At 35.7% G+C, this 72,089-nt stretch overlaps 2 protein-coding genes across 2 annotated transcripts; one reads left to right on the top strand and one right to left on the bottom strand.

Annotated features, from left to right (window-relative positions):
* Window positions 1-14,183: 14,183 nt before the first annotated feature.
* LOC307118696 (ras-related protein Rab-3C-like) lies at window positions 14,184-61,734 on the bottom strand. Its single transcript, XM_079804417.1, has 5 exons — window positions 61,574-61,734; window positions 57,158-57,367; window positions 31,423-31,541; window positions 21,636-21,760; window positions 14,184-17,553 (listed from the first exon to the last, which is right to left on the bottom strand). Exons 1-5 carry the CDS (start codon window positions 61,595-61,597, stop codon window positions 17,360-17,362), a joined length of 672 nt encoding a protein of 223 aa, XP_079660543.1. The 5' UTR covers window positions 61,598-61,734; the 3' UTR covers window positions 14,184-17,359.
* A 4,570-nt stretch (window positions 61,735-66,304) lies between these two features.
* LOC307118431 (ATP synthase subunit C lysine N-methyltransferase-like) lies at window positions 66,305-71,796 on the top strand (the record flags this gene model as incomplete). The annotated part of the gene is made up of 5 exons (XM_079804039.1): window positions 66,305-66,472; window positions 66,557-66,661; window positions 66,740-66,880; window positions 69,208-69,258; window positions 71,465-71,796. The coding sequence occupies 5 exons, from the start codon at window positions 66,305-66,307 to the stop codon at window positions 71,672-71,674; spliced, it is 675 nt and encodes a 224-aa protein (XP_079660165.1). The 3' UTR covers window positions 71,675-71,796.
* Window positions 71,797-72,089: the final 293 nt, after the last annotated feature.

Here is a 72,089-nt window from a genome sequence, read left to right as displayed (position 1 = left end):
CAACAGTGTGTGTTAGTGAATGATTCAGCGTTTGAGTGAATCGGTTGAATCAAAGATTCAATGACCTATTCGTAAACGACCGCCAAATTCTTAAATGAATCAGCCGTTTCACTGAATCGACTCAATGACTCGCTCATTAAGACGATCACCTGCTGCCACCTACTGGTGGTTTAGTTTCATCTTTCCAACATTTCTTATTAGTATATTCAAAAATATTTAAAGCTAGCTCATAACATTTTTTAATGCAGTTGTCATTTTCAGTGTAAATAATTTAATTTGATTGGTAACAGCCTATAGTGCTTTATTCTAATTTAATTTCATAAAATTTAAAAATATAAAATGAAAGCTGAAGCATACCCTATATTTAATAAGATTATGGAAAAATGCCCTTTATAAAAAGGTTAAAATATCACAAATATGCATATTTAAATATGTCAAAGCTGATTAAACACTGGTGAGAATATTGCTTCAGAATACATTATATTTCCACAAAAAAAAAACCCGGACAAGCAAATTGTTTTACTCGGACAGTGAATGACATGAATGACAAGCATGTGAACAGGCTTAATGTCGAGCCCTGTTATTTTATATAATATTTAAACACTGTCATTTCTGCAATTTAACTCCCATCTTACATACAAAACAAAACACGCTTCTACATCAATAAATAAAGTCTGAAAGAGTGCTTTTTTTATATAAATACAGTGCTAGTAAAGTCTTTTAACATTAATGATGGTGCATCTTTACATTATATTAACAACAGGCAAAATACATTTACAGAGTCTAATGTTTTCAAATGGAGCATAAATAAATGACAGGCGAGTCTATCAACTCCCCATAAATATAAGCATTTGTTTTAAACTACAGTTTGAAAAGGTTTAATAGACTAAAGAGAATGAAAAAGGTGGAATATTCTCTGGAATACGCAAACATTATCAGAAAAATAAACAAAACAGCGAATACTTAAATCGCCATTACAGAGTCCATCTCATCCGGCACATTATCAGAATCATTAATAATGTCTAGAAATTAATTTAGTCAGTCTAGATTAAGAGTCTCTCGCAGAGATATGCCTAATAATTCATTTCCACAGAGCTGTAATTATTTAGATGTTTATTATATAAATGTTATATAGCAGACTTTAAGGAGTTTTAAACCAGTGGGTCTTGTTAAAGGTTAAATATGGTGATGCTGGAGCAACAGTGAGGTGAGTAAAGGCTGAAGGAGAAGAGCAGAGACAACAGAGAGAGAAATAAATCCAGCACTTTTATTTCCAACATGGCTGTTTTATTTAATTCATGTAAAGTTACGTCTTTATTGGGACATGACGGATTACCTGACTCCATGAGTCAGTTCGTCTCTATTTTTAGTGCAATTTAAACTACATAACATCTTATTTGTGCATTACTGGCTGTTATGTTCAATAAAGTTTATTAATTAAGGGATGCAAGTTATTTTAAACTAGGGCTGCACGATTTGGGGAAAATATCTAATTGCAATTATTCTGGTTAAAATTGCGATTGTGATTTAAAATGCGATTATTATAATTTGTTTATTTTTTACAAATGAAAAGTGTGTATATAACGCGTTAATATATATTAATATGACTAATAATAAAAATTATGATTATTATTGCTAAAAATAAGAAATATTACTATTACAATAACATTTTCATTATTAAAAATGTAAAATAGCATTTAAGAATAAATATAACCGTATAATAAAATTCTCTAATTTTAAACCGTTGTTGACTTCTCTCCTCAGGCTTATGCACAAAGGGCTTGTACGCAATTCTCAAAATTCTCCCATTTATCGGTGAATCCGATATTACAAAACTTAAATATCGGGAAACCGATATATCGGTCGATCTCTAAATGTAACACCCTTGCTTCATTTAGAATATGCAGATTCATGAATATGCAAATTAGCCCCACCTCCACTCACTCAAGCTCAGAAATACAGTCGGCCAACTTACTGTAGTAAACGTTGCACTAAGGCACTCTTTACAACGTCACACACATTAACGGTAATTAATATGATTATCTTTTGCTTGACTACGTTATTAAACAGCTAATAATGTGTTGCTAATGTCACAAACCATGTTCCCCTTCAGCATGTTCCTAACAATCAGTATCCTTAGAAATACTTTGAAAAAAAGAAAGGCATATAGTTCATCATAACATCGTAATATAGATCATATACATGTCTTTCACAAAATTTGTATATGTACAAATTGTATAATATCCAAGGTACACATTTCTAGTACTTTTCAGAAAGTTTTGTAATACTTTTCTTCTCCCCAAATTTGCCACTACCGAAACACTAATAATCTATAATTTAATAAGGCGGCTTATATTGACCTATTAAGATTGTGTTTACATCTACCTTTTTGCTATTTTATTAAAACATTTTCACAGGTAAATCAATAATTACAATATTTCAAGTGTAATTTATGAGATTTGTTGTATTTTTTTTTTTATCCAATCTTTCTTTGTAAAAGGCATAAAGGTAATAAGGATTCATTATTCTGAATACACACTGAACCAAACACTATAATAACATCTTATTTGATATTTCAATATGCTTTATTTTTGACAGAACATCCCATGTTTCGGCAGTGAAAGTAATGTTTTGGTATTTTATCCCAATTAAGAATTTTAATTCACATACTAAAACATTAATGATGTGCCCTTCCCCATGTAGAAAACAGTAAATGTGTGACCGTGAGGGATTCCAGCCGCAGCTTCAGCTTCTGTTTATAATGTAGGGGGCGGGGCTTCAGATTCTAGAGAGCATTTGATTGGACAGAACATCTGATGAGAAGCCGAAGTGCAGAGTAATGTCATCAAAATCACTGATCCATCAAGTTTTGAATGCTTATATCTTCTAAATGTCATTGTTTTGGAGCACACTAGGGATGAAACGATTACCGGTTTCACGATAAACCACGATAAAATTTAGTGACGGTTAGTAATATCGTATAAAATTGTATTATCATTAAAACCGCGTGTGATTATCACGGTTGTGAAAACTCGCGGTAAATCTTGTCCAGTCAGCGTCAGTCTGGCGCACCGCTGTTTTCTGAATGAGGAGAAATGGCAGAAAGCAGTGACAGCACTCAGGGGATTGTTCTGCCTTCTAAAAGGACCAAATCTGAGGCGTGGTCATATTTTGGCTTTTACAAAAGTCCTGAGGGAAACTTAATCTAAGATGGTCACCCTGTCTGCAAACATGCCAGAAGAAAGTCGCTGTAATAGGGGAAACACTTCAAAACTACGAATGCAAGGCAAGTGGACTTTGACCTCAATACCAAAACTACGTCTGGCAAATAATAACGTGAAGCGAACGAACAAATTCAGACAAGACTAGGGTGACATTTAAGGGATAATAATCAGGGTTTGACATTAACAACCGCCATTTGCGAGTGTAACGTTATTTCGGCTGCACACTAGCCACTTACACGTGCTTCTATTGAGTTTATGAATGCAATATCTCATAATCAGAGGCGTTCAGATTAGCGGAGTTTTGTTCAGAGCGCGCGCCGCTCTCACTCGCTGAAATCTGCACTCAAAGCAGTGATAAACGTGTGCTGTACGCAGGAGATTCATTCGTCATACAGTGGATGACTTTTTTTGTTCTATTTCAGCAGCGAAAATGGTTTAAAAAACACACAGCAGAACCACAGCGCATCTGATATGACTGGCATAACGCTGGCGAATTTAGGGACCGTCTGTAAAGTTACACACAACATTGGTAACGTTATACACGTTTCAAACTTCAATAGCATTTGAAGAGAATGACAGTCTGAGAGAATGACACTTTACAGAAAGACTGTAAAGTGTTCATTTAGGTGTCAGGTATGATGCACACATTTTGATATTTAATAAAATAAACTGTCAAATCATATGGAAATATGGATATGCATTATTTCACCAGGATACTGTTTGGGCTCTAACACAAAATATGCTAGATTTAAATGCATCATTGATGAACACTGATGAGAATATTGCTTGGGAATATATTTACAGTGATAATATTAGAGAATATATTTACGACAAATTATTATTATTTATGTGTTATGCGTTGCTATTGATGACGGCCATTAAGGAAGGAAATCCCACAGAATCTAGCTTAAAAAAAGTGCATAGAGCTGCTTTAGTTATTTGTTGTTTGTTGAATTTCAAATTTAAAACTTGTTGAAATGTTTTAAGTGTGTGCATCTGTTCTTTTTGAACACTTTCATTTCGTTTGAACAAAACCGTGATAATATTGATAACCGTGATAATTTGGGTCACTATAATCGTGATGTTAAATTTCCATACCGTTTCATCCCTAGAGCACACAAGCTTAAAGATAACAGGAAGACCAACATTCATTCATACTAAAAGCCATATACATATACATATATATATATATATATATATATAAAATAACATGAACTTTTAAAATAATAAATATTCTGATGGTAGGGCCAGTGCAGCGAATGCAAACGGTAACACGATATGCATAATATTAGCATATTAAATATCAATATATAAAAAAACTGACATCATAAGGTTTTTTAGAATATTTAATATTAGTGCTGGGGAAAAATGAATTGTGATTAATCACATCCAAAATAAAAGTTTGTATATGTATGTATATATATATATATATATATATATATATATATATATATATATATATATATATATATATATATATATATATATATATATATATATATATATATATATATATATATATATATATATATATATATATATATATATATATATATATATATATATATATATATATATATATATATATATATATATATAAATACACACACACACACGCGCATGTATACATTTAAGAAAAAAATTTATATTTTTTATATAATTGACGGATAATTTATATTAAATAACTTACGCAGTCATTTGAAAACTTTCTGTGGGATGTAAGTTCACAAACAGCGCGAGTGAATCACCGCGTGCGCGCGCTCTCTCCCTTTCAAAATGCTCAAATGGCTTCACATCAGCGCATCTGCACTAAAATTGAGCTGCTCAGTTGACACAGGATTTGCCACTTCAGGATTTGCACAATCGAGGCAGTGTCGCATCGTCACTAAAGTTTATCTTTTGCATTTATTTTTAAGTCTTGCCAGTGTTCAAACCACTCAGCACTCGCACGCACGGTCTGGAGACACACACACACACACACAGGCCATCTCACAAAAAGCTTGCGAGACAAATTGCGCTGAAACGGTCAGATACACACAAATGTATGTACTAAATGACCGTCTTGACGAGTATGCACGTAAACCCCGTCGTGACTCGCGAGTGAACGTTTGTGTAACTGTAACTGTAACCGCGTTCGCTCTTAAAGTGACAGCTGTCGAATAAACTGCTGCTGTCTCTGAGTTTCTCTTTGTCTTGTGTTGTTTGATGAACCTTTATGACACTCACTGCTCTTGAATGACTAACTTTTGCAACCTTAAGTGTAAGGATTAATCTAATTTAATTTATTCAGGGAAGACCCATATTAATTTACATTTGATTTCTTATTAAATGTCTTTAGTATTTCTTACCTCAATACTAATGTTAGACCTACCTGAAAAATTGTTTTTAAAAACAAAAATGCACTGCATGATCAAATATTTAAGTGAGATGATGATAATATACATTTATTATATAAATTTATTTGGGAAAGATGGCCTACAATAGTCTTAAGTTATCTCATTTTCTAAAATAAACACTTGGTGGTTCTTCAAGATCTTGACTCAGTTAATTTAGAGTTAGTTTTATTTCTGAAAATGGTGCAAACTCTGCAAGATTATAGATAAAAGATTGCCATTCTGTGATCGGCGGTAATCGGTGATCGGCCCCAAAAATGCTGATCGGAGCATCTCTAATATTATGTAAACAAAAACTTTTATTTTGGATGCGTTTAATCAATTAATTTAATATACATTCTTTCATTACCATTTTTTTTCAAACATGCTGACAGTAGAAATTGAGCTAACTGCTGCTTTATAGGCTAAAGCATTTTATTATTGGATCTGAAGTATTAAATAAATAATCTAAAATCCTTTAGAAGGCATAATAATGTGAAAGAACAACAGCGCCCTGTCGAATATGAATGGAAACTATGATTCTGCTTCCATCTAGTGGCCACAGAGCAACAGCAGCTTATTAACAACTCTTCATATTACATTATTTACTAAGCGACTGATAAAAAGCAATGGAGAAATATAATAATTTGGAGATTTAGCTTCTTATGTGCCAATTTATACCAACTTATCAAAGAATCAACCCCCATAGGCTTTCAAATATAGAATAACACGTCTATAAACTTGTCAAACATACAAATGGACATGTCAAGGTGGATATAAACGTGTAAATGGACGGGTAAAGGCACTATGTCTGAAATTGTTCATGTTCATATCTTTGTTAAAACGGCAATAACATAAAGGGAAAAAACCTTATTTAGATATTTACTAGGGCTGCTCGATTATGGAAAAAATCATAATCACGATTATTTTGGTCAATATTGAAATCACGATTATGTAACACGATTATTTCACATGACTTTGGGAATGTGTTGTATTTATTAAAAATACACCTTTCAACAATTCAATTGAAATTGTAACATTTGTTGTACTTTTTGAACTATTAAAATAAATAATATAACATATATTCAAATCAAAGTATAAAAGTATTCACGTAAAAATGATAACCACAAATAAATAAGATCAACAATATGGTTCGGCTATGCTTTTCATGTACGTCTAACATTAGTTTTCAGGTACAGAAATGTATCATATGTAAAATAACATTGCATATTTGAGTGCATAAATTAAAGATTAATCCTATTAAACTTACAAAAGCTATTCAATCAAGAGCGGTGAGTGATGTCCTTGTCTTTTGTTGTTTGACATTAAACAGACAGCAGTAAAGGCTCCTGCCCCTTTAAGACCTCGCGTCTCTTTATCGACTGTATAAAGTTCACTTAAGGCATATACAGACTATGTCTGCTAAGATACTCATCAAGATGGACATGTTGACATACGTTTTGTGTGAGTGTGTCCGTTTAAGAGCAAGACTTGAAAGAGAAGTCAATATTTGCGCGCTGAGAGACGTGTGCGCGCTCTCGGATGAACGCACAGAGACACATTTTCTCACAGCGCGCGCGGCTTCTCATTCTAAACCTAAACCCTAAAGCACTAAACCCGGGTGATGACGGTGAAAACGACTGGACATATTCGAAAATATGGCAGCACTCGCAATCTCGCATGCATTGAACAAAGTTTACAAAGAGAGAATTATTTGAAAAATATGAAGGAAAAAAAGGACGTTTACACGGCACCCCTGCTCTCGTCAGTTTTTGTTTCTTTATTAGATTGTCATAGGTCACTCTGTTTAATTTTCAAGTGGTTAAACAAATTCGCGGTGTTCCCTTGCGTTGCAGCCACTACCATGTAGCAAATCTTAGCATGTTTCTGCTCGTCGTCTGATTCCTCGAAGCCAAACTGTTCCCAGACAACGGAGTTGGTTTTGCCTTTTTTGCTCACCAAACGCTGCTGTAACTGCCCTCCTTCTGCCATCTTTACTCGCGCCGAGTTTTTAAATTCCAGCGGATGATATGCACACGAGACTCACGAACTGAGAGAGATTTGTGGGTTCGGGAGGGGCGGATGTGCGCGTGCGCGTTTCATTCAGAACGCAAGGCAAAATAATCGTTTTTTCTCGATTGTACTATTTTGGTGATCGTTGGGAGGCAAAATCGAAATCGAAATTCGATTAATTGCACAGCCCTAATATTTACCATGGTAACCAAGGTTCTGCCAAAACACAGCAGACACGATGAGCGCAATCAGAAATGTTTATACGATTCATTAAATGATAAGCCGCTTCCCACAAAAGCAGTTTATTCTGCGTAGTGAAGCCTCGTTAAAAAACGGCCTCCTTCCCTGTGGTACCGTTTTTTTTCTTGCTAACCTTGGCTTGCCTTCAAGTGGCTTTGGGTAAGATATTAAGAGATCAACATGAATAAAATGAATGTGCTTTGTCATGTTTGTCATAACCTAGTACTGCCGACAGCCGACAGGGGGCAGTGACACCAAGTCAACAACACTAATAAACACTCCTGACCTCTAGACCAGTCAAATATTCCTTCATCTTCTGAGATGTGATGATTGTAAAGTACAATCTGTACTCTTTAAAGGGGTTATGTTTCATGATGCTATATTCAAAGATTGGGTGTAATAGAATATGTTACCATGCTTAAATGTTCAAAAAAATACATTATTTTTCGCATACTGTACATTATTGTAGCTCCTCTATGCCCAGTCTTTCTAAAACGTCGATTTCTACAAAGCCCCTCCTTCTGAAAACCATAGTGTGCTCTGATTGGCCAGTTGACCCAGTGCGTTTTGATTGGCCGAACACCTCAAGCGTATAAATTGGCGGGAACACAAATCAATGTTCTCTAAATGTAAATATCTAAGCACAAAATGAGTTGTACTAGTGAGACTTCAAAGTTTGAAAATACAATATCCAACAGATCTCCATAACTTTTTTATTAATTTAACAAAAAATTGCTTAAAGTTTAAGATAAGAAATCTTGGGAAATCTTGTGCAAGTGAATTTATGATTAAAACAAAAATCTGCCAATGTGTTCATAAAAATCAACTTAATTCAAATGCAAGTCATTTTCATGCCCAAATTTGTTCTTGTTTTAAGCACAAACTCACTTAATTTCGTTCAATTTCTCAGAAAGCAAGACTTATTTTTTCTTAATTTTGCATATCGTTAAATGTATCTTGATTTAAGGATGATTTGTATTGGAAAATAAAAATCCTGAGGAACAATTTTTTTTTGCATTGCATGCCATTTAATTAAATTAAATTTAGAGCCCCGTTTTGTTTATTTATATTTTATAGTTTATTCTATTTACCCTGCTTTAATGGTTAAATTAAATTTGGCTGACTTTAGTTCATCTTCGGAACAAAAATGAAGATATTTTTAATGAAATCGGAAAGATTTGTCTCTCCATTGACAGACTAAGCAACTTCCACTGACGCTTCATAAAGTTCATAAAGCGATCGTAACACTAATCCAAACGGATCAAGCGCTTTTTTCCACATTCTCTGAAGAGACTCAATGGCTTTATGTGATGAAGGAAAGTCTTAAGGGTTTGTAACGACATTAGGGCGAGTAAATGACAATTTTAAATTTTTGGGTGAACTGTCCCTTTAAGTGACTGACCTACTTTTGATTTATTCATTGAAAATTTGACAAATTCTGTGACATTATACAGTAAATTCCACTCTTATGAATGGATTCTACAATTCCGTCCACATTTTCTGCATCACCGAAATTATTGAAAATTAAGACTTTCTGATCCAATTTAAAAGACATTTTGAGGCCTTAAACTGTGGAAAGTCAAATTAAGACGCCGCCATGTTGTCGTTTTGAGCGGCAATTATGAATCTGAACACAGCATCCGTATGTCATATTTTCACCATAAGTTAAACGCGGAGAACACTTGTAAACATAAACCCACCTCTGCATTTTGATCGGAAGAACGACAAACTCTACACTACACAAAACTCTGTAATTGAACAGTCAATAGCAAACACTTTAACAAATAATAAAACATACTCACAGGCTCTGACTCTTGTAACGTTACTCTCCCATGTTCAGTAAGCCGTCCTCCGTAAAATACGCGGCACACACACGAACATTTGGGTTGTACTGTTCTGGAACAGTGTTGTAAACACATCTTAACCGCTGATTCCTAATTGTGTCCACTTTCGAAGGCCAAATAAAGTGGTTTTGCTCTCGCATACAAACACAGCGTCTCACAACATGGCGGCGACACCTGAAGCCACGCCTTCTTTCTTTTGCGTACGCATTTGGGCGGTATTATGCAAATTATGTCGGAGAGTATCTGCCTTCTCGTTTCTATATTAAATTATAATTAATCTTTTTGTGGGAGACTTTGAGCCTTGTATATTTGCAGATCTTATACAAGCACACACAGCTACATAAAACACTAAAGAAACCATGAAAACGCATGACCATGACCTTTATAAACGTATGTCTTAGTTAAACTTGTCTAATTTGACAGTCATCACGACTGTGCTAGAAACCTTATTTGAATTCGAGGGAAAATAAAAAGCTAAAATATTTACTTTGTTGTAATTTAAATCATTATCCAGATCACTGCTCAAGATCAGTTATCGAATGGTACTTTACTTACTTTTCAAAGCGATGATCCAGATGAGCCAATCACAGGCACGATACACATTACTTTTCTCAGCGATGACCCAGGTGAGCCAATCGTAAGCGTTTGGCCAATACCTAAACATCGCGCCCTTCTGAGGAACAAATTCACGCCTTTTAGGAAACAATTTACAGTACAATAATGTTGTTGCCTAAAGATACAATCAAAAGTTGTACAAATACTACAAAAGACCACCGTAGTATCAACACAATAGGAATATTTATTGATATTTTCAACAGTAATGACACACGTTTGTCATACACACTCCACACATACAGAATAACTAGCTCTAAAGTGATTCATTCATCTAAAATATTAGAAATCACTGCAGATATATCACAAGTTAGGTCCAACAGGGTTTTTTTTCCACACAAACCAGCTTTTAAAAAAATATTTAAAATAAAACCACACAATTTTAAATAAAACCACTGTATTTTGAGGACAGTAGGCTACAGTACTAATATAAAATCTTTATATTAGTATTTACACATGTAGCTTACCGCCTCATATGATTAAAGAAAATTAAAATAAACATTATTGATGAATGCAAAACTGTAGTGTTAATGATATACAATTCTGACAATACATGAGGATTAAAATGCAGACAAAGAGGTTTAAAGTACCCATGTGTTTTTGGACATGGTAGAATCATAGAAGAACAGGTATTGTTACCACCTGATACTATAGTACAAGTACTTTTTTGTATAGCCTATGTTTAGATGTTTTGAGCTTGTTTTAAAAAGCAGTTTTTATGCATGCTGTACACCTGAAATGCAGCTATTGTAAAACTACTGAATACTCGTTTGCAGTTGAGTGATTCCAGATATATAGCCCTATGCATGCTCTAAATGAATGAGATTTACACACAAACACAAAGAAAAACCACTGAGATGACTTGCAACAAGATACACGTTTACTTTTCTCCATACTAGTATATACACCGACACACACACTCACACACCTATATGTAACTCCACAGTATTTTGTGTTAATGTCAGCACAAAGATAGTTTACCACAGAAGGTGAGGCAGAGCGATCATCCACACATGGGATAGGATAGTGTGCAAAATCAGCATGGCACATTGAGACGCTCTACACACACACACACACACACACACTCATTCAACTATATACAAGAGATAGGGATTCGAAATATTGCACTTGCTGGCCCACTGCGCCCCACATACCGAGGGACGCATAAATGAACAAATAAATAAGATTATACAGATACAGGTATCTAAATAGAGATGTCGTACAGTTTCATGCAGGGACGACGCCAAATGTGGCTTGTGGTGGGGAAACGAAGTACTGATTTTGTCTATTCTGAGGACACATCAATGAACTATTAGTAATATACGTACCGGCGTATTCAGTCTACAGTACATCTGTGACCGTGATATGTTTTTAATAATGCCGGATATGGTCGGCCTAACGTTATAGAGACTTCTTTTTATGTACTACACTCACAAGACCACACATATAAACAGACCACACCATGTAGTTTGATCATTTAAGGGCTACTGGATGTGTTTTCATTTTTTACCTTAACTCTACTTAGATTATTATACATCACAATTGGATTATCTCTAGGGATGAGAAACAAATAAAACCAGCTAGAAGATGAATCGCATGAAACCCATCAGGAACGTGTCATATTTCAGCCCAAAATGAAATATAAAAAAAAAAGAGAGAGAGTTAGAGAATGAAGTCCATTTTTTAGGACCAATAGGTTTTAGGTTTTTTTGCATTTTATATTTATAATTTAGCCTTTTTTGTCCCAAATTACAAAAATGCAAATTAAATCTTCATATTTGTACTTACTTTCTAAGTATTTAAACAACATGAAAACATTAAGTTGCGTTGATTTAGAAAATACTATATATATTTTCAATTATGTAGGATCGCTTATACATAGTATATACAGATAGAGGATGGATGGATGGATAGATAGATAGATAGATAGATAGATAGATAGATAGATAGATAGATAGATAGATAGATAGATAGATAGATAGATAGATAGATAGATAGATAGATAGATAGATAGATAGATAGATAGATAGATAGATGGATAGAGGATAGATAGATAGATAGATAGATAGATAGATAGATAGATAGATAGATAGATAGATAGATAGATAGATAGATAGATAGATAGATAGATAGATAGATAGATAGATAGAGGATAGATAGATAGATAGATAGATAGATAGATAGATAGATAGATAGATAGATAGATAGATAGATAGATAGATAGATAGATAGATAGATAGATAGATAGATAGATAGATAGATAGATGATGGATGATGGATGATGGATGATGGATGATGGATGGATGGATGGATGGATGGATGGATGGATAGTACTATTAAAAAAAATCTAGGTTTCTTTATGCAAAATATGTTTCATTTTGAGGTGAAATATTATCTGAATATTGTCAGATTTCGAGACGTTCACCCTAGATCTGCTCTTCTTAGCAATACAGTAGGCTTGTTATATTTCTGACATTTAAACATTTCCATCCACGGCCAAAGTCATGTAAGGTTTGTGGGATGAAATATTGATGCACTTCTCCTGAAAATAGCTGCGCGACACATTTCCTTGGCTATCACTGCATCATTTTACAAGACAAGCTCCAGCGAGCTTCGACCGTCTCAGATTCCTCATAACATCTAAAATCACCGAATCCTCTCCGGCCATGAGCATAAAACAACAGAAGAGCAGGGACAGCAAATCACGTCCTCCACAAAGTAGCTTTTCAGCCAGCAGAGAAAAAAACAACAGATGAAATAGAGAAAAAAGGACCTGGGGAAAGAAAAAAAAACACAAACTCCACTTCATCTAGAAGAACGTTTCGTTTTCAGACACACGCAGCTCGTGAAGCACATTTACTTCTCTTTGTCTCACTGTAAAGTCTGTTTGCTTTGAATAAATAGATAAATAAATATCTCATTTCATCAAGTCAGCGTGAATTCATTTACAATGATCAAATTAAATTCCCCCTGTATTGAATCCACAACATTATATTCATCTGACTGAGGTATATACAAACCTATGTACACTAGATATATCATGTATTCATATAGGTGACTTTAATATTCTTTAATAATCTACAGCGTACACACACACACACACACATGATAATTATGCAGCTGATGTCACTGCCGCTGCTAGACGGGAAATTTCGACTCGATTAATATGGCATGAATTCCTGAACTACAAAAACAAGGAGTCTTGTGTGTGTGTGTGTGTGTGTGTGTGTGCGCTAATGCAGTCGCTTTTCGGTCCCTTCCTTTGAGCGCCTGACCCTCTGCTAAGCCCCGCCTTTAAAAACAATTCTGACCAATCCCACTTTAGCAAGGAAGTCCTCTGTGATGATGTAATCACATTAAAAATTTAGAAAATTTAGAATCAACTCATCATTTATTTGTATAGCGCTTTTCACAATACACATTGTTTCAAAGCAGCTTTACAAATAATCATGATGTTAATAATTACAATTAGGGATGCACGATATGTTCATTATCGGCCCAATAAAAAAATGTGTCCGATATATTAAAGCTGATAAATAATGTATTATTTCCTTCAGCTGAGACACTTCAGATGCTCACTGTTCATCATGATGGGTTTGAAATGCTTGTAATATGATTGGAATCACTTCAAAAAAGGAAATTACATTTCAAAGCAACATGAGCAGCTCAAGTCTGTCATATAGACGACATAAAACTATAATGAGAACTTCATAATTGTGTGTTTGGGACGTGGCTCTAATGCTGAGACTTTTTGTGATCAGGCTCTCAAATATGATATAACAATTGGATTTAGATTAGGGCTGTGCGATATGGACAAAAAAAAATCGATCACAATTTTTTTGATAAAAAAAATCACGATTTTGAAACAATTTTTTTTTGGAAGCTGGCTTTATTGCCAATATTTGCGGGCACAATATCTTTACATAAATTATATTATGACATTGGTTTGCCTTTTTTAACTGTTTTCATATGTTGTGCAGTACACAAATGCCTGTATTATCGATTTTTTGTATGGTTTGGAAGAATATTTTTCGTGTCTTTTGCACCATCTCGCACGTGACACAATGTTCTAGCCTGATCCTACCAGACTCTCATATATTTCATTTGTTCAGAGAGTCTGGCCGCTCTCCATTGACAAGCGTTTACTTCCTTGAAGGCGGGAACTCTGTTGAAGTTTAAAACTATTTGATCTGCCCAGAGCCGCTCTGGATCTGCCATTAACCAATCGCTAACGTTTGGTCGTGACATTCGTCATCTCAAACTGGCGCACGACATCAACGTCATCGCCACTCCCTCTGTTCGCTGATTGGACCGGTTAAAATTTGACCGGAGAAAACCAGAGAATATGCCGCAATCCCAGATGGAGTACTGAAGGAAAATGAAAATTGAGCGGACTGGGCGGAGCAAAGCTAACAACGTTTAAAAAAACGCAACTCTAGACCAGCGTCTTTTTAACCGTAAAAACGCGTTCTGTGTGAATGGCCTTTAATACTCTGGTTTTCTGCAGTGAAAGTTTGACAGGTCTCGCAAATTACCTGGGGCCGGATTCACAAAATATTCTTAAGAATGAAATTATTCTTAACTGCCAATTTCTTCTTATTTTCTAACTTAAGAAAAAATATAAGAATATTTTGTATTCCCAAAAACTTTTCTTAAGAATGTTCTTATCTTTTTTCTTATGATTGTTCTTAAGATAAAATTTAAGAAGTATTCATATTCACGAAAATAATAAAAATCATCGTGAATAACTTCTTAAAGTTAGGATAACCTCCAACCTATCTTAAATACCAATTCTACTGTTAATGTGTCACAAATTGTAGTTTTAAGACATTTTTCAGCCGAGAATGTTATTTAAAGATTAAATCGGTGGTTTATTTATAAGAGAGCTCCTATTTTACAATTTTATCTGCCGTTTTCGGAGTTGTGAGATCCAGGCGATCAGCGGGTGCTCAGCGCTCGTTAACCCCGGCGAGAGAAGCCTTACCTCGGCTATGATATGATTCGTCTTGTGTCGATCTAACGGCCGATCTTTGGTACCCGAGCAGCGTTCTTCATAAACGGCTAGGCTCTTATAAAATACCGATTTTACAGACACGGCACATTAAAAACACGACATTGAGTGATTTACTCCCGTCAAGCCAGTCACGACGAAAATAGTCTGCACACTTATGATGATATCTACGGTTATCTGCAGGAAGCGCAAAACGATTTTCATTCAGCGAGTGTTCAGTAATACCTTTCAATAAAATAACACCATATAACACCTTTTATTTTCTTCTTAAGTAAAAAATTAAGATGTTCTTAAGAAAATATTTGAGAACTTTTTTTTCAAGAATTGCACTTAGGAACATTCTTACGAACTTCTTAGAATTTATCTCAAGGAATTTCTTAACTTCTTTCTTAAGAAGATTTTCGTGAATCCGGCCCCTGGATCTGATGCATCATCTCTCCTTTTTTGGTCCTTCTCCTGCCCTGAATTCGTCCCTGTTTCTGTGCTTTCTTCCATGTCGTAATGGTAAACAGACTCTGTTCTGCTCTTGCACTAGATTAAGGCGAGCTGCATTCAGATTGCACACTACAGTTCACATGTCGCATCTTTTGCACGCTCAAGTTCGTTATTTTAAATGTAGACGCGCGTTGAAAGCGAGGCTCATGCGGTGACCATAGACTGTAAAAAAATATGGACGTAGTGTCCATGATGTCACCCATAGGTTTCTGAAGAGAGTTTTTGAAGCCTCAAAGTCGGCCATTGCCATCTTGGCAGAGCGTCACTCCCGGATAAAAGAGGGCAAAGAGGCGGGACGTGGGCGGAGCTTAGGTGATGTGATGACTAACAGACAAACGGCAATCGAGGTGATGACTAACAGACAAACGGCAATCCACCTGTCACTCAAAGTGGCCACACCCTTAATTATGCAGAACTTTAAGGCTTTATATAATTTAAACGAATGAGTTATACAAAAATTCACCCCCCTCACAGTCGTCATGAAGGGCAAAATTAGCCGTAGAGACCAAAACCACAATTTGTCCCGGACTGTAAACATGTGTTCTTCTGCTGTAAAGTTGGGCATTTTAACATGAGCTCAATGAGATTCTGCTCCTTCTGGAGTCTGCCTCTAGTGGCCAGTCCATGAACTGCAGTTTAAGTCACTTCCGTATCGGCTTCAAGAGAAACTTCCTCGTCTTCAAGGCTCATGATTGCTTAGTAACGGCAGACACGCTCTCTGACGCTTTTTGAAAGGAGAAGAAAGCGGCACCGCACAGCGTTTTCCACACATTTTCAGATGCGACATGTGACCGGCCCTTGAGTGGGTGGTCTGGAAAAATTTAGCTTTCTGCGGTTTCTTTCGATTTTGATTAATCGCACAGCCCTAATTTAGATTTATCTGCCAATATATCGGTTATCAGCTTTCAAAAATAAAGAATTATCGGTATCGGCCCAAATTTTCATATCAGTGCATCAATATCTTCATAATTATCTTAATATCAGACTAATACCTTTAGAAAGGGCAGGGCTTAGCGAAAAGTCATCAACAGCCGATCCATGCTTGTAACCGCGCCGTAAAGACTTTGATTGACAGTAAAGAAAGCAGTGTGTCGGAATGAACTAGGCACCGTATAGACAGACGTGACTCTAGTGCAAAGGTGCTGGAACAAAACAAGCTAAAGGAGCGTTCATACACAACGTTGTGTGTTCACATGTATCAGACAGACTGCATCGTATCGTTTTAAAAAGAACGCCCTCTAGTGGCGCAATAGACCGTGACATGAACTTACACTGTTGCCACAAGCCACCTATACTGAACACCGATGACCAAAGAAATCATATTCATATTTTTTCAAGCTATCCTGCTTTCTAAAACACTGAAAAGTTGCTTGCCATTGCCATTGGGTGCAGTTGTAAAGGGTCACATGACTCCTGACATGCACCAATCAGATTCAGGTTGTTCCAGCACCTGCATTCTATGACATTAAAGGATATATGCATCTATCTAAAGGTGTTCACACACACACACACACACACACACACTTCTGCTACCATGTAAACTGAGCACTAACAGGCACAGTTAGGCTGCTGTAGTGGAGGAGGGTTATCCGTTAACCGGGCCGTTCCCTGGGCTCCTGTGGTAATGGCGGGGTCAGTCTCTATACTCTCTGACATCTTGTCACAGATTATGTCCACCAGGCGCTCAAAGGTCTGCTTCACGTTGATGTTGTCCTTGGCGCTCGTCTCGAAAAACTCAAAACCTGGTAGACAGAAATAACAACACACCACAGTTTAGATCCATTACAAAACAACACTAGACAGCATTTTTCGGTGTGTAGCAAAATTATATTCAATATATGAATAAATATTTCATTTCTAAGGCAGTTTTGCCTGTATTCTTGGTATTGAGGATGCATTTCAACAAACTTAAAATTAATCCAACATGGAAGAAAATATGACAAATTTTGATTATTTAAATGTAATTATTATATCTATTCAGTATATTTATTATATATACACTAATATAAAATGGCTAGTATAAATATTGATATAAATAGTACAAATAAAAAATCCCAGAATGCATTTCGACAAGCTTAAAGGGTTAGATCACCCAAAAATGAAAATTCTGTCATTAATTACTTCCCCTCATGTCGTTGGACACCCGTCAGACCTCCGTTCATCTTCAGAACAGAAATGAAGATATTTTAGTGTAAATCTGATGCTCTGAAAGGCCTCCATTGGCTCAATGGCACGGTTCACTCTCAGGACCCTTAAAAGGCACTAAAGACGTCGTTACAAAGTCCATCTCACTACAGTGGTTCTAAAATAACTTTATGAATCGGCGACAATAGTTTTTGTGCGCAAAAAAACCCCTAAATAACGACTTACATAGTGATGACGATTTCAAAACAAGGCATCATGAAGCTTCGAAGCGTTATGAATCAGTGAGTCGATTCAGCGGTTTGAATCGCCAAATTTCAGCAGTTTGGCGGTTTGACACGCGATCCGAATCATGATTTGACTCACTGATTCATAACGCTTCGAAGCTTCATGAGGCCGTGTTTTGAAATCGTCATCACTATGTAAGTCGTTATTTAGGGTTTTTTTGCGCACAAAAACTATTGTCGCCGATTCATAAAGTTATTGTAGAACCACTGTAGTGAGATGGACTTTGTAACGACGTCTTTAGTGCCTTTTAAGGGTCTTGAGAGTGAACCGTGCCATTGAGCCAATGGAGGCCTTTCAGAGCATCAGATTTACACTAAAATATCTTCATTTGTGTTCTGAAGATGAACGGAGGTCTGACGGGTGTCGAACGACATGAGGGGAAGTAATTAATGACAGAATTTTCATTTTTGGGTGAACTAACCCTTTAACTATTTCTTATTAATAATTAAAAATTATTAATAATTTAATATATTAATAAATATACTTAGTAAATATAAATGTATACTATAAATAAATTAATAATTGTATTAGTAATTAAATTTATTTATTCTTATTAATTCATAATAATAGTTAATTATATTTAATAGTTAATAGTACAATATTGTGTATTAATAATATATTACATTATTTTTAAATAATTGAATATAATAATACATAGATTTAATATACAGAAATGAATTGTAAAAATATATTAATAATTTAATTAGTAATTAAATATAGGTATTCATCATAATTCATAATAATAGTGCCTATTATTAATATATTAAATTATATTTAATATATTTAATAAATATAAATGTATTTTATAAATATATTAATAATTTAATTAGTAATTCAATATATGCATGAATAATAATTCATAATAATAGTGCCTATTATTAAAATATTAAATTATATTTAATATATATATTTAATATATAGAAATGTATTTGATAAATATATTAATAATTTAATTAGTAATTAAATATAGGTATTCATCATAATTTATAATAATAGTGCCTATTATTAATATATTCAATTATATTTCATATATAGACATTTATTTTATAAATATATTAATAATTTAATTAGTAATTAAATATAGGTATTCATCATAATTCATAATAATAGTGCCTATTATTAATATATTCAATTATATTTAATATATTTATAAATAGAAATGTATTTTATAAATATATAAATAATTTAATTAGTAATTAAATATATGCATTAATAATAATAAATAATAATAATTTATATTAATTACATTTAAAATGATTATTAAAAGTGTATTTTAGTATTGCATTGTTAGTAGCATGTACCCATCAAACTCTATTCAATTGTGTGTCAAGTCTCGTGTGCTCTTCACACGACGAGCTCTATTTTTGCACAAAGTTGCTGACTATGTAGAACGTCTTAATTCCGTGACTTTTGAGGTTCTGTATGGATGTTGCCTATGTAAGCAGAATGTGTGCTCTTTACAAATGGTGACAATCCTCAATGAGATGTAATTGATTTGACAGTCTGGAAGCGACGAGGGTATGTCCTCTCTCACACCACACATGCAGTAAGTGTGTCTTTTATCACCGTTCAGCGTTAGTCTGAGCCGATTGCACATTCAGGTGTCATCCAATTATATGCGTTTAATTATCGCCTGAGTTCAAAAGCTGAAAGTCCCTCAATATGCTCTAATTTATGCACAGTGAACATATGCTAATACGAGCGGGCTAAGGAATGTGTTTTATTACAGTGCTTATATAGGATGCATGGCGAGATTTATTTCCATTCTGGTGCAATTTGGAGGATTTTGTAGTGGTTCTCAACCAATGGATTGATAGCAAAGATACAAATAGCAAAGGAAAATACAAGTCTAAATGTCAAAAGTTGAAATGCAACCAACCACATAATAGGGCAAAGTTAGGAAAGCACAATAAACAGACTTTCAACTTTCAAAAAAGCACTTCCTACAGAGAGATATGAAATTGCAAAAGAATTGCGTTCTCTCGCAAAACCTGCTGTGAGTACACTTCCTGTCATGTCCCGCTGGCCGTGTTTCAAACAGCTCAGTACGTTAACAATGGAGCGCTTCATAGAGTTTGATTTTGAACTTGGACTTGAGTATAAAGAAATACGGTCAGTGCTTATTCAAGGAGTTCAGTAAAGTTGGCATATTCACATATTCGAACTTCCTGGATCAATAAATTATGGGATGATTTTAGACTCAAAATGATTAATAAATGCACACACAATTATCCACGAACTTGATAAATGTTGCAGACATGTTTTACTATCCACTATCCTTTTCACTTGTTTGTGCAAAATACAGAATTACATGAATGTGCAGCGATTTGTACAAATAGAGACATAGTTGTGGATACAAAACTTCGATTTTGTATTAATGTAAGGCAGAATTTGTGCGTGCAACGAGTAAGATGTGCATTTGTGGATCCGGTGACGCGCATGCATTCATTGACTCGTTTGTGAGTCGATCCTATTTGATTCATTTGGATTTTGAGACTTTCATTTTGCCGGTTTGGCCTTGTACGATCCACACACACAGCTGTCTAAGAAAACCTTCTGCCACTAGATGGCAGTATTCTGCCAAAACAGACACTATAAGACGCTTTATGTGTCCTCGTTATAAAGACGAGGAAAACGCTTAACAGTAGGCTAGCATTAAAAAGGTATTAATAACGCATAGGCTACTTTGTATAGCCTATAGTAGCCTATGCGTTATTAATACATTCAATGCAATGCTTTGTTTCGATGTTTGTGTTTGTGTGTGTGTGAGTGTTTGCCACATTGAGAATGTTGTATAGGCTCACTCCTTCATTTGTCTGTATGTATGATCTGCATTGTGTTGGATTTAATGATTTTTATTGGACAAATAAAAAAAATATGCTCGGAATTCCTATAGGTGCCTATGGGTTCCCATTTTTGTCCACGAAGGCAGGATTAAGAACTTTTTTTTTTCAAGCACTTAACATTGTAGAATCGAGTAAATTTTTTTGTGTGTGTGTTCAGGTGGCAAACTTAGGAAAAGTAGCCAAGTCTTGTACCGCTCAAATTAAGGAAAGTATTAAAACATTTAAATGTTGCCCTCATTTGTCCAAAAGATGGCTTTAGGGTTAATATAACTTCCCATTCATTGTAGCTGACATCAAAGGCTGCAGCCAATCAAAATCATTTTGGTGCAAATGTATTTGCTAACTTGTTAAGCTGCATGAATAAAACTATTTAAACTAAAGGGAAATATCACAGACTGCTGGGTCAGTGTTCAATGGCCAATGTCTTGAAGCAAAACTAGTTATGTTGACCCACCTGACTGGCTCCAGGTCCAGAAGTTTCTAATGAGTCCCTTGGGGAATTAAAACTCAGTTTGGGGATGAGATGAGGTTAGGACGAGTGAACTTACCCAACTGCTCCGCCAGCATTCTGCCGTTTTCCACAGACACCACTCGCTCCTCATCCATGTCACACTTATTTCCCGCCAGGATGACCTGCGCGTTGTCCCAGGAGTACGTCTTTATCTGGGTTGACCTAGATAAAAACAACCAAGGATGTCACGATTCACAATGCAATTATTCCCCATACACAGTATAAACATCCCACATGCATTATTTCCACACTGCGTGATGATGCATCGCTGTACTGTATATGCAGGGCTCCGACTTCCCATCTGCAAACATACACGGTTAAAAAATACAGTATATTCCAGGTTAATAATTGCATTACTTTCACGGTAATTTCAAGTAGGACTTAAAATATAAAATATAAAATCTACAGTACTTTACTGGAAATTATAGTCCAGTTGTACTGTAAATAAAACTTGCTTTTACTGTGAGTTTACAGTATTGGAAAAATTACTGTAAACAAAAATGTCATACTGTATTTATTAGGGAGATACGCCCTTTGTTGAGAAACCACACCATTTTGAACAAAAACTTTTATTTTTCATTCTGGTTTCAGATTTCTGAGGTCTCCGTACTAAAAGGATACTTGTTAAAGATAAATAAATGTTAATAAAGTTTTTTATTTTTTATTATAGGAGTATATTAAAAGCTCTGAAAATAAAAGTAATAAAGTCAGTGATTTTTCACCTCAGACAGATGCAGTTGTAACCTAAATATTTTATTTTTGGATTTAACGTTTGAGCACATGAAGTGGGGGTGGCATGGCATCAGTTGATGCTGTCTTTAGCTTACAATTATTTTAGAGCTCCTTGGATTATTTTTTGCTAATTCAAGCTGTTATTTCAAGTAGACTTGACTACTGCAATACACTTTTTATTGGTCGCCCACAAAAAGCAATAAACAGACTTCAGCTCATCCAAAACTCTGCCGCTTGGTTATTAACTAGAACTAATAAAAGAAAACATATAACTCCAGGTTTAGCTGCATTGCACTGGCTCCCTATACAATTTAGAATAGATTTCAAGGTCCTCTTCCTGACATACAAAACCTGTGATGGACAAGGACTATATCACCAACTTTGTTCATTATATTCCATCTAGAAGTTAGAGATCATCTACTGCTGGTTTATTGGAGGTTCCCAGCAACAGGCGAACGAAAATAAATGTATTCCATAAGAATGGAATACACTACCAAAAAATATCTGGGAAGTCAGTTCACTCAATAATTTTAAAGGAAAACCTGTTTTTGTCATTGAATCATTCATTCAAGAGATTTGTTCAAAAACGCTGATTCATCCAGTAATGAAACAAGTGAAGTCTTTATGAGAGAGTCATTGAATCATTCACTCAAGGGATTTGTTCAAAAACGATTCATCCAGTAATGAAACAAGTGAAGTCTTTATGAGTGAGTCATTGAATCATTCACTCAAGAGATTTGTTCAAAAATACTGATTCATCCAGTAATGAAACAAGTGAAATCTTTATGAGTGAGTCATTGAATCATTCACTCAAGAGATTCGTTCAAAAACACTGATTCATCCAGTAATGAAACAAGTGAAATCTTTATGAGTGAGTCATTGAATCATTCATTCAAGAGTGTTCAAAAACGCTGATTCATCCAGTAATGAAACAAGTGAAGTCTTTATGAGAGAGTCATTGAATCATTCACTCAAGGGATTTGTTCAAAAACGATTCATCCAGTAATGAAACAAGTGAAGTCTTTATGAGTGAGTCATTGAATCATTCACTCAAGAGATTTGTTCAAAAATACTGATTCATCCAGTAATGAAACAAGTGAAATCTTTATGAGTGAGTCATTGAATCATTCACTCAAGAGATTCGTTCAAAAACACTGATTCATCCAGTAATGAAACAAGTGAAATCTTTATGAGTGAGTCATTGAATCATTCATTCAAGAGATTTGTTCAAAAACGCTGATTCATCCAGTAATGAAACAAGTGAAGTCTTTATGAGAGAGTCATTGAATCATTCACTCAAGGGATTTGTTCAAAAACGATTCATCCAGTAATGAAACAAGTGAAGTCTTTATGAGTGAGTCATTGAATCATTCATTCAAGAGATTTGTTCAAAAACACTGATTCATCCAGTAATGAAACAAGTGAAGTCTTTATGAGTGAGTCATTGAATCATTCACTCAAGAGATTTGGGAGAATCATAATCTCTGTTTGAAAAAAAAAAATTTTTTAAGTAGATATGATATTGTTTATGTAAAGCACTTTGAGCTGCATTTTATGTATGAAAAGTGCTATATAAATAAAGTTGAATTATTATTCCTACTACAGTCATTTACTTTAAAACAATACTCTTTAATCCTGTAAATTCCTGGTCATTTTGTACAGTGTGCCGCCCAATTAAAGCAAATGTTTTATACCCGTCTCAGTTTTTAAAAGGCTTGTTGTGGTGCCATAGCAACAGCTGGTGCAGATCCACTGAAGCCCACCACACATTACAGCGTTTGCTCATGTATGTCGCAGGGATACCGCGGAGACTGTAGTGTGTGTTGCTTCTGTGTTTCCCCAGCGTTTTCACATACTGTACGTCTGGTTTAATTAGGAGTCAGTTCACTGACCGCAGCTGGAGTCTCTCGAGTTTCACCAGACTCTGTTTCTTCTCTGAGCCACAAGATCAACTGCAACTATCATTGCAAGGAGTTAAACTATTGTCACGCTACCCTTCTGAAAAACTACATGACAAATTACAAACAAAAAGTAGCTTTTTAAGGAGGTAAAATGCAGTTTTTCTAACTACAGTACACTGTATAAAGTGGTAACCTGCAATTGTTACCTTAAAGGGTCATGAAACCCCCTGTTCGAGCAGCCGTCAGTTCTCAACACAGTTTTGAAAAATGATATAAAAGTGGGCGTGGTTAAGCTGCGGAGTGGAGACTGACTGACAACACAGTTTTATGAGCCGTTTGATCGGTTAATGGACCGTAAAGAAGAGCGGTTACACTCACAGTGTGGATGAATCGCGTTTGTTTCGAAGACTCAGGATCTACTGAAGAGAACTTATGCGGCAGAAACTCTTACAAAGCAAAAACAAACACTCGTTTTTGATCCATTAATGCATCTCTCACTTACTGAATGCGATCTCACTCTTTGAAGCGCCCGTCAATCAACACATGCTGCTGTGTTAAGCGAGGCCTCTTCTCATAGGATAAGGACGGCCTCTTCTCATTGGATAAGGACACGCAGTCTCGTGAATAATTAAGTCAGGCCTCTTCTCATAGGATAAGGACACGCAGACTCGTGAATAATTAAGTGAGGCCTCTTCTCATAGGATAAGGACACGCACTCTCATGAATAATGACGCGAGTTGTCTTCTCATTGGATAAGGACACGCAGTCTTGTGAATAATTAAGTCAGGCCTCTTATCATAGGATAAGGACACGCAGACTCGTGAATAATTAAGAGAGGCCTCTTCTCATTGGATAAGGACACGCAGTCTCATGAATAATGACGCGAGTCGTCTTCTCATTGGATAAGGACATGCAGTCTCATGAATAATTAAGTGAGGCCTCTTCTCATTGGATAAGGACACGCAGTCTCATGAATAATTAAGTGAGGCCTCTTCTCATTGGATAAGGACACGCAGTCTCGTGAATAATTAAGTGAGGCCTCTTCTCATAGGATAAGGACACGCACTCTCATGAATAATGACGCGAGTCGTCTTCTCATTGGATAAGGACATGCAGTCTCATGAATAATTAAGTGAGGCCTCTTCTCATTGGATAAGGACACGCAGTCTCATGAATAATTAAGTGAGGCCTCTTCTCATTGGATAAGGACACGCAGTCTCGTGAATAATTAAGTCAGGCCTCTTCTCATAGGATAAGGACACACAGACTCATGAATAATTAAGTGAGGCCTCTTCTCATTGGATAAGGACACGCAGACTCATGAATAATTAAGTGAGGCCTCTTCTCATTGGATAAGGACACGCAGTCTCATGAATAATTAAGTGAGGCTTCTTCTCATAGGATAAGGACACGCAGACTCATGAATAATTAAGTGAGGCCTCTTCTCATTGGATAAGGACACGCAGTCTCATGAATAATTAAGTGAGGCTTCTTCTAATAGGATAAGGATACGCAGACTCATGAATAATTAAGTGAGGCTTCTTCTCATAGGATAAGGACACGCAGTCTCATGAATAATTAAGTGAGGCCTCTTCTCATAGGATACGGACACGCAGTCTCATGAATAATGAAGCGAGTCGTCTTCTCATAGGATAAGGACACGCAGTCTCATGAATAATGAAGCGATTCGTCTTCTCATTGGATAAGGAAACGCAGTCTCATGAATAATTAAGTGAGGCCTCTTCTCATTGGATAAGGACACGCAGTCTCATGAATAATTAAGTGAGGCCTCTTCTCATAGGATAAGGACACAGTCTCATGAATAATGAAGCGAGTCGTCTTCTCATAGGATAAGGACACAGTCTCATGAATAATGAAGCGAATCGTCTTCTCATTGGATAAGGACACACTGTCTCATGAATAATTAAGTGAGGCCTCTTCTCATAGGATAAGGACACGCAGTCTCATGAATAATGAAGCGAGGCCTCTTCTCATTGGATAAGGACACGCAGTCTTGTGAATAATTAAGTGTGGCCTCTTCTCATAGGATAAGGACACGCAGACTCATGAATAATTATGAGACATCGATGAGTCATCGGCGTACTATAGTGCGAGAAAACGTCACATTCTGCGATGTTGATACAAAGATGAATTTAAACCCGGAAGTTGAATATAGCGCAAACATTTTTAAAATGTACTTGTTTTCTTCCGACAATCAAAACGAATGGATGGTAACATTGACTTCTATGATGCTCAACACTCATAACTCATAAACACTCATAAACCAAAACATTTGGTTTAGGGTTGCACGACCCTTTAAAGAGCCATTTCTACCTGATTTAACCTATAAAAATGTATTTTGTTGATATTATTAAAAATGTATGTACTTATTAGTAAGGGACATTTTGAACATAGCAAACTATATCGAAACATATAAGGTGTTTTTAATTATATTGAACTTATATAAGATGTTTTTGTTAAATATAAGGGGAATTCTAGTTTTCTGTAGTAAACACATTATTTTTTGATAAACTTTGATACTTTTCTTAATAGAACTAGTGTTCGTTGTCTGTAGCCTTAAACAAGTTCCTGGAGAGTTGCGTTTTTGCTGAAGGTGGGACAGCTGCAGATAACACCAACTTTAATAACACAAAAACACAATAACAAACTCCTTAGTTGAAGTCCTCACCCACTGAAATGAGAGTATAAAAGAACGAGTGCAAGGCTTCCACTTTGTTTTTCCCGACTGCAGACAATCTGTATGTCCGAATTGACCTTCTTGGCAAGAATAAAAGCTTTTAAAGACATTTTAAATCATTGGTGTTAAGTAACATTTTTGACTTGAACAAAACTAGTTGATTTAGATGCAACTATTTTTTTCCATGCATAAATTTAAATACATTTATGCATTTAGCAGATGCTGTTATCCAAAGTGATTTACCAAAGCAATTCGTCAAAGTAGGGCTGGCCAAAAATCCTATCTTTGTATTTTTTGGTTGAATGGCGATACATGGTATATATCCCAGTATTTTCTACATTTTTCTATTTGGATAAAATGAAATCTGTATTTATTTTAATAATATTTTGATTTCACATCCTGCCCAATAATGATGTTGATATTGAAGGCTATAAACAAATACAGTGAATGTAATGTAGGCTATTGCAAAATATATTATGTGCAAAAAGGGGGTTTACAATCTAAAAACTAAATTAATTTTAAATTAACTAAAAATATTAGCCTGTATTTGATTACCCCATTATAATGGTCACTTTCATAAAAATATACTTTCCACATAAAGATTCCACATATGGCACATTTATTGTCCAACAACAAATATTTCAGAAATATGTATACTTTAGTCAGAATTATTGCTTTCTATTGCGCTCCGTCTGTTTGCTGCTCATTCACGGAAGCCTGAATTTTAGCGGAGATTCAATTGCAGAAGACCAGTCCTCTCCGGAGAGAAAAATTGACATATTTGCATGACTTTCTTACATTTACAGATGGAGAATATACCTGTGAAATGTAAGTTATGCACTGAGGAAAGCACCACATCTCAAACGCATTAAACACTGTGAGTGCGTTAAGCTATCTGTCTGTCAGCACAAGTATCTCTCAGAGCATCTGACAGGGAAATCTGCTTTAAACTATACGTGTTAACTATATCTTACCAGTTATTTTGAAGCCCTTAATATAAAGCATGTGTAATGTTTAGGACAAGTTGTATCATGCACTTTCCCTGCATCAGCTCATTCTGCGTACTCTGCTGTTTTTCAGATGCGCTCGTATCAATCTACTGTATATCAATATAAACGGTATTGTGATTTAAAAAATATATCGATATATTGTACAAACTCGATATACCGCCCAGCCCTATGTCAAAGAGCCAACAATGTTCATTATATACAATGCCAGCAAGATTCGGAAACAAGCAAGCTAAATACAAATAAAACACTAATACAAACAAATATATAAATATATGTGTGTATATATATATATATATATATATATATATATATATATATATATATATATATATATATATATATATATATATATATATATATATATATATATATAGATAGTGATATTTCACTAAATATTTATTTATAAAATATTTTAATAATTAAAAAAATGGCTGGAAAACAAATTACTGATTAATAAGCATTTTATTTATATTATTAAATTATTATTATTGTATTAAATTATTAGTATTTTTTTTTTACCAGTTCACTGATTTAAATCTACTTGACAGGACATTTATTACATAATTTATTCATGTCTGACTTTGATGGTGCTTATTTGGATTTATCACTTTTTGTCATTTTTAGGGATGCACCGATATTAAAATTTTGGATTATACCGATAACCGATAATTCTTTATATTTGAAAGCTGATAACCGATATATTGGCTGATAAATCTAAATCCAAATTTTTATATAATATTTGAGAGCCTGATTACAAAAACAAAAGTCTCAGCATTAAAGCCATGTCCCAAACACACAATTATGATGTTCACATTATAGTTTTATGTCGTCTATATTACAGACTTGCGCTGCTCATGTTGATCTGAAATGTATTTTCCTTTTCTGAAGTGATTCCAATCATATTTTAAGCAATTCAAACCCATCATGATGAACAGTGAGCATCTGAAGTGCCTCATCTGAAGGAAATAATACATTAAAATAGGAATGACGGAAATAACGATAACATTAAAATGATCATATATCGGCCGATATATATCGTGTCTCCCTAGTCATTTTTATTTTACAGAAAAGTTGGTGACAGAATTTAATTTCTGAGTGAACTATTACTTTGTGAAGATAACATCTGCTGATGAAGCAGTATAAGTGCTAATCCACCTCCGCAGCTCAGTAAATCCAGGTCTCATTTCTGCTTAATAAAGTAATAAAGCTCAGACATCAAGCCATTTCGCAGTTGTAATGACTCAGCATCTGACCCGGGTCGCCTTTTCTCCGCTACAGTTCCTCAGCCTCTTTTCAGGATGTTCATTAGTCTCTCGTCTCACGCTAATTAAATCAACCACTGACCACAGCCGGACGCCCAGCTGAGCGGATCAATAAGGCGGCATCCGTAAAGCCCTGAACCGAGCCCTGCTGCCCTTTAATACTGAGAGAAATTTAAATGACTCTTATTAAATATTAACCAAACGGATTCCTGAAGACTCATTGATGACGCTTTTCCTCTAAGGCCTCTTTAACTGCTCACAGAGGACTGTTCAGTCAATGTGAAATCAAAACAGACCCTATTTACTCTCTTAATAAACGTCTCATCATGAACCAATCAGTGTAAGCTTGCACTCATAATATCCCATCAAAATATAATAACCTTCTCCACCACAAAATACATATCCATACAGGCGCATGTACAGGCGCTATAATTTAATAATACAATTAATCTAAATAAATAAAATATATATGAATAAAAAAATAACATGACCTCGTTTTCATGATCAAAAATCAATCATATTCTCAATTCATTTTCTTTTGTTGAATTTAGTCGATGTGAAACGCTGTTCGCAATCAATTTTACTTTAGTAATGTGACATGTTTCGGAGTTTAAAAAGAGTTTCCAAAAGAATATTCCATCATAAATCATCCATCATGAATTGATTAGATGGTGAAAATATATGACAAAAATATTGATGACATCAGCTGAAAAGGAAAGTCATTTCAGAGGCAAAGCAAATTATCACATTACAGGACTTTATTCATTCTGATACAATGATGAATAATTCACAATGAGACAAGGGAATTAAATAATGATATGCACTACAGGTCAAAGGTCTGTAAGAATTTTTTATGTTTTTTAATGAAGTCTCTTTTGCTCAGCAAGACTGCATTTATTTGATATATACAGTGTATATGTGACCCTGGACCACAAAATTGAGATTTATACATCATCTGAATAAATAAATAAGCTTTCCATTAATGTATGGTTTATTATAGGACAATATTTGGCTGAGATACAACTGTTTGAAAATCTGGAATCTGAGGGTGCAAAAAAATCTAAATATTGAGAAAATCTCCTTTAAAGTTGTCCAAATGAAGTCCTTAGCATTGCATATTACTCATAATAATACACTTTGTATATATACGGTATGAAATGTACAAAATATCTTCATGGAACATGATCTTAATATCCTAATGATTTTTGGCATAAAAGAAATATCGCTAATTTTGACCCATACAATGTATTGCATACACATATACCCGAGCGACTTATGGCTGGTTTTGTGGTCTAGGGTCATATGTCATTATATATATATATACTAGGGCTGTCAAAAGATTGATCGCGATTAATTCCATCCAAAATAAAAGTTTGTGTTTACATAACATATGTGTGTACACTGTTAATTATTATTTATATATAAATACACACACAAGCATGAATATATTTAAGAAAAAAATGTTATTTTTATATATAAAAAAAATATATTTATATATATATTATAGATTATATACATGTATATACAGTATATACATGCAAATATTTCTTAAATATATACATGAATGTGTGTGTATTTATATATAAATAATAATTAACAGAGTACACACACATATATTATGTAAACACAAACTTTTATTTTGGATACGATTAATCGCGATTAATCTTTTGACAGCCCTAATATATACACATATTTGAAGGATAAAATCAAGTCCTGTCCTACATCATTTCCCTCTGAATATTTGGTTCCTTTTGATAAGACATAACATTGACGGAAGTGATCGAAATGGACAAGCTCAAACCGTTTTAGGCCGTTTACACCTGTATTTAGCATCGTCCCCTTTTGATTCGAACAAAACGCATCTTAATACCAGGTGTAAACAGGGCCTTAGAGCCTCGCCACTGATATTTTGATTTTTATACCAAACAATGAATCACTAAATCACTGTGATGATGAAGTGTAAATTAGAGATATTTATGCTTCCTTCAAGGCGTCTCACTCACAGCATTAGTGTTTGTGAAACAATAACTTGCTTACAGTTCTCTTAAACATTGCAGTTTTGTTCTGCTAACACACACACACACACACACAATCTGTTATGCAGAAATATTGCCTGCTGCTTCAAATACAGCAAAAGCAGCTCTGCATGACTGGCCGTGAGATAGCAAACGTTGGCATCATGTCCAGTGATTTTGCTCGGGGATCAGCAGAGGTCACTCACCAGTCCTGGACCGCTCCAAACGACTCCTCATTGGTGATATCATACATGAGGATGAAGCCCATGGCTCCACGATAGTACGCCGTGGTGATGGTGCGGTATCTCTCCTGTCCGGCAGTATCCTTAAAAATACACACAAAACAGCTTTGTTAGTTGAGACACTTAAACACTGTTTTATCACAGTTTCAACCCAAAATACCATAGTAACTTAGCCTGGATGCCAGCCGAACTTAGCCCCGCCCACAACATTTTTACTCGGGCAGTTCGGTCTGGACTTGCTCAATAGAGAAGTAATTATGCCTGAACAGAAGCTGTTCGGACCAATGAAATTGTCAGGGCAGGCTTTACACGATGATGGACAGATGATCAACAGTAACGTCATCATCCACGTCATCAAAGGCGCTTGGGTTGAATTTGTTCTAATCTTAAACGGAGAACTTGTTCGTATATGCGTTCACCTTTACTATTTCTCTCAGAAATGATGATCGTGTTGGTAAGTACTCTGTTTATCCTTAAATTCTTTTTTTACAACACCGGCAAAGATCGTTTACACTCATCTTTTTCTCATTATTTGTAGTGTCCCATCAATAATCACAAATTCGGTCCATTTTATCACGAAATTCAAACAATAAATGCTGCTTTGACGCTCTTAAATGTGACGTGACAGATCGCTATAGTGCTTCAGTTCAAGCAGCAGCACTGTCTTTTCTTCCACTTTAATAGAAGTTATAACATGAAAAAACATGCATGAACATCAGAAGGTATGTTGAAAGCAACAGTACGACATACTGAAATCCATTTCATGCAACATGTAATCGTTCAATGAGTGTTTCAACCGCGGATATATGTCAATAAAACATCTTGTGAACATTAACGTTGCACGTCCTCAGGAAAGTTATCCGATGTTCACAGCATGTTTGTTAGCAATAAAAAACACTAGAGAGGAGATGATTAACTGTTAATTATATATGTATGTTTGAATAAATTAAGACAAGTGTTTATGAAAACTACCTTATGTGCAATTGAGTTGTATACAAGCACTTTTTATTTAAGTGTAATAACTATATCTGTATATAAATAACAGTTGAATATAATATATCTCTTTTTAATTTAAACCTCTTGTTAATATTATAGGAATGTTCCAAATTAGAGGGTTATAGTTTGCAACATTAGTTGGAAAACTTTTTCCTTAAGAAAACTCAAACTATCTGTATTCTGCATGGGCAGATATCACTATGAATAATCAGTATCAGCAGATATCACTCTGAATAATCGGTATTGGCAGATGTCACTCTGAATAATCAGTATCAGCAGATATCACTCTGAATAATCAGTATCAGCAGATGTCACTCTGAATAATCGGTATCAGCAGATGTCACTCTGAATAATCAGTATCAGCAGATATCACTCTGAATAATCAGTATCAGCAGATGTCACTCTGAATAATCGGTATCAGCAGATGTCACTCTGAATAATCAGTATCAGCAGATATCACTCTGAATAATCGGTATCAGCAGATGTCACTCTGAATAATCGGTATTGGCAGATACCACTCTGAATAATCGGTATCAGCAGATATCACTCTGAATAATCGGTATCAGCAGATGTCACTCTGAATAATCGGTATCAGCAGATGTCACTCTGAATAATCAGTATCAGCAGATATCACTGTGAATAATCGGTATCAGCAGATGTCACTCTGAATAATCGGCATCAGCAGATATCACTCTGAATAATCGGTATCAGCAGATGTCACTCTGAATAATCGGTATCAGCAGATGTCACTCTGAATAATCGGTATTGGCAGATATCACTCTGAATAATCGGTATCAGCAGATATCACTCTGAATAATCGGTATCAGCAGATGTCACTCTGAATAATCGGTATCAGCAGATGTCACTCTGAATAATCAGTATCAGCAGATATCACTGTGAATAATCGGTATCAGCAGATGTCACTCTGAATAATCAGTATCAGCAGATATCACTCTGAATAATCGGTATCAGCAGATATCACTCTGAATAATCAGTATTGGCAGATATCACTCTGAATAATCAGTATCAGCAGATATCACTCTGAATAATCAGTATCAGCAGATATCACTCTGAATAATCAGTATTGGCAGATATCACTCTGAATAATCAGTATCAGCAGATATCACTCTGAATAATCAGTATCAGCAGATATCACTCTGAATAATCAGTATTGGCAGATATCACTCTGAATAATCAGTATCAGCAGATATCACTCTGAATAATCAGTATCAGCAGATATCACTCTGAATAATCAGTATCAGCAGATATCACTCTGAATAATCAGTATTGGCAGATATCACTCTGAATAATCAGTATTGGCAGATATCACTCTGAATAATCAGTATTGGCAGATATCACTCTGAATAATCAGTATCAGCAGATGTCACTCTGAATAATCAGTAACAGCAGATGTCACTCTGAATAATCGGTATCAGCAGATATCACTCTGAATAATCGATATCAGCAGATATCACTCTGAATAATCGGCATCAGCAGATATCACTCTGAATAATCGGTATCAGCAGATGTCACTCTGAATAATCGGTATCAGCAGATGTCACTCTGAATAATCGGTAACAGCAGATGTCACTCTGAATAATCGGTATCAGCAGATACCACTCTGAATAATCGATATCAGCAGATATCACTCTGAATAATCAGTAACAGCAGATGTCACTCTGAATAATCGGTATCAGCAGATACCACTCTGAATAATCGATATCAGCAGATATCACTCTGAATAATCGGCATCAGCAGATATCACTCTGAATAATCGGTATCAGCAGATGTCACTCTGAATAATCGGTATCAGCAGATGTCACTCTGAATAATCGGTATTGGCAGATACCACTCTGAATAATCGGTATCAGCAGATATCACTCTGAATAATCGGTATCAGCAGATGTCACTCTGAATAATCGGTATCAGCAGATGTCACTCTGAATAATCAGTATCAGCAGATATCACTGTGAATAATCGGTATCAGCAGATGTCACTCTGAATAATCAGTATCAGCAGATATCACTCTGAATAATCGGTATCAGCAGATATCACTCTGAATAATCAGTATTGGCAGATATCACTCTGAATAATCAGTATCAGCAGATATCACTCTGAATAATCAGTATCAGCAGATATCACTCTGAATAATCAGTATTGGCAGATATCACTCTGAATAATCAGTATCAGCAGATATCACTCTGAATAATCAGTATCAGCAGATATCACTCTGAATAATCAGTATTGGCAGATATCACTCTGAATAATCAGTATCAGCAGATATCACTCTGAATAATCAGTATCAGCAGATATCACTCTGAATAATCAGTATCAGCAGATATCACTCTGAATAATCAGTATTGGCAGATATCACTCTGAATAATCAGTATTGGCAGATATCACTCTGAATAATCAGTATTGGCAGATATCACTCTGAATAATCAGTATCAGCAGATGTCACTCTGAATAATCAGTAACAGCAGATGTCACTCTGAATAATCGGTATCAGCAGATATCACTCTGAATAATCAGTATCAGCAGATATCACTCTGAATAATCAGTATTGGCAGATATCACTCTGAATAATCAGTATCAGCAGATATCACTCTGAATAATCAGTATTGGCAGATATCACTCTGAATAATCAGTATTGGCAGATATCACTCTGAATAATCAGTATTGGCAGATATCACTCTGAATAATCAGTATCAGCAGATATCACTCTGAATAATCAGTATCAGCAGATATCACTCTGAATAATCAGTATCAGCAGATATCACTCTGAATAATCAGTATCAGCAGATATCACTCTGAATAATCAGTATCAGCAGATATCACTCTGAATAATCAGTATTGGCAGATATCACTCTGAATAATCAGTATCAGCAGATATCACTCTGAATAATCAGTATTGGCAGATATCACTCTGAATAATCAGTATTGGCAGATATCACTCTGAATAATCAGTATTGGCAGATATCACTCTGAATAATCAGTATCAGCAGATATCACTCTGAATAATCAGTATCAGCAGATATCACTCTGAATAATCAGTATCAGCAGATATCACTCTGAATAATCAGTATCAGCAGATATCACTCTGAATAATCAGTATCAGCAGATATCACTCTGAATAATCAGTATCAGCAGATATCACTCTGAATAATCAGTATTGGCAGATATCACTCTGAATAATCGGTATCAGCAGATATCACTCTGAATAATCAGTATCAGCAGATATCACTCTGAATAATCAGTATTGGCAGATATCACTCTGAATAATCAGTATCAGCAGATATCACTCTGAATAATCAGTATCAGCAGATATCACTCTGAATAATCAGTATTGGCAGATATCACTCTGAATAATCAGTATCAGCAGATATCACTCTGAATAATCAGTATCAGCAGATATCACTCTGAATAATCAGTATCAGCAGATATCACTCTGAATAATCAGTATTGGCAGATATCACTCTGAATAATCAGTATTGGCAGATATCACTCTGAATAATCAGTATTGGCAGATATCACTCTGAATAATCAGTATCAGCAGATGTCACTCTGAATAATCAGTAACAGCAGATGTCACTGTGAATAATCGGTATCAGCAGATATCACTCTGAATAATCAGTATTGGCAGATATCTCTCTGAATAATCGGTATTGGCAGATATCACTCTGAATAATCGGCATTGGCAGATATCACTCTGAATAATCGGTACTGGCAGATATCAGCCTGAATAATCGGCATCAGCAGATATCACTCTGAATAATCAGTATCGGCAGATATCACTCTGAATAATCGGTATCAGCAGATGTCACTCTGAATAATCGGTATTAGCAGATGTCACTCTGAATAATCAGTATCGGCAGATATCACTCTGAATAATCGGTATCAGCAGATGTCACTCTGAATAATCGGTATTAGCAGATGTCACTCTGAATAATCGGTATCAGCAGATATCACTCTGAATAATCGGTATCAGCAGATGTCACTCTGAATAATCGGTATTAGCAGATATCACTCTGAATAATCGGTCTCAGCAGATGTCACTCTGAATAATCAGTATTAGCAGATATCACTCTGAATAATCAGTATCAGCAGATGTCACTCTGAATAATCGGTATTAGCAGATATCACTCTGAATAATCGGTATCAGCAGATGTCACTCTGAATAATCGGTATCAGCAGATGTCACTCTGAATAATCGGTATTAGCAGATGTCACTCTGAATAATCGGTATCAGCAGATGTCACTCTGAATAATCAGTATCAGCAGATATCACTCTGAATAATCGGTATTAGCAGATATCACTCTGAATAATCGGTATCAGCAGATGTCACTCTGAATAATCGGTATCAGCAGATGTCACTCTGAATAATCGGTATTAGCAGATATCACTCTGAATAATCGGTATTAGCAGATATCACTCTGAGTAATCGTTATCGGCAGAGAAATTTAGTAGCGGTGCATCTCTAATAGTAACTACAGTTAATGTTACAACTTACTATTGGTCAGCACTTGCATCAGAATATAAATCAATTAAAAAGCCAGAAAGTAGATTCTTTATTAATTTACTATGATTTTACAGCAGCAGATATGCTATTTTGTTAGAATCTATGCTTACTTGTATACTGTAAAAATTCAAAGTTGTAAAAAAAAAACTAAGATTATTACAGTACATTTTACAAGAAAATACTATTCCAGTCTTTCAAGTCATGTCAAAAGCTTTATACAAAGCAGATTCACAGTAATAAACAGGAAAATAACAAAATCAATGATGCAAACTTTATAAGATAAGAGACTTCAAAATGTCACGCCTAATTCAATGAGTTACTTGCCATTTCATTGTAATTATTTGTGAGATTTACTAGCAATTTCTGAGTGAAAGATGTTTCTATCCTACACTATTTTATTTTCAGTGTAATTAATTGTTGTATAGGGAAGCACAACAGCAAACTCAACATTTGATTCAAGATATAATAGGTGTATCATATAATTTAAATAATATTCATATAATATTTCAGAAGGCTTGATAGATGAGAGCAGGAAGTCACTTAACTTCTTATACCAGATTGTTCCCAAATTTAGCAGGGAAAAGCGGAGACCTGCCAGGGGTTACCATGGCGATGGAGCAGTACGGCAGGAAGCATCAGTGGCGCTGATTGGGTGGGTGGATGCATTAGAGAAAATTATGGACCTTAAAGGGCCATATTTTAAACTTTTGTAGCATGTAATTTCTCCCAGCTGACCAGTTATAATGTTAGTCAATGATTCTTGCACCAAAAACATCAAAATGTAGGTTACACGTCCATTTCCAGTTTCTCTCTGGCCTTAGTTATTATGATTGTTATGGTGGTTGTTCATCAAGTTGCTGAATTCTGAATGGCTGTTGATATGTAAATGTGGGTGGTCATATGTTAATGAGTGCATAATGAGCTCAATTTCAAACCCTCTAAATAAAAAGAGTACAACAAGGAAAGGAAAATTAATGCGGTGATATAATGATATGCACAAAAGAGACAGAAAGAGCTTTGATTTTTTTTACACAGAAATAAACCACATGTTTTACTGGAAGTGTTGTTCAAATATGCAAGAATATCCTGCGAAAACTTCACATGCAGTTGATCACGAACAGGGTTATTTTAATATCGGTGCGATACCATTATAGTTTTTATATATTGATAGTTTAAATCAGTTTTTTATATTTTCCATTTTCTTTTTAATTAGATTTTTATTTGATTTTTGTTTTCTTGGCAACTAGCGGAAATAAAGTTTTTTTTTTAATATCAATTAACAATTTTTTTTATGGTTTTAGTTTTAGTTCACTATAATAATCCTGATCATGAACAGCAAAGGTGCTTTAAAGTCAACTTAGGGTATGTTTACAAGACAAAGACGTACTAAAAACAGAACTGTTTTTTCTTTGCGCTTGTAACGTACAGACGACAACATTGTCAAAACGATCTCTCACGGATTTCACACGGATTCGACTAAAAAAGCTGTATTCTGCTGCCAGGCCAGTAGATGGCGATCACTTTGTAAAGAAAAGCTATACGCGCCTATAGACCTAACACGTAATACACATGCACATGATGTCACCATTGTGGTCACCATTTGAGACGATAATGGTATTGTTTTCAAAAACTTGCACTTTGAAACACGTTTTCAAAAGGTCGTGTTTTCGGGCCCCCAAAACGCTGTTGTCGTGTAAATGAATGAAAGTTTTTAGTTTTTAGTTGAAAACGGTGACGTGTAAACGGCCCCTTAAAAGGCAACACATTTTACTTTTACAATGTGACGAATGTGCTGAAGAGGTTGAAAAAGCATCAACCAGGAAAGCCAGTTATTTCGTTCTGGTCAAAGATTACAAAGACCAACATTTTTATCTTTAGATTAATGTGCATTAGAGCTGCACGATTAATCCTTAAAAGAACACGATCTTATCCCATTCAAATCTGTTTTTGCTGCCGTTTGTCATGTTTAGGTATGAAACAGCTTCACAAACAGTCTTTTAATGACAGTTTCATTATTTCTGTCTTCCAATAATTCAAATGATCACAGAAGTAATGAGAAAAAAGTTTATATTTCAGATTTAAACACTGATGTCTATGGTACCGTCAAAATAGAGCAAATCCCCTTTTGAAAGTAACTTGTCCCTTCAAATAATGATTCTCTCGATTACGTTACACCAGTAGGTGGCGACAAGTGACTGTTAAAACATTTATTTGTCATTGAATCATTCACTCAAGAGATTTGTTCAAAAACACTGATTCATCCAGTAATGAAACAAGTGAAGTCTTTATGAGTGAGTCATTGAATCATTCATTCAAGAGATTTGTTCAAAAACACTGATTCATCCAGTAATGAAACAAGTGAAGTCTTTATGAGTGAGTCATGGAATCATTCATTCAAGAGATTTGTTCAAAAACACTGATTCATCCAGTAATGAAACAAGTGAAGTCTTTATGAGTGAGTCATTGAATCATTCATTCAAGAGATTTGTTCAAAAACACTGATTCATCCAGTAATGAAACAAGTGAAGTCTTTATGAGTGAGTCATTGAATCATTCATTCAAGAGATTTGTTCAAAAACACTGATTCATCCAGTAATGAAACAAGTGAAGTCTTTATGAGTGAGTCATTGAATCATTCACTCAAGAGATTTGTTCAAAAACACTGATTCATCCAGTAATGAAACAAGTGAAGTCTTTATGAGTGAGTCATTGAATCATTCACTCAAGAGATTCATTCAAAAACGCTGATTCATCCAGTAATGAAACAAGTGAAGTCTTTATGAGTGAGTCATTGAATCATTCACTCAAGAGATTCATTCAAAAACGCTGATTCATCCAGTAATGAAACAAGTGAAGACTTTATGAGTGAGTCATTGAATCAAATGTCTTTTAAATATTAATTCCAATTAATCAAACATTTAATTAAATTAAAAAAACACTACTAGAGATTATGACAAAATGTTAATTGCTGCAATGTACATGTTATTTTGTTTAGTCGTCTGTTCAGAAATCGAGGAAGAATCGTGATCTCTATTTGAAACAAAACAAAACAATGTGCATTGATCAATCATTCAAAAAAAGATCAAGATGATGTGTTATGTCAGTACGCCAGGTCAATTCACTGGCTTCCTTCGTGCCACTGACACTGCCCTCTAGTGTGAAGTGGACCATGACAAACGGGCAAATCCAGAATCCTGCTCCGCCTGTGCTCTTATCTGCCACAGACAGATCCAATGAGCGACCACACACACACACACACACACACAACACAAAAGAGGAGCATACACACACACGCGCACACACAGAGTGGCCAAAAAATAAAGCATCAGGCTCCATTAGGAGGCTTTATGATGATCTAGAACCGCAAGCAATTATAAAATGGGCTCTGAGCGTCTCTTTATGGCTCTGTGAAAGGCTTCTGTTTGGACACACACAGACTGAAGTGGAGGCTCTAATTACCGCAAACAGAGCCACTGATAAGAGCAAACAACATGCGGTCGCTCCCTAAGCAGGTGCTGGTCAATCTCATCCACGACCCCGAGAGAGAGAGAGAGAGAGAGAGAGAGAGAGAGAGAGAGAGAGAGAGAGAGAGAGGGGGTTCATAACTCTTTCAGTCAGCTTGAGGTTACATTAGGCCTGTCGATCAATGAAAAACGTAATCAAATTCATCACAAATAATAACATTACTTCATTGTGGCAGACCAGCAAATCACCAAATATATATTAGGAAAAAAGTAGCTTTTAAAGTCAATAAATAAATAATGTTCAAATAATAAAAATGCATTAAAAATAAATAAATTATTAAAATAATCAACATGTTAAATTGACAGCCTTGCTTTTATTCAATTTTATTCTCTAAAAAAATTAAAACGTAACATATCGTTGGATGACGTCAATTAATAAGTAATGATCAAATAATAAAAATATATTAAAAATTTATAAAATACATGAAAAATAAGTTTATAAAAAAATATAAAATTAATAAATAAGCCAACATGTTATTCTTTATATTACTTTCTTCTCTTTAAAAATAAATAAATAATGAAATAAATCAATAATTTAAATAATTAAATCCACAGTTCTACTTTTACTATACTTTATTCTCTAAATAAAATCAGGGATGAAAACATTTTGCTTTAGAAGTCCATGTAAAAAATAATGATTGAATAAAAAAAAATTATATATAAATATATATATATATATATATATATATATATATATATATATATATATATATATATATATATATATATATATATATATATATATATATATATATATATATATATATATATATATATATATATATAAACATTATTCTCTAAAAAAATAAACATATCAGTAAACATCAATTAATAAGTAATGATCAAATAATACAAATATCAAAAAAGAATAATAAAATAAATGAAAAAACAAGTTTATAAATAAATTATAAATATCATAAAAAGGTATTAAATTAATAAATCAGCCAAGTTAACAAGTTACATTGACAGCCCTATTTTAATATTACATTCTTCTCTTTTACTATACTTTATTCTCAAAAAAAAATCAGGGATGAAAAGTTTTTGGCAATTAAAAAATGTATTATTGAATAAAAATAAAAAAGTATATGTATGTATGTATGTATGTATATATGTATATATATATATATATATATATATATATATATATATATATATATATATATATATATATATATATATATATATATATATATATATATATATATAAATAAAAATAATAAAATAACAAACAAATAATTTTAATAACTAAATTGTCAGTCAATTAATAAATAATGATCAAATAATAAAAATGCATTAAAAATAAATAATACAAATGTAAAAATAAATTGACAGACTTTTATTAAAACATGAAAAATAAACATATCATTAAACATCAATTATAAGTAATGATCAAATAATACAAATATTAAAATGTATCAATTATTAAATTAATAAATAAGCCAACAAGTTAAATTGACAGCCCTATTTTTAATAGGACTTTTTCCTGCTTTAAAGAAATAAATTATAAAATAAATAATTAAATAGACAGTCCTACTATTAATATACCTTATTCTTTAAAATAAAATCAGGGATGAAAAATAATGATTGAACAATACAAATATATTTTAAAATAAATAATACAATAAATCAATAATTTAAATAATATATATATATTTTTTAATAATTACATCATATATACTTTATTTAAAAAAAAAATTCAAAGATGAGAAAACATAGCTTTAGAAGTCAATAAAAAAATAATGATATAATAATAAAAATATATTTTAGAATAAATAATAAAATAAAAATTATATTCTAATGCTTTAAATAATTAAATCAGCATTGTGAATTTACGGCCCTAGTACTTTCTTTTTTAAAGAGAGAGAGCTATACGATATGAATGATGAATGAGTCACTTCTGGGATATTATGCAAGTGGAAGAGCTTCATATCCGACACATGAAATGCTAGAGAGCGCATGACACTGATGAGAGTCAGCGTGAGCGGCCCATGGTCTGACTGCACACGCCAGTGTTAAAACACTTCAGCTGCTGGAGGACAATAAATAAGGATGACTGGGCAAGGCAAGCAACACCACATCAAGAGGACAAAACACTAACACAATAACTAAAACAGAACTAGTTTTGAGCATGTATAACAAGTACTGAGCATTTTTGGAAACAAAGAAAACGGGTTTGCTTTAAAATCATTACACACTATCCATTATATCCTTCATTTCACTGCCTGTAAAACACCCAGCAGATGCTTCTAATATAATGTTTTTGTGATTGATCGTTTTTCTATCGCTGACTCACCGGGTCACAAACTAACGTCTGAAATGATGTCCTCTAAAAGACAACCGAGGATGATGGAGTCATTACTGTTACACACTCAGATGTGGGACTAGTGCTGTTGAAAGGTCAAGCTGTCAAAAACGCTGTGACGTATAATGGAGATGACACAAAACATCACACACTGTGAAGACAGATGGGGTCAATAAGATTTTATGTTTTTGTCTGTTCTGCTCACCAAGGCTAAATTTATTTGGTCAACTAATAAGCTAATATTGTGCAGTTTAAAATAACTGTTATGAGCATATTTTAAAATGTAACTTATTCCTGTGATCAAAGCTGAATTTATTATCATTACTCCAGTCTTCAGTGACACAATATTTTCATCTTATATTATCTTTATGACCCCAATATATATATATACACACACCGATCAGGCATAACATAATGACCACTGACAGGTGAAGTGAATAACACTGATGATCTCCTGTTAGTGGGTGGGATATATTAGGCAGCAAGTGAACATTTTGTCCTCAGAGTTGATGTGTTAGAAGCAGGAAAAATGGGCAAGCGTAAGGATTTGAGCGAGTTTGACAAGGGCCAGATTGTGACGGCTAGACGACTGGGTCAGAACATCTCCAGAACTGCAGCTCTTGTGGGCTGTTCCCGGTCTGCAGTGGTCAGTCTCTATCAAAAGTGCTCCAATCAAAACTTGGCCTCCAAATTCCCCAGATCTCAATCCAATCGAGCATCTGTGGGATGTGCTGAACAAACAAGCCCGATCCATGGAGGTCCCACCTCGCAACTTACAGGACTTAAAGGATCTGCTACTAACATACTAGGGCTGAACGATATATCGTTATCGTATCTATATCAAGATATGAACTTTCAAGATATTAATATCGAAAAAAGCAACGATATAGATTTCCCCTCTCCGCGCTCGCCCTGCATACAACTCTGGCTGCCACAACAAACATCAGTTTTACGAGTGCCCTTGAATGCACCGCTAAAGCCAGCGCACACACACTACCAGGGGCGTGAAAACTATATTGTGAGAGGGGGGGCGGCGTTTCCATGGTGACGCGTCATTGCTTGTCACGTGACCCACCACAGCAGCAACAGCGCTGAATGAATGATGATCTGCTTTTATGTCATTTTTTCCTTTTTTATTCAGAATATTCACAAATGTGTTCGCTATGGCATGAAATATCTGATATTCCGATTGTCAAATACATGCAAGTGGAAGTATATTGTTGTTTAAACACCTTTATAACGATGGCGTTAGTTGAGCTGTATGCGCGATGGGCGCCGCCGTGTTAGTTTGTGCCGCAGACGCAGTTCAGAGAATCGCATCTGTTGGATTTACAACCTCTATGTTTACAACACGTCAATTCATCCACTTCTCCCGAAATACTTCAAAGTAAGTGGCTGGTGAACTGGGAATAGAATAGAGTAAACATTGAAGGTACTTACACAATGTGTATCTGATATGAATAAAACGTGTCGAATTATAATGGAAAGGATTATTATTACCTCTTCCATAGACATCAGTGTGTATTTTACAAACTCTAAATGTCTTGTTTTTTTTTGTACTTATGTAAATTTATATGTTTGAAACCTAAAATAAACAGTATGTGGTTGAAAACACTGAAAAGTTGTGATATATGACAGCTCTGAGCGCGCCTGTCTCTGGCTAAATTCAACATTTGATCATGTGATGCACTTGATCATCCGCTCCAGGGCCAGCCTAGACTGATCACACCTGTGTGATCGTACGTGCCAAAGGCTTAAAAACAAAAAAATTTCTGACACAAATTTTTGAAATGTAGGCTTAAATCAAACACATTTTAATTCAGATTCTGGTTTTCACCGAACACATAGTCATATCATATTGTATCGATATCGAGATATCTGGCATGAAAATCGAGATATGAAATTTTGTCCATATTGTTCAGCCCTATAACATACCACAGCACACCTTCAGGGGTCTAGTGGAGTCCATGCCTCGACAGGTCAGGGCTGTTTTGGCAGCAAAAGGGGCACCAACACAATATTAGGTCATAATGTTATGCCATATATATATAGGAAAGTGTGCAGTTTTCATTTCATATATGGCAAAGTGGGGGAAATTAAGGTAACAAAGAGCATGTTAGTTAATGCGTGGCCCTCGTTCTGATGGGGCCGGTCCTTTTGCACGATTCATGTGTCTGGAGACTCTCCAAATCCCATGTTGAGTTTTATTGATCTGTGACTTATGTGGACTAACCCTTTATCCTTTCACTGGGCCAATAAATTAACGTTAGACAATGTGAGCGACTCATTTAGGAGATGGGCTGTTACCTCCATCCTCTGGGGCCGGTTGGGAGCAGGGATTTGATTTAGAAGGGGGAATGCTGGGAGTGAGCGAAAATACTTAAGATCAGCAGCTGAGCAAATGAGGACTGGTTAAAAAAAAACGCTGACACTTTCACAGTCTGAGGGAGAGACGCTCAGAGGAAATCAGTTCACGCTTGCACACAGAAAATCACAAACAGCAAGACACAGTTACATCACACCTACAGTATCACTACAGTTAATGATGGTTAAAACTTATACTGTGGGATTTAAAAAACAGCTTCATTGGTTATAATGGAAGTCATGTACAGTAGCTTTGGTTGAAGTCGATTGTTTTATTTATGATAATGCGCAATGAAACGACAATTTTTGGCCAGAAAACAAGAGAACCAAGGAAATATTAATAACTAATTAATTGCATTTGTTTTTGCGTAGTAAAATAAAACCTGTAGCCGTAGTTTGGTATGAATAAATATGATTTCATTTCCAAATGTTTTCTTTCAGCAAGGCCTTTAGTTTTCCTTTGGTTCTCCAGTTTTTTTATATATTAACAGGCACCATTCAAATTTTAGCTTTTAGTACTTGTGATTTCTGAGAACACAAGATAGCATTGAAATAAAATCACTGTGAATGAAAGGAGACATATGCCACGGGGGAAAAGAAGACACACACACATACACACACACACACATGAACTCGCTCGCCTCCTCATTCTACCTCTACGATTTCTCCCAAGAGGCTTCGTGGTTGAACGAGTGAGTGTAAAAATAGCTCAAGATGAACAGTCATGCCATCGGTGGTGCGTCTCCTCTGACCACAAAGCACACGGACGGAGAACCTACAGAATATTTGGGTAGAAATTAAGCATTTTAAGAAAAGGGCTGCTTTAAATTCAATAACAAACTACACTATCATCCCTCTCATCCCATGACTGCAAATAAGATTACAGATTACGCAACTAAGCAAGCTATAAATGTTAAAATACGAGACGAAAATTGTTTGTAAGCATTGATAATATTATATTTGACTATTTTAAGATTGTCAAAAATACCCAGACCTTTTTGACTAATTTATAAATTATATTTACTCTGATTATATTGTGTCGGTGAATACCATAATCTAACAACAGTTTCTGTTGCAAGGGCTTTTGGGTAAATACTGTGTGTAAGAAATGTTACTTGCTATCAAGATAATTCTTTGATTTGAAACCAATATATTTGCAGATAAATCTATATCCACATTTTTAAATAATTTTTGAGGGCCTGGTTACAAAAACAAAAGTCTCACCATTATAAGCCATTATTTATCGGCTTTAATATACAAGCTAAATTTTCTTTTCAGGCCGATAACATTAAAAATGAGCAAATACCGATATTGTGGCCGATATATTGTGCATCCCTAATATATATACACCAATCAGGCATAACATTATGACCTCCCTAATATTGTGTTGGTCCCCTTTTGCTGCCAAAACTGCCCTGACCCGTCGATGGACTCCACTAGACCCCTAAAGCTGTGCTGTGGTATGTTAGCAGCAGATCCTTTAAGTCCTGTAAGTTGCGAGGCGGGGCCTCCATGGATCAGACTTGTTTGTTCAGCACATCCCACAGATGCTCGATTGGATTGAGATCTGGGGAATTTGGAGGCCAAGTCAACGCCTCAAACTCATTGTTGTGCTCCTCAAACCATTCCTGAAGCATTTGTGCTTTGTGGCGGCGCATTATCTGCTGAAAGAGCCACAGCCAGCAGGGAATACCGTTTTCATGAAAGGCTGTACATGGGCTCAACAATGCTTAGGTAGGTGGGACGTGTCAAAGTAACATCCACATGGATGGAGGACCCAAGGTTTCCCAGCAGAACATTGCCCAAAGCATCACTGCCTCCGCCACACGCCTTCTTCCCATAGTGCACCTGGTGCCATGTGTTCCCCAGATAAACCACACACACACACACACCCGGCCATCAACGAGATGTAGAAGAACACGTGATCATCCGACCAGGCCTCCTTCTTCCATTGCTCTGTGGTCCAGTTCTGATGCTCACGTGCCACTGTTGGTGCTTTGGGCGGGGTCAGGGGTCAGCATGGGCACTGGTCAGCGGCTGTGCCGCCCCATACTCAACAAACTGAGATGCTTTGTGTATTCTGACACCTTTCTATCAGAACCAGCATTAACTTCTTGAGCAGTTTGAGCTCCAGTAGCTCGTCTGTTTGATCGCTCCCCACGGGCATCAATGAGCCTCGGCCGCCCATGACCCTGTGGCCGGTTCTCCACTGTTCCTTCCTTGGAGCACTTTTGAGCACATTTTTCCTGCTTCTAACACATTAACTCTGAGGACAAAATGTTCACTTGCTGCCTAATATATCCTACCCACTAACAGGTGCAGTGATGAAGAGATCATCAGTGTTATTCACTTCACAGGTCATAATGTTATGCCTGATCGATATATATATACCTCACAACAATTAAAGGAATATATAGCAAGTGAGATAATAAGCAGATTTACTCAATAATCACTTTAAAAACATCTGAAAATGTTTATTATCCATTGAAAAATATTTTGGTAGATTATGGAATTGACACAATTAATATAAAAGTTTAACATTATTATATTATTATGTTAATTAGTCAAGCAGACATCAGCTGACAATCTTAAAATAATGTCATACTGATTATATATATATATATATATATATATATATATATATACAGTATAAATTGTGTTTTACTATATAAATATACTGGAGGTTGTGAAATTAGAGCAGGTTCAGTGGTGTCAAGTGATCACAGAGTGATCTTAATAATAAATGTGAGGTACGTGGGAACACTTCCTATTAGATTTCTTCTCAGAAACCCGTCATTAGTTTATTGCAAGCGTGAGGTGATGAGAGTCTAGTTTCGTGACACACTTCCACAACCCTCTACGGTGAGAGCGATCAGAATCATCACATACAGCTCTATAGATTGTAATGGACATGGACATTAGTAGGATTTTTAGTAGTTTAGCCTTTCAGCTTCAACAAGTTTAGTTTTCACTCTCTGGCCTCATGGAGTAATTATCAGACATTTTCAGTTTGCATTAAATGCGCATTGTCACTTTAAATGGCATGTCGGGGCAAATTCAAAAGCTTTTCACTGGATTGATTGACTGGCATTCTTTAAACTCAAAATGAAGCTGCTCGGATCTATAATGCTAAATGAGCTATTCTCACAGCGCTGAATGAGACTCGTGATTCATGGCTGACGCGGCTGCGCTTCCTGGAACAAAAACGTTGAGCCCAGCTGTTCCTGTCCTTTACATCTGTGTAATATAATAGAGGAACGACAGGAGCTATAAACACCCTTGAGAAAGTTTTAGCACGTTTATTCTGCGATAAACTCATGTCCTACACACTGAAATGTCCTAGGATGTGTTTTGTGAAATAATGTAAATAGTGCGACGACACAGCTGAAATGTTTGACTTTAATTCAGTGATAATTCAGACTTTATGGCGTCCAAAGACTACATCAGTATTACCGTGGTTTTGGGGACACACTTAATCAATATTTCTTTTTAGACATAAGCCAAAATGATGCATAATCTAGGTCTATATAATCAATTTTGGCTTAATTTCACCATAAAGAAAAGCTAAGCTACAATGTGAAGTAGAATTTTCACTTTAGAAGAATTTTGTTCATGTTTAATTTAGTTTGCTTACCATAAATAAAGACAACGTCAAAGGACCTTTTTAAAATATGCATCATGTTTTCTTTTATATACTTATAAAAACACACCAGAAAAATGAATAAAACTCACAATGATTGTGCCGTTAGTAAAGCCAGCATGAGCTCTGCAAATCAACACTCCTTCCCTCGCAGGTCACAATGACCCCAAGACCTACAATTATACTTACAAATGTTTTTTTTGCATTGTAAATATGTTTAAATCTAACCACTTCATGTCTGTATATGACCCCCCCCCCCCCCCCCCCCCCCAATTCCTAGGTGTGTGTGTATATATATGTGAGTGTGTGTATATGTGTGTAGTCTCATGCCTTCATTTGTGTGTGTGATTGTTCTGGATTGTGCCAGATTTTAAAAAATTTTTGGACAAATTAAAGAAAAAATTGCCCATTTTCCCCCATTTCCCATTTATTCCTATGAGGGTCAAACTGACCCGCGAGGGAAGGATTTGTTACTATTTTTATTACAACCACATACACTCCTCAAATCCAGGGAAATGTATTTTGTATTCCAAGTTAAAGTGCGACAGAAGTCCTAAAGTCTTGGACCACTAAGACGAACAGAAAATGAATTTCGGGTCAAAATGACCCGAGGAGGTGATGAGGGCCTCTATTATGCTGTTTTAAAGGCTCCTAATTTAGTGTGGACTCTCCTACAACAGGTTCACATGCATGCAAGTTCAAAAGACACTATTTTCTCATAATACACAGAATCAGGTCTTTCCTCACAGTGTCTGAAACGGATCGATAAATGATTCGGTCTCTCTAAACTCCTCCTTTTCTGAGAGCCTGCTCTGCTCTGATTGGTCAGATGGCCCAGTCTGTTGTGATTGGTCTACTCTGCTCTGACTGGTCAGACGGCCCAGTCTGTTGTGATTGGTCTACTCTGCTCTGATTGGTCAGATGACCCAGTCTGTTGTGATTGGTCTACTCTGCTCTGATTGGTCAGATGACCCAGTCTGTTGTGATTGGTCTACTCTGCTCTGACTGGTCAGACGGCCCAGTCTGTTGTGATTGGTCTACTCTGCTCTGATTGGTCAGACGGCCCAGTCTGTTGTGATTGGTCTACTCTGCTCTGACTGGTCAGATGACCCAGTCTGTTGTGATTGGTCTACTCTGCTCTGACTGGTCAGACGGCCCAGTCTGTTGTGATTGGTCTGCTCTGATTGGTCAGATGGCCCAGTCTGTTGTGATTGGTCTGCTCTGATTGGTCAGATGGCCCAGTCTGTTGTGATTGGTCTGCTCTGACTGGTCAGACGGCCCAGTCTGTTGTGATTGGTCTGCTCTGATTGGTCAGATGGCCCAGTCTGTTGTGATTGGTCTACTCTGCTCTGACTGGTCAGACGGCCCAGTCTGTTGTGATTGGTCTGCTCTGATTGGTCAGATGGCCCAGTCTGTTGTGATTGGTCTACTCTGCTCTGATTGGTCAGATGGCCCAGTCTGTTGTGATTGGTCTACTCTGCTCTGATTGGTCAGATGGCCCAGTCTGTTGTGATTGGTCTACTCTGCTCTGATTGGTCAGATGGCCCAGTCTGTTGTGATTGGTCTACTCTACTCTGATTGGTCAGATGGCCCAGTCTGTTGTGATTGGCCTACTCTGCTCTGACTGGTCAGATGACCCAGTCTGTTGTGATAGGCCTACTCTACTCTGATTGGTCAGACGGCCCAGTCTGTTGTGATTGGTCTACTCTGCTCTGATTGGTCAGACGGCCCAGTCTGTTGTGATTGGTCTACTCTGCTCTGATTGGTCAGATGGCCCAGTCTGTTGTGATTGGTCTACTCTGCTCTGATTGGTCAGACGGCCCAGTCTGTTGTGATTGGTCTACTCTACTCTGATTGGTCAGATGGCCCAGTCTGTTGTGATTGGTCTACTCTACTCTGATTGGTCAGATGGCCCAGTCTGTTGTGATTGGCCTACTCTGCTCTGACTGGTCAGATGACCCAGTCCGTTGTGATAGGCCTACTCTACTCTGATTGGTCAGACGGCCCAGTCTGTTGTGATTGGTCTACTCTACTCTGATTGGTCAGATGGCCCAGTCTGTTGTGATTGGTCTACTCTGCTCTGACTGGTCAGATGACCCAGTCTGTTGTGATTAGTCAACTGCTTACAACACAGGTCAGAAACCAAACGATCATTAGCATATCTTAATCTTCCTCAGCACTTAATACGAACAGTAAAGAGGGCATCGGTTTTACCACCAATTCCAGCGTGAGTCTCTTCTTCCTTTGGAAGTGATTCAAATCAAACTCTTACAGTCTCAACTACAGCTCCAGTATTTGAGGGCGGGGCAAAGTATACGTTGTTTCTGGGCAGCCAATGAAAACCATAGGCTGGCCTTATGCAAATGTTTTACAAACCTATGTAGGCACCTGTGTGGAATTACTGACAACCCATTTCAGGCAGTTTAGAATCGATTCTTTCTTTTAGGAGTCAATAACGCCATTTATCTGCACTATAAAAATGTACTTTAAATAAACTACATGGTTTTTATCTTGTCTCTTCAGTCTTTTCAGTGCAATGCCAAGGATTTCCCAGAAATCATTATGTCAGAGTACCATGTACAATGGTCCTTCCATCAACACAAACTACAAGTAAAAGGATTATTAACTGACAATATATTTGAGCACTAAATGAGCAGATGCTGTGCTTGTGTAAAAGTGAGTGACTGATCATATAATCAATGACTCTGAAATGCAGGTTGATGCAAAACTCTCTGAATGTGCGATCAATCAGCGTTTGCTCTCCACACATGACGTTAAAGTAATGACGCCACCTCTTCAAATCAATGAGGTCAATTTGAATCAGTTCGGAAAACACAAGCACAATTTTAAACACAGGCATTTGCTTTAGGCTAGTTTCCATACAGCTCGTGTATCATAGATAAAATGTTCCGGTATCGAATCAGTTTTCAATCAATCTGTATTGAAGTTTTAATAAGGACAAAATAAAGGCAACACACTAAGCACGACTTTATCCGGTGTCATGAAAGGGTGATTCTGCAAGGGCTGATTCTCTACAGCAAAACTGAATCCCTCATTGCACAAGAATGAAATGAGTTGCGTTTAAAAACATTCCTGAATCTGTCTGGTTTCTGAAAGCATGGATACGAGACGTCAGTGCCACTGAAACAAGGTTATTATAGTTTTGCATTTTTCATTCGTTTTTATTTTTATTTCGTTTTGACTTGTTTTCAAATTCAGTTTAGTTTTAATTCGTTTTTAAAGTGGGTTTGCTAGTTTAGTTTAGTTTTTATTTTTGGAAAATGCTTAGTTTTAGTGTTAGTCTCTTTTTTTGGGTTATTTGTCAGGGGCAAGATTCAAAAAGGTCAGAAAAAGTATTGTGTAAAAAAACAAGCGTTAATGTCGAGCCCTGCTTTAGCGGTCCGCCTGGAAACAAATGCCGTGAAGCCAAACTTCGTGGAAGAAGAACGCCGTCGTGTTTACAACTGTGACAATGAGCGCTTACCGACTAAACGCTGGATTTTCAAAAGTATGTGAAGTTCGCGGTTGCATTGTTGCAGTAAACTTGAACAACATTATTGAATGAATAATTTATTAGATGGACACCAGTCTGTTATTGTAGAGACATTGACTTTACATTTTCACGCCCCAAAACAAACTGTGATTGGTTACGTTACATGTCAGTGTTACGTCCCTAGTTGTTTGTGCTTGTGTGTTCTTTCTTTCTCACGCCTCCTGTCAATTTCTAAGGCTACATGGGATGGCTATTGGTACAGGAAGCTGTACATCTTCCTTAAAGCTACACTGTGTAACTTTTTTAGTTTATTCTTAGCTAAAAACACTTAGTTATTTCAAAAATATATGTGCTCATTAATGTATATTTATTTCTTTCAAGTAATAAAGTATTCTCTTAAGTTTATAATATGCCATTGAAAATACATACGGGTGAGGGGTTCGAATGCGGGTCGCCATGTTGCCCCTCCATCTTGAAAGTACATCAGCCAAAGAGGGACATACCCGTAAATTCAAGCTTCGCCTTTTGCGTTTTAACACGCGACGGCACCGTGTCGAATGTGGACGAGGTCGAACTGGAAGCCATGTTAATCTTGGACTAAATCGGCCACCGTAGGAATTAAAACGAAATCGGAATTGAGAGGAAGAGAAACTAATATTCACTGGATGGTCATATACATTTTCACCACTAGATGGGGGAAAATATCACAGTGTAGCTTTAACGGGCGTGACGTCACGACTTCCGCTGCTAAAAGAGCGACAGGACGGACGCGAGGGCGGCTTTGCTTTCCTGTTTCTTTGTGTTCGTTGTGTATTCTGCCCTTTTGGTTAGCTTTTGTTATGTTTGTTGATTTATTTCCTTTGTATAGTTTCGAGGTGTCTTTTCGTTTTCTCATGTGTTATTTTCGAGCGGACCGACTATCTCCGTGGTCCAAGGGAGGTAAGTTAGGGCGTGAGAAACGCTGAAGACTTGCTTTTCTCATTTTCTTTTCATCAGTTAGGTTAGAGGTTGAACTTGAGTTAGATTGGTTTTTGTTTTGTTCCGTTCTTTTCTTTTCTGTGGTGCCACTTTTGTCGTTTAGGGACATCGACTTTACATTTTCACGCCGCAAAACATAAAGTGGAACAAAACGAACTGTGATTGGTTACGTTACATGTCATTCAAACGTCCTCTTGGGTGGTCCTTGACCAATGAAAGCTCCAGGAGTCCAGACCTTCTGCCGTCAGTCTGAAGATCTGGCTACGCGAAACTAATCTAGCCCTAAATGTATCATTTTCTTTTTTGGTCCGGACCAATAGAACCAAACTACACGTGTGAACGCACCCTCTAAGTCATTTGGAGTCATTTTTTGACGTATATTTTGAGACAGAACTTACCGGACATCCAAAACAATGCTGTGTGCTGGGCTAAATGCACTCGTTGTATGTAGGGCCCTATGAAATCCGTTTTATTTTTTCCCAAATTCCGTTTTTTCCGTTTTAATTTTTGCTAATTCCTTTTTTTTCTGTTTTAATTTTTGGGAATTCAGTTTTTTTTACCCTTAACTGTTATGTTAGTCGTAAAAAGAGTGTTTTTAATGTGAATATAATAGAACATAAAACATAAAATAGGAATGACCTTAAATTTATTGAGGTAACAAACATCACATTTACTTTTCAGGACAAAAACTGCAGCATAACACTGCACTCTAAGCAATTCAAGTCACAACTAGATATTAGTGCTGTGAATTCATAATAAGAAAAACCCAGAATTAATCGCATTTTTTCTGTAATTAATCATGATTAATTGCAATTAAAAACATTGGAGTTTTTAATATTTTGATATTGTAATAATTTCAGTTACTCTCCAAATTAATTTAGAAACAATTTAAAGACAGCATATTTTAAATGTGTGTTGTAATTGCATCTTTTTATGAATGAAGGCCAGTATCACTGATATTAATGTCTATATGAAACATTGATGAAGTTACATTACAGTATAACTGAAAGCTACCAATTTCAACATTTATTAGGCTTTAAAAAATAACTTTTAATTTAACTGAATTTAAAACAATCTTTACATAAATCCATTATAATAAATGTTATATTTACCCATGGCCTTCCGTCAGACATAGTCTACACAGAAATTGAATAAAGTTATCAACACCTTTCTTAACTGCATAAATAATAAGTGAAATATAGATGAATCATCATTAAAGCTACAATCTTCTGTTCCCGTTGTTCTTTAAACATTAATGACAGACATTATCAGTGCTACTGTCACTTTAAGATCTACCTCAGCCAAACATGATGTGGATAATGCTGCCTTCACGTACTATCGGAAATTTGATGATTCCGACTTCTGAAGTCGTGATTACGAGCGCATTGCATTCAAGTTTCAAAATGTGAGGGCGTTCATGTGCAATGTTTACCTAGGAAACTCGTATATTACGATAATTCCCGAGAGCACGTGAAGGCAGCATAAGACGCGCTGACCCGCGCATCTCATTTTCTTTCAAGTTCATTTAAGGCATTATTTTCCATACAGTACATTTCAGGGCTCCAGACTAACTTTTTTCACTAGGAGCACAGTGGCCCCCAACTGAAAATTTTAGGGGCACAACCAGAAATTTTAGGGTCGCACACCGTAAATCAACATGCTAACCAAATCTACAAATTTCCACTGTATTACTAATAGGGATCGGTATCGTTAAGGTTTTAATGGTATTACTACTCTTACCGATACTGCTTATCGATCCGGTACTTTAACAGTATACTTACCGGTTCTTTTTATTATACTTTATTTTATTTTTTTATAAAAATAAAAAAAACATAATTAAGAACATAATTAACATGGCTTTAAAATCTGAAAAGTAAAATATCTATAGCAAAAGAAACTGCAAAGTTTGAACAAAATATAAAACATCTATTTGTAAATGGACCAGTGTGCAGGCATTCGGAAGATCTGCTAACATTAATATTACAGTAAAGAACAAACTTACAAATAAATCTAATAAAGTAATGAAATGTAAAATAACACTGCATAGTTTTCACTGTATAAATTGATAGATTAATGCTATTTTCTATTTGCCTATTTCGAATTAATGGCTCAATCGTCAACAGGTTTATTAGACGCTGCCCCTTTAAGACCGATCGAATGTAGAACTAATAATATCATATTCTCCTATTTCTCCAAACTATTTATGACCATTTAAGATATAAACTGTTAAAATAACTACTCTCCAATCCGGTCATTTTGACACCGGCTATTTGTTGTTTATTTGATGGTTTAGACGCGCACACAAAGCCTAAAATAAGTGAAAGTCGGTCCATTTCGCAGCACACACACATAAGCCGCCTTGAAGTTGGAAACAGCGTCTCTTGCGCGGATTATTGTGCATTTAATAGCTTTTTATTATCAAACACATCCCGCAGTTTAGCAACAGTAGAGACTGCAGTTTACAGCAATCACAGAATCTGACGTTTAGTTTAGGTTTAGGGAGAAATGACAGCGCAAGGCTGTGAAGGGAAGGATGAGCTCGACGAACACGGCTATAAGAATAGTTTTACCTCATACCATCTTTTTATAATTCTTGGAAGCCAAAATCGAAAATAAAATTAGATTAATATCACAGCACATCCCTAAAGTTTAAGCAGACTAAACTTTTGTGTAGTTGTCTTGGCCATCGTCACTCATTAAGCTGACTGTGGTGTTGTGTTCACTGTAGCTCCTGTGACAGTGCTCGCTCGCTTTCTCTCTCTTCTGGATTGCGAATGGCAAAAATGCATCACGGACAAATGGTTTAATATTATCTCATATAGAAACGGCTGGCAAAGATTGAATTTGCCAGACATAACGTCTATCAATTATAAATAGTAAGTGTATTTTTTTAATTTCTCCAGTACCGACAGCAGGCAAATTTACTGGTCACACATGTGCGACTGGATGTAAAATTCAGTCGCACACTCCCAAATTTTAGTCGCAAAATGCGACCATTTAGTCGCACTCTGGAGCCCTGCATTAAAGTGCATTAAAAACAAGGCAAAATACAGCAAACACTCCCCGCGAGGGAGCTGCTCGGCTCGGTACTGAGGGCTTAGTGTTGAGTTTCTTAACTTTTTCGCAGACGAAAGCAGAGCCGTGGAATCGCTTCGCCATACTTTCATTGTTTTGAAGGGGGAGCTGAAATGACGGGAGGGGTTGTGTCGCCCAGATTTGCTTCCCCCGGTCTGCATTTTCCCCAGACATACGTTCTTCTCCCACACAAAACCGCATTTCATTCAAAATATGTCAAATTCTGGGAAATTCCGCGTTAACAATAGATTTCGCGTTAATATGCCAATTCCGCGATCGCGGAAATCATAGGGCCCTATGTATGTGCGTAGCCTACATATGATGGCATTTTGACCAGCTGAGAGTTCATGAAGAGCATAAAATGTGTAAAGGAGTCAAAACAGCGGCAGGAATCTATCCGTCACACACACAATCTGCAAGGTTTCTGACGCCTGTAACGGCCATTGTAGCTCCTATGACAGGAGGAACCAGTGCTTTGTAGGGTCGTATCTTTTGACATCATGTCCTGTTTTTAGTTGGTTTAGATGTCTTTGGTTCATATTTCAATCAAACAGCACCAGAGTTCGTTTGGAAAGGTCATCTCACAACATGAATGCCCATACTTTTATGCAACCAAAAGCTAGTGTATTTACTTGTAAGGAGGAGGGATTATTGAACAACATGTTGGCCTCTGTGTAATTTGGTGGATTGCAATCCACCAGTTGGGAAACACTGACCTGAGGCAAGCCAGGCGTCAATTAAACCGGCCTCATTTCAAGCTACACGGCTAGTCTAATGAAACCTGCTGTCTAATGTAGGCCAACTCACCCATATCTGCAGTTTGATCCTCTTTTCGTTCTTGTAGACAGTTTTGACTTTGAAATCGATGCCCACCGTGCTCACAAACGCTGACGTGAAGGAGTCGTCAGCGTACCGGAAGAGAAACGATGTCTTTCCTACACTGCTGTTGCCGATGATCAGCAGTTTGAACATATAATCGAAGTTCTGGTCAGATCCTTCTTTCTGTGCCGCAGCCATCTGGAACGAGAGAAGACGCTTTGAACAAACACTGCAGAAACACAAAAGATATATCGGTATCGGCTGATTTATGTTCTTTTTTAATATTAACGTAATCTGCCCGATAAGAAAATGTGTCCAATATTTAAAAGTGGATAAATAATGTATTATTTCCTTCAACTGAGACACTTCAGATGCTCACTGTTCATCATTATGGGTTTCAATTAATTGAAATATGATTGGAATCACTTCAAAAGAGGAAAATACAGTTCAGAGCAACATGAGCAGCGCAAGTGTGTCATATAGACGACATATAACTATAATGAGAACATCATAATTGTGTGTTTGGGACATGGATTTAATGCTGAGACTTTTGATTTTGTAATAATCAGGCTCTCAAATATTATATAATTTTTTTTTTTGATTTATCAGTCTATATATCGGTTATCGGCTTTCAAATATTAAGAGTTATCGGTATCTGCCATAATTTTCACATCGGTGCATCCATAAAAACTTGCATTTTATCTGCCTTCTACACTAATAAACCTTCAAAATACATTCATTGTGGAGCTATATTTCATAATGGTTACTGGACACAATTTCACACAAACAAACAAAACAAATAAAGTAGGGATGCACAATATATCGATATCGGCCGATACATGTTCATTTCTAATGTTATCGTTTTCTGCCCGATAAGAACATTTATCTGATATATTAAAGTGGATAAATAATGTATTATTTCCTTCAGCTGAGACACTTCAGATGCTCACTGTTCATCATGATGGGTTTGAAATGCTTGTAATATGATTGGAATCACTTCAAAAAAGGAAAATACAGTTCAGAGCAACATGAGCAGCGCAAGTCTGTCATATAGACGACATAAAACTATAATGAGAACATCATAATTGTGTTTTGGGACGTGGCTCTAATGCTGAGACTTTTGATTTTGTAATAATCAGGCTCTCAAATATTATATCACATTTTTTTTAGATTTATCAGCCTACATATCGGTTATCGGCTTTCAAATATCAAGAGTTATCGGTATCTGCCATAATTTTCACATCGGTGCATCCATAAAAACGTGCATTTTATCTGCATTCTACACTAATAAACCTTCAAAATGCATTCATTATGGAGCTATATTTCATAATGGTTACTGGACACAAACAAACAAAACAAATAAAGTAGGGATGCACAATATATCGGTATCAGCCGATACATGTTAATTTCTAATGTTATCGTTTTCGGCCCGATAAGAACATTTGTCCGATATATTAAAGCTGCAATATGTAAAATTTTTGCAGTAAAATATCCAAAAACCACTAGGCCAGTGTTATATATTTTGTTCATTTGAGTACAATATCCCAAATGTTTCCAACTATTTGTAAATCGTGAGATGCTATTTTACCCGAGGAACCGGGACGTGTGAGGGCGTGGCCTGTCGATGACATCATATCCGCGTTCCCCTCGGTTTCTGGTTTTATTTTGTGGTTTTATTAGTGTCACAGCAGCCGCTGAGAGAACGCACAGAGTAACGCCATCCCATCATCAACACACTCAGATGTGTGTAATATGATCAATAGAGCTGCATTACCTCACACTCATGAGCGGAGGAGCGGAAGCGGCGACTGTGGCATAACAAAAGTCCCGCTGCTCGCGAGGCGTGTGTTGCGTTCATCTTATGAACAATCGCTCCAGCGGTTCCTCAGCTCCACAACACTCGCTCCTGCTTCTGCTTCACTACAGTAACGTTAATCCGGTTAAGTCTGACATCACGCAGCAGCGCTTCTAGGTCCAAACGCTCGATCTCATACCACAAGAAAACCAATAAATGGTGCTAATATACACACACAATGTGGTGTAATACTACAAAAAAAATTATAATCATAACCATTATCTCCATACCAAAATTCCAGATGGCCAGACAGTGATTCATCTTTTATAAATCGTTAAAATATTAATGTCTGTGACGCTGTGAGCACAGAGACTGTAAGTATTTAAAATATTTAACTTTTTAAAATGTTTGATGTTTAATATGAATAAATAGCGGGAAAAAAATGAAAAGTTGCGATTTTCTACACCTATATGGCTAGGAACTACTTTCTCATTCCTGCGTAATAGTCGCGGATCTTCGCGGCCGTACCACGGCTACAGCGGCGCAATGATATTACAGCGCCTGAAAGTAGCCCAGCTAGGTAACTTTCAATGTGACCGGCACTAAGTTTGTGTAGTTGCAGAGAGTTTCAGGCTTGCAGCCGACAAATTGTGTTGTGGATTTAGCTGTGTGATTAGCCATGGTTCTGTGTGTTGTAAAGCGCTGTGATAGTAAGTCGAAGGTGTAACTACCACCATGTTTCACAGAATACCAACCAATCATTGCGCCGCTGCAGCCATGGTACGGCCGCGAAGATCCACGACTATTACGCAGGAATGAGAAAGTAGTTCCTAGCCATATAGGTTTAGAAAATCGCAACTTTTCATTTTCAGTTGGTCTCAGCACACGATGTAACTGTACTGTAGAAGAGTCAAGTTTTAAATAGGAAAAATATTGAAAGTGTCTTTGGTCATTTTTTGAATGAGACGCTAATGGACTGATCAGAATCAATGATGTATGCTAAGCTATGCTAAAAGTGCGACCGCCAGATACAAAGATCGGCTGAATGGATTCAAAAATGGTAAAACTCAACTATTTAACTCTAGGGGACTTGTAAAATGAGCCTATTTTGAAAAAAAGTGGAGCGTTAACAAGCGGATAATCACATCCATCAACATGATTTCTGCCCGAGTCCTATCCTGATTCTTTCCCACTGGCTTTGAGGTGAAGACCACATGTCCCAAGATTCTGCGCTCAAATGTGCCGTCATCAAACTACGCCTTGAACAGGCGACCTCTAGTGGACGGAAAAGTTACATAGTGCAGCTTTAAAGCGGAAAAATAATGTATTCTTTCCTTCAGCTGAGACACTTCAGATGTTCACTGTTCATTATGATGGGTTTGAATTGCTTGAAATATGATTAGAATCACTTCAAAAAGGGGAAAATATGCTACATAAAATTATAAGAACATCATAATTGTGTGTTTGGGTCATGGCTTTTAATGCTGAGACTTTTGTTTTGTAATCAGGCTCTCAAAAATTATATCAAAAATGTAATTTTTTATTTTATTTATCGGCCAATATTTTGGTTATCGGCTTTCAAATATAAAGAATTATCGGCATTGGCCATAATTTTCATATCGGTGCATCCCTAAAATAAAGGGAACATTTTGAAACTTGCAGAAATATTCTCCTGGCTATTTGATAACAATAAAAATTGGATTAATTAAAAATGGACTTGATATGGTTGTTGTTATTTTATTACTGTTTTTTTACCACAATAATATTCATTAGACTACAACCATATTAACATGAATAATAATAATATATAGTACATTCTTTGTAATCTAAATTCATTTTTCATAATCCAAAAAATATAATAGTTTAGCTTAAAAATGCTAAAATCTTTCACATTTATAAATGGATGTTATTTAATTATGTAAACAGTCATTAAATAAGCAATTTAGTTTCCCAGTGAACACTTTAGTGTTCATTTTTAAATATTCTTGAAAAGGTATCGGAAGATCCGATATTAAATTATAAAATTATTTATGTTTTCCCCATTAAAAATCCGTAAAGATGAACTTGTGAATTGGTTTTGGAAAGTACAGACCTTGTGAGATTATTTCTCAAAATTATACATGCAAACCAAACTGCATGTTTTAACAGTAAATACAGTAAAACATCACATGTTATAAGTTGACATTAATCAAATGTGGAGCTTGTCATTGGCTGAAAGATCCCTAGAAAGCCATCCATAAAACCCATACTCAAAAACACCTCAAAAATACAGTCAAGCTGACAATCATTTAATTATGATAATGATGAATGTGCAGAAATGAAGCGATTTAGAGCTATAAACGCGTTAGTACAGGAATATTCCCCCAACCCCCACATTACAGACGGTTAGGGTGTGTTTCCATCCATTTTATTCACCCTTATGCTCATAACGACTGATTCAATCATGTTGAGAATAAGGTTAATACATTACAACCATCAATTGTGACATGTTTCGCCTTATCTTCATTTATACAATTCGGAAATGATCAGCAGAACTGCGATTAAAAGGAAATAACTGAATGTTATAAAGCCACGTATGGCGATAAAGCTTTAAAAACGCAAGCACAAACCTGCATGGATCCGTCCTGACGCATCCTCAACCGAAGCCCGGAGATTTGGCACGATAATTCAGTCGGTTCCCGGTGATGCTCGAATCACTCCGTGTCCTCTGAGCATCAGCATCAGCTGCCAGAGAGAGAACGCGCACTGACTCTCTGCTGTGCGCGCTCCCGGACGTTCCAACGTCACTCAACCGCGCTCTCTGCTTGGAGTTGGAGTTTTTTCCCAAAGAATAGTTTGTAGTCTTTAAATCCGAAATAAGTTTAGTGTTTTCGGTGTATTCTCTCTCACCTTTCTAATGTGTTTCGATTTTTTACGGTCTATGGTTTCGATGTATTAGTAAAATAACATCCTTAGAGAAGCATGTTAGCAATTTACTTTTTCCCGCCACAAAAAAATCAAAATATACGTTTGCGTAACTGATGTTGTGTAGAATAACGGCAAACTGCTTGCCTCAAAAACGATCCAAATTGATTAATGTATAAATCAACAATAATTATATATAATACCTTATTTAAAAAGAACAACCTAAATCATATTTAACATAAAAATATTTTTGGGGGGGAATAATAATTTGACAATATAATTCAGTGCACAGGAAGGTTTTTATATTTACATTAAAGTCTAATAGTGTCCTACTGGATGAAAAAGAAACTGCCTTTCATTTTTGTAGGTTTTTATTTAATCTTAGTATTCTTGTAGAAATTATAATACGTTTTATCTTAGATTTCATTACACATTAACACTTAAGCCTACATAACTAACCGTCTTAGAATAATAAAAACCAAACATTTTAACAGGTTTGTATGTATGATAACGTTCCCATGGTAAATTGTACAACTGGGAGTTGTAGTTTGCTCCAAATAATACTTTGTAGCCCTAAAACCAGGAAATGGATTCGCCCTCACCATTTATAATGTGTAAAATAACATCGCTGCGTGTTAGCAATAAACTTTTTTCCTGCCATAAAATTTTCAAATATATATATATATATATATTTTTTTTTTTTTTTTGGGGGGGGGGGGGGGGGGGTAATTTGACAATATAAATCAGTGCACAAGAAAGGTTTTTATTTTTCTTAAAATATCCTGCTGGATGACAAATAGTTTTGTAGTTTTTTTTATTTAATTTTAGTATTCTTGTAGAAATTATAGGCTAATTGGCTTCATTAGACATCTAAACTATATAGTCTTAAAATAATGAAATAAAAAAAATTAACAGGTCTGTATGATAATATTCCCTAAAGATGAAATATTTACCAGAGATTTGCGGAAGTCCAGAGGGCGGATCGATAAGAGGCTGATCGAAATCTCATTGGCTGTTCGCTCCTGTCAATCGTTGTAATCGGAAGGCCTGAAAGCCTTGGTAGGAAGTAGGTAAGGCAGTACTCATATTAAAACCATCTTTTAAGTTAAAACTGCCCATTTTAGTGTTTTAGACAGATTGATATTTAGCTGTAGCTGAATATTGCAGAGGATTTCAGAGTCTGTCTACCGTACCGAAGAAAACTGAGGCGTGTGTAACGCTAACAGGACATGATGTTTGAGTTTGTTTTCATCTTCGCTGTGGTATTTACAGTAGTTTACAGGCGTTTAAAACGCACAGTCGATTCGCTCACCCTGTCAAACTCATGTCAGTTTGTTTGGTTGCAGTTTGTCCGCGCTCATTTGACAGACAGGCGTGCACGAGCCTCGGATTGTTGCAGCAGAGCGACCTCTACCGGTCGTGTGTGTGTAAGTGTTGCAAATCAAATTAAAGTATTTAACTACAAACCCAAAAGTGCTCCTTAAAATGAAAGTTACAGAAAAAGCAGCAAAATAATATTAAAATATACATTATGCGTGCATAAATAAACAGAAAATGAAGTAATATGTATAAATAGTGCTCAGTATGTTTCAGTACAGTTTTGAGAAGTGAGATGCAATGCAGTGAAACAGTGTTGTTTTTGTATTATGTACTATTATATTTGTTAATATTTTAAATTAGCTTTTAGCTTTTTGGTGTTGTTGTTTTTATTATATGTGCAGTAGCTTTAGTAATTTCAGCAGGCTACTTTAACTTAAAATTATATTGTTTCAGTTAGTTTAAACATTTCTTATTTTTATTGACATTTCATTTTTATATTTAATTAACAGAATACATTTTTTAACAACATTGCAATGATATAATATATATATATATATATATATATATACAAAAAAAGTATGCACATCTTAATTGCTGTAATTATATTGTAGTATTGCATTATATTATACAGATTGGCAATTCTATATTTTTTGCTTTTCTATTTATAAGGTGTATTAGAGATTTATAAGAAGTTTCTGAAAAAAAAAAAATTTGATTTTTTCATTTTCTTATTAACTTGTGTCCTAGGATGTATCATAACATAATAATATACTCCATACAATGTAATGAAAAAAATGTCTATGGCTCTCAGGTATATATACACTATATTTCCAAACGTTTTGGGACGCCTGCCTTTACATGCACATGAACTTTAATGCCATCCCATTCTTAATCCGTAGGGTTTAATATGGAGTCGCCCCACCCTTTGCAGCTCTAACAGCTTCAACTCTTCTGGGAAGGTTTTCCTCAAGGTTTAGGAGTGTGTTTATGGGGATTCTTCTAGAAGCGCATTAGTGAGGTCAGGCACTGATGTTGGCCGAGAAGGCCTGGCTCTCAGTCTCCGCTCTAATTCATCCCAAAGGTGATCTATCGGGTTGAGGTCAGGACTCTGTGCAGGCCAGTCAAGTTCCTCCACACCAAACTCGCTCATCCATGTCTTTATGGAGCGACGCTTTGTGCACTGGTCAGGCATGCTGGGACAGGAAGGGGCCGTCCACAAACTGTTACCACCAAGTTGGGAGCATGAAATTATTCAAAATGTCTTGGTGAAGCATTAAGAGTTCCTTTCACTGGAACTAACCCCTGAAAAACAACCCCACCCCATAATCCCCCCTCCACCAAACTTTACACTTGGCACAATGCAGTCAGGCAAGTCCCGTTCTCCTGGCAACCGACAAACCCAGACTCGTCCATGGGATTGGCAGACAGAGAAGCGTGATTGGTCACTCAGAGAACACGTCTCCACTGCTCTAGAGTCCAGTGGCGGCGCACTTTACCCCACTGCATCCCACACTTGGTGATGTAAGGCTTGGATGAGCTGCTCGGCCATGGAAACCCATTCCCTGAAGCTCTACACACTGTTCTTGAGCTCATCTGAAGGCCACAGAAGTTTTGTAGCTATTGACTCTGCAGAAAGTTGGCGACATCTGTGACCCTCAGCATGCGCTGACCCCGCTCTTTGTGGCTGAGTTTCTGTTGTTCCCAATCACTTCCACTTTATAACACCACTAACAGTTGAGCGTGGAATATATAGTAGTGATGAAGGACTTTATTGCACAGGTGTCCACCGATCACGGCCCCACGCTTGAGTTCTCTGAGCTCCTGAGAGCGGCCCATTCTCTCACTAATGTGTGTAGAAGCGAACACACACATACACACTCCTGAGAGCGGCCCATTCTCTCACTAATGTGTGTAGAAGCGAACACACACACACACACACACACACACACACACACACACACTCCTGAGAGCGGCCCATTCTCTCACTAATGTGTGTAGAAGCGTCTCCTAGTGCTTGAGTTATACACCTGTGGCCATGAAGGGATTGAACACCTGAACTCAATCATTTGGAGGGGCGGCCCAATACTTTTGGCAATATAGTGTATATGCCTAAAAAAGAAATAGAACATAAACACTAGATGTTGTTTGACTGTGATACCCAGAAGTAAGTTGTAGAATAATGTTTATACCGTAGCTTAATTATAATTTCCATCCTATGTTTAAAGGATTAGTTCACTTTTAAATAAACTTTTGCTGATCATTTACTCACCCCCATGTCATCCAAGATGTCCATGTCTTTCTTTCTAAAGTCGAAAAGAAACTATGTTTTTTGATGAAAACATTCCTGGATTTTTCTCCATATAATGGACTTCAATGGGCTCCAAACGGTTCAAGGTCCAAATGACAGTTTCAGTGCAGCTTCAAAGGGCTTTAAACGATACCAGACGATGAATAAGGGTCTTATCTAGCCAAACCATCAGTTTCTGTGAGAAACCCAGCAGTATTTATGCTATTATTTTACCTCTTATCAGACGAACGGGATTATCTCTGAGCTCCACCAATAACTTCCGCTAAGTGAGGTCAAAATACAAGCCTGGTCATAGATGTATACGTAGATGCCTCATTAGCGCTTGCACAGATCAGTAGAATGAGGCATCTAAGATCGATATATCTATGATCAGGCTCGTATTTTGACCTCACTTAGCGGAAGTTATGGCTGATCTCAGAGATGATCACGCTCGTTTGAAAAGAGGTAAAATAATAGCATAAATACTGCTCGGTTTCTCGCAGAAACTGATCGTTTGGCTAGATAAGACCCTTATTCATCGTCTGGTATTGTTTAAAGCCCTTTGAAGCTGCACTGAAACTGTCATTTGGACCTTGAACCGTTTGGAGTCCATTGAAGTCCATTATATGGAGAAAAACCCTGGAAAGTTTTCATCAAAAAATTTCTTTTCGACTGCAGAAAGAAAGACATGGACATCTTGGATGACATGGGAGTGAGTAAATTATCAGCAAAAGTTTATTTAAAAGTGAACTAATCCTTTAAACAAAAGCATGTGTGCCCTGATATGCTTTCCTATGATGATATTTGACTGTTATTGAACCGCATTAGTATGGAGGATTGCATTGAGCTCATCCTGCAGGAGCAGCGCAGCGGCTGGTTCAGTCGTCACCACTGCAGTCCCAATGTCACCTTTCTGATGGGATCGGCCGTCGCTGGAGTCTACGGACTCTGGGCCACGTTCTGTATGCCGGGACTCAGGGTCCCTTTCAGACTGAAGGTGCTTTGACTTTATATGTCATACTTTTATATGTCTCTCTCTTTAATAGAGAGAAGCTGAAAAGGTCTGGTGTGATATTCTCAGGTGCCATTTTTACCTTCAACAAAAGAACAAACTGCAAATGTTATCAAGCTTCTAGATGGACGCAAAGGCCGTCTGGCTGACCTGGGATCAGGTAATGGACGTTTGGTAAGTCTCGCTGACTCTTAAATGAGGATCAAATGTCAGCTCATATGCATGCATTAAGTGTCCTGTGCTGAAACGCAGGTTTTCGCAGCCTCGTCTGTGGGATTTCAATGCACAGGATTTGAAATAAACCCCATGTTGTTGGCCTATTCAAGGAGTAAAGCGTGGTGGCGTGGCGTACCACACAATGATGTTCATTTTATCAAACAGGACTTCTGGAAGGTAACGTGTATGTATAAATATGACCCTGAAGCACAAAACCAGTCATGGGTATATCTGTGGCAATAGCCAACAATTCATTGTATGGGTCAAAATTATCCATTTTTACTTTACCAAAAATCACTAGGATATTAAGATCATGTTCCATGAAGATATTTTGCAAATGTCCTACCGTAAATATATAAAACATGTATTATTATTATTATTAGTAATATGCATTGCTAAGGACTTCATTTGGACAACTTTAAAGGAGATTTTCACAATATTTCTCAGATTATCAAATAGTTGTATCCTAACAAACAAACCACACATCAATGGAAAGTAGGGCTGCGCGAATATATCGAAATATTGCAAATGTACATATCGCAATATGCATATCGCAAGGGCACGCAATATCTGAATGATTTTAATAGGCTACTTTAACATTGTGAAAAGCAGGGCCGTGCAGAGAGTTCGTCAGGGGCAGGGGCTCAAATGTAAAAAAGGGGCAATATGTAAATAATAAATATATATATATATATATATATATATATCTCCTTATGCTCATCAAGCCTGCATTTATTTAATCAAAAATACAGAAAAAACAGTAGCCTAATATTGTGAAATATTATTACATTATGTTCTTTTTAACTTTTTATTAATCAAAGAATCTTGAAAATAGTATCACAGTTTCCATCATTGACATTAAATCCTCATATTAGAATGATTTCTGAATGATCATGTGACACTGAAGAGTGGAGTAATGATGCTGAAAATACAGCTGTGATCACAGGAATAAATTATATTTTAAATTATTTTAAAATAGAAAACCATTATTTTAATATATTTCGCAATATTGCTGTTTTTTATTAAATAAATGCAGGCTTGATGAACATAAGAGACTTCTTTCATAATGCTGCATAATATTAAAAAATGGTAATAAGTCCTTTCATGTAACCATTTGGCCAGCCTACACTTCACATAATAGGCCTGTAGGTGCCGGTGGCACTTGGGTTTTGTTAACTTTGATAGTTTCATGAAATAGTAAACGGTGTATCAATATTGGCTACATAAATACAAGTGAATTTAACACTACTTACCATTAATGCGACTTTTGCTGCTGAATGGTTTTGTGCAGATTTGTTTGTTGTCAGTTAAAATCCATTTTGTCAGTGATGCAATTTATAAAATGAGACAAACCGCAGGAAATTGTTCCACAAACGTTAGTTCGTCTGTCCATGTAATTTTCAACCGATTTATGAATAAGAACAGAAAATTATCGCTCCACTTCACATCGCCCAATGGAATTTGAACTTGCTTTGCCAGATCACGATTGGTTGGTGTATATACATGACAAACGGGCATTGGTGAATTGTGTAATACTTTAAAATATATAGCTAATATATAGATTTGTAATTAAATCAACACATTAGCTCTGATTATGGATGAAAAAAAAATATTGGTTTACTTTTTTCCCGCGAGGCCACACACTCTCTGAAAGGACCATATTTGGCTCGAGAGCCGTTTCCGAACAGTGGAAAATCATCTGTCAATCAAAACGCACGCAACGCAACTATAGCAACGCGTTATGGCAACGCCTCAACAGAAATTGTCCGACTTTTGAGCCGTTCGTTACTATTGTAAACATTGTCATGTTATAATAATCACATTTATTTAGTTTTATTGACCACGATATTATCATTGATATCTGTCTGAGAGGGGCACTTTTGATTCATTTTGAAAAAGGGCAGGGGCTCGAGCACCCAAAGCCCCCCCCCCCCCCCCCCCCCCCCCCTGCACGTGCCTGGTGAAAAGTGTATGTTTTAGGTCAACACATATAGCAGAGAATAGACTGAGCACATAACTGTTACTTATGTGACTTGCTTGACGTTAAAAAGAGTTATTAAACGCAATAACTTGCGAAAAACCACTACTTGCAGTCTCGCGCTGTCTGACACACACACACCGAAACGTGCGCACAAGCCGTTCTTTTTTTCGTGTCTTGTTACACACGCAAACTGTCAAAAACACACACAGTTATGTCAAAATGGCTGTCTTGATGAGTATTCATGTAACACTGTCGGTTATGATATCAGTTGGGGAAAGAAATGGATTTTACACACTTAAAGCAATATTGTATCGCATATCGAATATCGCATTATTTAACAAGGATATCGCATTTTTCTTCAATATCGCACAATGGAAAGCTTTATTCAGCTTTCAGATGATGTATAAATCTCAATTTTTAAAAAATTGACTCGTACGACTCTGGTTTTGTGGTCCAGGGTTATAAATGATTTAGCATTAAGTCTTATGTGTAGCTTTCCTTACTGTACTCTTTTATATTCCAGACTGATCTGTCCAAATACAGAAACGTGACGGTGTTCCTGGCTCCTGCAGTGGTATGTTTCTGGACTGCCATGTGGGGGCGCTATAGGATCATGTGTTTTCTGTCTATTAGTGGCCACAAGTGATGTCTGGGGGGGGGGAGATTTGTTTTTAATGACCATACAAGATCAATTAAACCTTAAAATATGAAGAAAGTATTTCAACTACAGCAACAGGTTTTATTTTACTATGCAAAAAATGCATAGAAAAACAAAAATCATACATTGACTACAATATAATCAGTTATTAATATTTAATTGGTTCTCTCGTTTTTGTATTGAATCTTCAGCATCATTACTCCAGTCTTCAGTGTCACATGATGCCTCAGAAATCATTGTAGTATGTTAATTTGCTGCTCAACAAACATTTATGATTATTATTATTTATTTTACAGGATCTGTTGATGAATAAAAAGTTAACCGAAAGAGCAGCATCAATCTGAAACATATTTTTTGTAATATTATAAATGTTTTTACTGTCGCTTTTTTAATGCATCGTTGCTGAATAAAAGTTAATTACTACAAAAAAATACTACAATATAATCAGTTATTAATATTTCATTGGTTCTCTCGTTTTTGTATAACAGTCTAGCCAAAAATGATGTTGCACAATTTGTCATGTTTCATTGCGTTATCATCACAAATAAAACAATCGACTCCAAGCACAACTACACAATATGCTTACAAAATCTATAACTAATGTTTAATAACATTTGGAAAAAAAAGGGTGAAGATGTCAATTTTTCAAGGCCAGACGTCACTTTTGGCCACTAGTGTACAAATCCCATATGCATTTCATGAAGTTGAAATATTTCCAGTTTTTTATAAATATTTCTTTCAGTTTTAATTTGACTTATTTTCAAGTTAAACTAAATGAAAATAAGAAATTTTAAAATAACTAATAGCTAAAATTTGTCTTTTTTTTTTTAGTAAGATTTGTTTATATGCCTACATATTTTTATTTTATTTAAATTTTTCAGTTTGAGTTATTTTCAAGTTAAACTAAATGAAAACGAGGAATTTTGAAATAGCTGAAATAAAAATGTCATTTTTATTAGGATTTGTATACGTCTATACTTTTTTTTCAGGTTTAGTTATTTTCAAGTTAAACTAAATGAAAATGATACATTTTAATATGAAACCATCAAAATATGAAGAAAATATTTTATGTTTTATAAACCACAGCTATAGGTTTTTATTTTACTATATGAAAGAAGAAAAAAAAAGTTAATTAATATTTTATTGGTTCTCTCGTTTTTGTATGACAGTCTGGCCAAAAATGATGTCGCACAATTTGTCATGTTTCATTGCGTTATCATCACAAATAAAACAATCGACTCCAAGCACGACTACACAATATGCTTACAAAATCTATAAATATTTCCATTTTTTTATTAATTTTTATTTCAGTTTTAATTTGACTTATTTTCACATTTTTAAATAGCTAATAGCTAAAATTTGTAACTTATATTAAGATTTGTTTATATGCCTACATATCTTTTCAGTTTGAGTTATTTTTTAAGTTTAACTAAATGAAAATGAGGAATTTTGAAATGGCTAAAATAAAAAAGTTAACCGAAAGAGCAACATCAATCTGAAACATATTTTTTGTAACATTATAAATGTCTTTACTGTTGCTTTTTTAATGCATCCTTGCTGAATAAAAGTTCATTACTTTAAAAAAATAAAATACTAAAATATAATCAGTTAATAATATTTAATTGGTTCTCTCTTATTTTTGTATGACAGTCTAGCCAAAAATTGTCACACAATTTGTCATGTTTTATCATCACAAATAAAACAATCAACTCCAAGCACGACTACACAATATGCTTACAAAATCTATAACTTATTATTAATAAACTTTGAATAAGGGTGGGAAATGTCAATTACTGGCCACTACTGTACAAATCCCATATGTATTTCATGAAGTTTAAATATTTACTGAAATATTTTGTATCTTCGCTGATGATTAAATATGCTAGTAAGATTGTATGTTAACATTAGTTAATGCATAAGATATTATAACCAACAAATACTAATTATGTTCATGATGCATTAATTACTGTATGTTAAAACAGAAACTGACATTAACCAAAATGAATAAATGCTCAGGCTATTGCATTAATGTTGTAAAGTGTTACCAAAACGTAATCTTTCATAGAGAATATAAGGAGTGCTGAAGATGTTTAATGTTGATTTATGTGTGTGAATGTGGCAGATGGAGGTTCTGGAAGAGAAGCTGTTAAAGGAGCTTCCTGAGGATGCCAGAGTCATTGTGTGTCGCTTCCCTTTCCCTCACTGGCCTCACAGCTGCACTGCTGGATCTGGACTCAACCAGGTCTGGGCTTATGATGTGCACCCAGAACATCTGCACACACACACACACACACACACAGGCCTCAAGCCGCTTCTCACATGTGACGAATGAGAAATCAGGATATTCACCCTCAGAACAGTCTAATGATCAATGCGCCTGTGTGACTGTATTCATTTCCAAACCAAGCTAAAGTATTGGATATGTGATGGTAAATAAATTGTTGCAATGTTTTCAAAATAATTCTATTTAATTTATTTTTTCTAATACATTATCAGCTTTATAATTTGAGTGAGAAGTTAAACTATAAACAGTTTCCTAGTCAAACGTCCTCATTTTCATTTACTTTAACTTGAAAATAACTTAAAAAGCATTTTTTATTTATTTATATATATATATATATATATATATATATATATATATATATATATATATATATATATATATATATATATATATATATATATATATATATATATATATATATATATATATATATAAAAAGGTCCTAATAAAAATGATAATTTTA

This window comes from Gobio gobio (assembly GCF_949357685.1).
Source record: "Gobio gobio genome assembly, chromosome: 22".
Lineage (NCBI taxonomy): Eukaryota > Metazoa > Chordata > Actinopteri > Cypriniformes > Gobionidae > Gobio > Gobio gobio.
This window is presented reverse-complemented; position numbering and strand designations above follow the sequence as displayed.

What these genes read in the sequence shown, in the direction of transcription:
- LOC307118696 (XM_079804417.1), bottom strand. Translation starts at nt 61,597, where the DNA reads ATGCGTCAGGACGGATCCATGCAG. An exon ending in GTCAGGACGGATCCATGCAG is followed by an intron (nt 57,368 to 61,573) that starts GTTTGTGCTTGC and finishes CTCTCGTTCCAG; the next exon opens with ATGGCTGCGGCACAGAAAGA. An exon ending in AATGCTGGCGGAGCAGTTGG is followed by an intron (nt 17,554 to 21,635) that starts GTAAGTTCACTC and finishes TCTGTCTACCAG; the next exon opens with GTTTTGAGTTTTTCGAGACG.